Source organism: Lethenteron reissneri, chromosome 56 (assembly GCF_015708825.2).
Source record: "Lethenteron reissneri isolate LAM-NWPU_2019-01 chromosome 56, ASM1570882v1, whole genome shotgun sequence".
In the NCBI taxonomy this organism is placed as follows: domain Eukaryota; kingdom Metazoa; phylum Chordata; class Hyperoartia; order Petromyzontiformes; family Petromyzontidae; genus Lethenteron; species Lethenteron reissneri.
Window position 1 is genome coordinate 1,465,010 of NC_083834.1, and position 57,367 is coordinate 1,522,376.

The 57,367-nt window shown below is 54.5% G+C and overlaps 2 protein-coding genes across 2 annotated transcripts; both read left to right on the forward strand.

The window, feature by feature from the left end:
* The first annotated feature begins 6,516 nt into the window (after positions 1–6,516).
* ZC3H12C (zinc finger CCCH-type containing 12C) lies at positions 6,517–28,149 on the forward strand. Its single transcript, XM_061574640.1, has 6 exons — positions 6,517–6,721; positions 19,899–20,277; positions 21,668–21,812; positions 22,600–22,739; positions 23,343–23,577; positions 24,199–28,149. Exons 1-6 carry the CDS (start codon positions 6,548–6,550, stop codon positions 25,883–25,885), a joined length of 2,760 nt encoding a protein of 919 aa, XP_061430624.1. The 5' UTR covers positions 6,517–6,547; the 3' UTR covers positions 25,886–28,149.
* An 8,451-nt stretch (positions 28,150–36,600) lies between these two features.
* Positions 36,601–55,061, forward strand: LOC133357011 (F-box/LRR-repeat protein 4-like). The gene is made up of 10 exons (XM_061574752.1): positions 36,601–36,639; positions 42,540–42,815; positions 43,999–44,310; positions 45,725–46,286; positions 47,773–48,017; positions 48,897–49,167; positions 50,880–50,951; positions 51,854–51,988; positions 53,791–53,968; positions 54,859–55,061. The coding sequence occupies exons 2-10, from the start codon at positions 42,571–42,573 to the stop codon at positions 55,059–55,061; spliced, it is 2,223 nt and encodes a 740-aa protein (XP_061430736.1). The 5' UTR covers positions 36,601–36,639; positions 42,540–42,570.
* Positions 55,062–57,367: the final 2,306 nt, after the last annotated feature.

A 57,367-nucleotide genomic window follows, 5' to 3' on the forward strand; every position in this document is an offset into this window, starting at 1 on the left:
TGTTTTTGCATTTTAAAATAAGCACGTCATGTTTGTATCCAGCCCCACCCTTCATAAGCTCCAGGTACAGACTTGCATACCTCGGTTCAACAATAATGGCTTCATACTCTTAGTTCTTTCGGTAAAGTCACGTAGGTAAAAAATGACATTAAAATTAATAAAAATAATGAATAATGATTATTATTATTTATTTTTTATTAATTTAAAATTAATAAAAATTAAATTATAATGCTTTTATTATTTTATTTTTATAAATTTTTATTTTATTTTCTACCTTCGTGACTTTACCGAAAGAACTACGAGTATGAATCCTTGCAGTCACGAAAGATTCAAATCTAGAATCAATGGCTTCACACAATGAGCCGATCCCCAATCAAGAATGTCTCTCTAATTGATGCCAAAGGAACTTCTAGAGCAACTTTAGAATGTACAGCGTGTTGGCGGTCCAGACGTCGTGTGACCTCCCAGTTCATTGACCTCTTACCATGTGATAATTGTTTTTTTACCCTTCTATCTGGCAACAAAACTGACACATTTTTACAAGGAGTCATGTTTGCATAGACCACAATACCTGCAGTCATAATGCAAACAAAAAACATAACTCTGATAATGTGTACTATCACCCGAGACAGCTTTCCTTAGAGCCTAGTCTCAATCAACCAACAATCAACTTCAAGGACAGTGCATACATTATCAGAGTTATGTTTTTTGTTTGCATTATGACTGCAGGTATTGTGGTCTATGCAAACATGACTCCTTGTAAAAAGGTGTCAGTTTTGTTGCCAGATAGAAGGGTCAAAAACCAATTATCATATTTTTACTGGCAAATGAGGTTCCAATGGTGTAAACTCTTACCATGTTTTGTTGTTCCTTTGAATGTTCATTTCTGTTTATAAATCATCATCATCGTCGTCGTCACCACGGTCCATGCATGGGGAGACGGCGCCTGTCGCGGTGGTAGTAGCCGTGGGTGTGTCACTTGTTGTTTCCACTTTCCTCGCTCTCTCTCTGTCTTGGAGTGCCAATACGCTCAAGTAGTGCACATCATAGTGTATAGTGTAGTGTATTGTATAACGTAGTGTATTGTAGTGTATAGTGTAGTGTATTGTAGTGTATAGCAGTGTAGTGTATTGTATATAGTGTAGTGTATTGTATAGTGTAGTGTATTGTAGTGTATAGTGTAGTGTATTGTAGTGTATAGTGTAGTGTATTGTATAACGTAGTGTATTGTAGTGTATGTGTGTATTAGTGTATAGCAGTGTAGTGTATTGTATATAGTGTAGTGTAGTGTATAGTGTATGTATTGTAGTGTATAGTGTAGTGTATTGTAGTGTATAGCAGTGTAGTGTATTGTAGTGTATAGTGTAGTGTATAGTAGTGTGTAGTGTAGTGTATTGTAGTGTATATTGTAGTGTATAGCAGTGTAGTGCATAGTGTAGTGTATAGCATAGTGTATTGTAGTATATAGCGTTGTGTATAGTGTAGTGTATAGTGTATTGTAGTGTATAGCAGTGTAGTGTATTCTAGTGTATAGTGTAGTGTATAGTGTATTGTAGTGTAGTGTATAGTGTAGTGTAGTGTAGTGTAGTGTAGTGTACGTGTATAGTGTAGTGTATAGTGTAGTGTATAGTGTATGTATAGTGTAGGTATAGCGTAGTGTATTGTAGTGTATAGCATAGTATAGTGTAGTGTATAGTGTAGTGTATTGTAGTGTATAGTGCAGTCAAGTCGTGGTCAAGCTGCCTGCTGCTGCACGGTGGAAATCTTCCACGATGCAACACACGTCCCGGATATAATAAGGTGAACACCTCAGTTGCGCTTTGCCTGGTGTGATGGGGGTGGTCTAGTTTTATTTCTGCGTGTTTATGGTGGAATTGTTCAGCTAAGGCTGCGTTGGCTGGGTCATGTAGCCCGCATGCCCAGCCACCACATGCCTAAACAGCTTCTGTTTGGCTGGATAGAGGGGTCTAAACAGGCGCGGCACAAGCTAGAGAAGAGATGGAGTGATGTGGTACAGGAGGACGTGGAGCTGAGTGGACTTGCCGATGACTGGTACCAGCGGTGTCAAGATCGGCCTCAGTGGAGGAGGCTCGTGAAGGACGCTACTGGGCAGTTGTAGGCAATCGCCCTACAACAACAACGGAGGGCGTAGGAGCGACGCTCACAACAACGAGCGGAGTGCCGGGTGGCTAAAGCACAGCAAGTTGGCACAGTAGGGGGCACAGGTGGTGCATCAGCCAGTCATCTCGGTCATCTCGGTCAGTCGACCTGTGGCACTTGGGTCTGCCCCGTGACCTCCTGCCAGCGGGCGTTCGACACTTCACGTGGCCTCAACGTGCACCTAGCCTGGCACAAGCGCCGTGGTGACATCATCGCCACTGAGTGGCGAATGGTGGTTGTTGTTGTTTAACCTTTCTTCTACTTCACATTCCTGTCGTGTCTTTGTATTGTTTGTTGTTGTGCCGACCTTACCCCGTGCCACCGACTGAACCATCTGTGAAAAAACGAGCGGTAGAGATCATTGGATTCGTCTCGCAGTATATAAATAAATATAAATATTTATATATAATATATATATAAATAACCCGCCTCCGATAATGCAGGCAGCATGTTTGTGTGCACAGCTTCGATGCTTGTCAGACATTCATTTCCGTTTGTGCAACCCCCCCACACACACACGCAGCTTCCACACCGCTGTTACCCCCCCCCTCTCTCTCTCACTGAACAGAAGCTTGACGCTTGTTGTAATTGTTCCTGCTGAATGGGTGGGGCGATAATCGCTTTGGAAACCTGCTGCCCCCTTCCCCCTCCTTGCGTAACGCCGCTGAAGTCGTCGTGAGACACACAACGCTTGCTGTCTCTCTCTCTCTGTCCGCCGGTAAGAGTCGATCACCTCCTGATCTCTCTTCTGTCGCTGCTACCACCACCATCACCACCACCACCACTCTTCCTGTGAAACTCATCGATTCGTCTCCTCCACGCGTGTTGACAGCTTGGGTCCGATACCGGGACATTTTGACCGTCTCGTTTGATCCGCCACAATCGCCACCGCTGCCGCCGCCGCATGCAGGTCACCAACAAGGACAGAGGTCCCCCGTGTAGCCTCTAGCAGCGGACTGTCGGGGCAAGCGGCGTTAGCGAGTAGCAGCATTCGAGGGCGGGTGGCCAGCACCACGCCGGGGGTCACCTTTGTCTGCCGAGCGGAGATGTTTGCACATCGGCACCAGGTACAACGCCGTCGCGGGGAAAAAAAAAAACCCACCAAAGCCACGCTCGCGTAACGATCGTTACGATCAGCGCCCACACGGCCAAACTCCCCCGATTCGTGGAAAAGTTTAAAAACACTGTGACACTCGCCCACTCACTCAGTCCAGCCATACCTCTCTCGCTTCCAGGAATCGTACACACACACACTCGCTCACACACTCGCTCACACACACTCACTCGCTCTCACTCACTCACACACACACACTCTCGCTCACACACACTCGCTCACACACACTCTCGCTCACACACTCACTCGCTCACACACACTCGCTCACACACTCGCTCACACACACTCGCTCACACACTCGCTCACACACACACACTCGCTCACACACTCGCTCACACACACACATGCTCGTTCACACACACACACACACTCGCACACACACGCTCGCTCACACACACACACTCACTCGCTCACACACTCACTCGCTCACACACACACAATCTCGCTCGCATACACTCGCTCACTCGCTCACACACACTCGCTCACACACACTCTCGCTCACACACACCACACTCTCTCGCTCACACACACTCACTCACTCGCTCGCTCACTCACTCAGCCATACCTCTCTTGCTTCCAGGAATCGTATACACACACACTCGCTCACACCACACCAGTTTTGTGGCTGAGTTTAACCTAGGGAAAGCTCAGCACCGTTTCCGATAATCGTCACTGGTGGTGACTGAATCGAACCTCCTGTGAGTTCGTAGTGCAACGCGCAAACCGCGACGCTACCGCTCCCCACAACACACTCATCAACCCACACACACTCACCTTTAAACTCACTCACACACTCATCCACTCACCGACTCACTCACACACCGACTCATTCACCCACTCACTCGTTCCCGCACTAATTCACACACCCGCTCATTCACACACCCGCTCATTCAAACACCCACTCATTCACACATCCGCTCATTCACACACTCTCTCATTCACACACTCTCTCATTCACACACCGACTCACCCACTCACTCGTTCACGCACTCATTCACACACCCGCTCATTCACACACTCTCTCATTCACACACTCTCTCATTCACACACCGACTCACCCACTCACTCGTTCACGCACTCATTCACACACCCGCTCATTCACACACCCGCTCATTCACACACTCTCTCATTCACACACTCTCTCATTCACACTCTCTCATTCACACACCGACTCACCCACTCACTCGTTCACGCGCTCATTCACACACCCGCTCATTCACACACTCGCTCATCCATTCACCCACTCGCCACACTGCAGCTCACCTCACTTCTCTTTCTCAGTCTTCCCTCGCACCGCTCGCTGCCCTTTGCAATTCCTTCCCACCATCTCTTTCCCCAACGCTCTCGTAATAACAGCCTCGCTCAATTCAAGCAACGCGTGCTGCTCGCTCATCTGTTGCGACGTCAGTGGCGCCGTCTGTCACCGATGTGTGGAGGTGATGGTGGTGCTGGTGGTGGAGGTGGTGGTGGAGGTGGTGGTGGAGGTGGTGGTGAAGGTGGTGGTGAAGGTGGTGGTGGAGGTGGTGGCGGTGGTGGTGGTGAAGGTGGTGGTGAAGGTGGTGGAGGTGGTGGTGGTCACGCTCGCGCCTTGCACCAAAAGTTGGGGCCTTGGTTTGATTCCCGACTCCGGCACCTTTCTGCGTGACGTGTGTGTGTTCTCCCCTTGCTCTGCAGTGTGAGTGTGACAGTGTGAGTGTGTGCGTGCGAGTGTGTGTGACAGTGTGAGTGTGTGACAGTGTGAGTGTGTGACAGTGTGAGTGTGTTTCTCCCCTTGTTCTGCATTGTGAGTGTGGTGTGTGACAGTGTGAGTGTGTGTGTGCGAGTGTGTGTGACAGTGTGAGTGTGTGACAGTGTGAGTGTGTTCTCCCTTGTTCTGCATTGTGAGTGTGTGTGTGACAGTGTGAGTGTGTGACAGTGTGAGTGTGTGTGTGCGAGTGTGTGTGACAGTGTGAGGTGTGTGCGAGTGTGTTTGACAGTGTGAGTGTGTGACAGTGTGAGTGTGTGTGCGAGTGTGGGTGTGTGTGAGTGGGTGTGTGCGAGTGTGGGTGTTGCATGTGTGTGAGTAGAGCGGCAGTGCAGTGGTTAGCGCTACGCTGCGCTACGAACCCGGCCGACCCAAGTTCAATTCCCGCTCACGGCCACCAACACCGCCAGTGACGATCGTCTGAACCGGGTCATGGGCCTCCCCTAGGTCGACTCAGCCTCAAATGAGTACCTGGTGCGGTTGTGTAACATCGCCACTGGGGAGACAATAGGCGGTCAGGCGTGGTGCTGGCCACCCGCCCCCTCGTACCGTTCCGGCCTTCACAGGTGCTCGCTAATAGCACTTGCCCCTCCAGTCCATTAGAGGCTATTCGGGGGATCTTCGTCTTTGATCTTTGTGAGTAAGAGTGTGAGTGATTGCGTAAGAGTGTGAGTGATTGCGTAAGAGTGTGAGTGATTGCGTAAGAGTGTGAGTGATTGCGTAAGGAGTGTGAGTGATTGCGTAAGAGTGTGAGTGATTGCGTAAGAGTGTGAGTGATTGCGTAAGAGCGTTTCGCCGGCGATGACACCCAGCTTCATCAGGCGATTGACCAGAAACGTCACGTGACGCGAATTGTAACCGGCGGTGGATTCGCCCTCCAAACACACCGATACGCGCTGGACCGGTAACGAATCGGCACACTCGTGTTTCACGTGCCGGGCCTTGCCGATTGCCTGTGCCGGGCGGTGGTGTGTCCAACGACTTTCGCGATCGAACTCGCGAAAAAAAAGAACCTTTATTGTGGATAACATCGGTCGCGAAAGTCTACGTGTTAAAATCATCATAATCATAACGATCTCTTTTCGATTTAAAGCTTTCGTGACTGCAGGGATTCATCTTATTGGTTTTTTCGGTAAAGTCACGTAGAAGGGAAATAAAATAATAATAAAATAATAAAAATAAAACATAATAAAATAATTCTCACGACGTTTCGGCCACAAGCAGCCGTCCTCAGGTGAAGAACAGGTCTGTCGGGTGAAAAACAGGTCTGTCGGAAAGACACTGAAGAACAGGTCTGTCGAAAGATGCTGTCTTTCCGACAGACCTGTTCTTCACCTGAGGACGGCTGCTTGCGTTGTGGCCGAAACGTCGTGAGAATTATTTTATTGTGTTTTATTTTTATTATTTTATTATTTCCCTTCTACGTGACTTTACCGAGAGAACCAAGAAGATAACGATGTCTCCTCTGACTGCTGCCCCCGCCCGTGCCGCCACGCAGGAACAGGTGATGCGCAGGGTGCCCGGGCGTCATGCCGAGTGAGTTTGTGGTGCGGGAGGAGGCGGCGGCGCTGGTGGCGCGCCACCGCCTGCACGTGCGCCAGCGCTACGGCGTCGCCCTCGAGCTGGACGGCGCCGCGCCGCTCGGCGGCTCGCGCTGGGTGCGGCTCAGCGGCGGAGACGGCAGCCAGCGGCAGCGGGCCAAGGTAGGGTGATGGCGTCACGGCCGCGGACACGCACGGCCACCACCACCACGACCACCACCACCACCACGACCACCACCACGACCACCACCACGACCACCACCACGACCACCACCACCACGCACGACCACCACCACCACCACGACCACCACCACGACCACCACCACCACGACCACCACCACCACGACCACGGCCACCACCACTACCACGGCCACCACCGCCACGACCACCAGCACCACGACCACCACCAACAACGACGACCACCACGCAAGACCACGACCACCACCACCACAACTACCACCACGACCCCCACCACAACCACCACCACGACTGACACAAACACAAAGATCCCCCGTATAGCCTCAACAGACTGTCGGGGCAAGTGCCGTTAGCGAGTAGCAGCGCCTTGGAAAGCTACCGGCGCTGTGGCACACGAGGGGGGAGGGTGGCCAGCACCACGCCCAGCCGCCTTTGTCTCCCCAGTGGCGATGTTTATCCGTCACCACCGCGCCGGACGCCCCATTATCAGTCCCGAGTCGTGCCGTGACAGCGTGCCGCTGACGCCGAATCACGGAGCCCCCGCCCCCCCCCCCCCGGTGATGCTGAGTGAGCGATGGGGCATGGGACGGAGCGGGGAGAGGCGAGAGAGAGGCGCAGCCAGCCCCTGCAATGGCGCGCGTCGTCGTCGTTGTTGTTGTTGTAGCCGCAGGGCCAACGTGCACCTTGAACTTCTTTCGCGCCGTACGTAGCCATAGCCAGCCGCGCTGATCGGAGGTGCGCGGGGAAGGACAACAAAGCAGTTGTAAAGAGATTCGTTTGTCAACCTCGATGACGATGGTGGTGGTGATTAAAAAGTGCAGCTTAGCACCCGGTGGCTTCCTAAGATCGTAAGGGAGAACGTTCCAGACGGCCGCAGAAGCGCACCCGAAAGCGCCGCCGGTTTCGCGTCAAGCTGCTGCTGCTGCTGCTGCTACTACTGCTGCTGGCTGCTGCTGCTGCTGCTGGCTGCTGCTGCTGCTGCTGGCTGCTGCTGCTGGCTGCTGCTGCTGCTGCTGCTGGCTGCTGCTGCTGGCTGCTGCTGCTGCTGCTGGCTGCTGCTGCTGCTGCTGCTGGCTGCTGCTGCTGGCTGCTGCTGCTGATGGCTGCTGCTGCTGATGCTGCTGCTGCTGCTGCCGCTGCTGCTGCTGCTGCTGGCGGCTGCTGCTGCTGCTGATGCTGCTGCTGCTGCTGCTGCTGCAAGGATGCTGACACCCGGAGTCGTCGCGACGATCGTTCAGAGCCCCCCCTCCACACCGCCGACGAGATTGGCGAGCGAATTTTTAATTCGCGATCGCGTGCAAGCGGCCGTGCGAGGCCTCCATTACAACAATAACTATATTTCGATTTAAAGCTTTCGCGACTGCAGGGATTTCTATTCTTGGTTCTTTCGGTAAAGTCACGTAGAAGGGAAATAATAAAATAATAAAAATAAAACTATCTAATTCTCACGGTTGTTTTATTTTTATTATTTCCCTTCTACGTGACTTTACCGAAAGAACCAAGAATAACAATCACAATCGTAGTCACATTTATTTGTACCGCTTTTCATCAAGGCTCTCAAAAGCGCTGCCACAAGACGTAGCAGCAGCAGCAGACATTCGGCATACATTTTGTTCAAAGAATCCATTGACTAAAACCTTGACCTTGACAATGCACGCGAACTGCTGCTGGGCGTGCCGTGGGCCTCCCGGAGGGGCGGGGGGGGTCATGCCGTGTGGGGGGGGGGGGGGGGGGGCTGCAGGCACGCGGCAACGCTGGCCGGCGGCGTTGAGGAAGCTCTCCCACCGCCCACTCTGAATATTTCTCTGCAGGTTGGCGGCGGCAGGGGGGGTGAGGGGGTGGGGGGGGTGATTTGCCTACCGCGGCGTCGCGCACCGACGAGGAAGTAGAAACCGACCAGACCCGAAGCTCTCTTCCTCGTAGCGAACATTTGCATAGACGCGCTCGCCCCTCTTGGCGAGCTGCGGCGCTTCAAGGGTTCTCTCTCGCCGATGGTGGAGCACCGATAGCGACTGCGTGCGTGCGGCTGCGCGTGTGTGTGCGTTTTGTTGCTTGTGACGGTGCGTAGCCAACCGTGGCCGCGGCGGTGGCGGCGTTGGGAGTGAATGGTTCGCACCGTTTGGCTTGTGAGTGCCGCGGGTCCCGCCTGTTTTGATTTGATCTCAATTGAAACGATGGCGGCAAGTTTGGCAAACCTGCCCGGCCAGCCAGCCAGCTACCCACTCAGCCACTCAGTCACCCAGCCAACCACCCACCAAGTCACCCACCCAGCCACCCACCCAGCCACCCAGCCACTCAGCCAATCAGCCACCCCGTTACCCACCCAGCCACCCAATCACCAAGTCACCCAACCACCAAGTCACCCACCCACCAAGTCACCCACCCATCAAGTCACCCACCCACCAAATCACCCACCCAGCCACCCACCCACCCACCCAGTCACCCATCCACCCACCAAGTCACCCACCCACCAAGTCACTCACCCACCCACCAAGTCACCCACCCACCAAGTCACCCACCAGGTCACCCACCCAGTCACCCACCAGGTCACCCACCAAGTCACCCACCTACCCAGCCACCCACCACCCCACCAGCCAGCAGGAGTAGTCAATGGTTCCCGACCGTGACGCCAAACCCCGTTGCCCCCTTCGTTAGTGCGAGGGGTCGGCCTTTCTCCGTGTGCTCCTGTTCCCTCTCACACACACACACATAATCTATGTGTGCGTGTGTGTGTGCGTGTGTGTGCGTGTGTGTGCGTGAGTGTGTGCGTGTGTGTGTGCGTGCGTGCGTGCGTGCGTGTGTGTGCGTGTGCGTGTGTGAGTGTGTGAGTGTGTTGAACTTCACCAGCACCGTACGTAGCCAATCGTGCTAATCAGAGGTGCGGGGGTGGAAGGACAGCAAACTAAACACAACAACAAGCAGTTCTAAAGACATTCGTTTTCAATATATGTCAGTCTATGGGTCTGTGTGAGTCTGTGGGTCTCTGTGTGAGTCCATAGGTCTCTGAGTTAATGGGTGTCTGTATGAGTCTATGGGTCTGTGTGAGTCTGTGGGTCTCTGTGTGAATCTGTGGGTGTCTGTGAGTCTATGGGCATCTGTGTGAGTCCATAGGTCTCTATGAGTCAATGGGTGTCTGTATGAGTCTATGGGTCTGTGTGAGTCTGTGGGTCTCCGTGTGAGTCTGTGGATCTACGTGAGCCTGTGGGTCTCTGTGTGCGTATGCAAGTTGAACTTCTTTCACACCGTACGCAGCCAACCGCGCTAATCGGAGGCGCGGGGGTGTAAGGACAACAAACTAAACACAACAACAACAACAACAACCGGTTATAGTTCAATAAAAACTAAATGTGGTGGTGGTGGCAGCGGCGGCGGTGACGGGGGACCCTCCTGAAAACGAGCCGCAGGACTCGGTGCGGCGGCCCTCCTCGGTGAACAAGTGTGGGGCGCGGCGGTGGCAGCGGCGTGAAGCGTGAAGCGTGAGCAGCCCGCGGCTGGTGCCGCACGCGCCCCGACGCCGCGTGGACGGTGTCGGGGCGCGAGGGCTTCGCCAAATCCCCTCCACGGGAGGAGAGCGCTCGCTCTGCGCGAGGGCTCGCAGAGATCTTTAGTGGGAACCGGTTACTCGTCTCTTGCGTCTCACCCCCCCCACCCACGCCTGCTGCTGTATATTTGGAGTTTGCGTGTCTCTCTCTCATCATCATCACGGTGGCTAGGAGATGTTAACTCCCTCGCCTGGTGTGCAGGAGGTCGAGGGGTCGATCCCGACCCTGACGCCTGCTGCTGTATATTTGGAGTTTGCGTGTCTCTCTTTCATCATCATCACGGTGGCTAGGAGATGTTAACTACCTCGCCTGGTACACAGGAGGTCGTGGGTTCAACCCGACCCTGACGCTTGCTGCTGTATATTTGACGTTTGCGTGTCTCTCTCCCCTGTGGTGCTCGCATTAATTTTTCTCCGGGTCCTCTGGTTTTTCCCTCCATAATTTAGAATCAACGTCACGTGTTCAGAGTCTTTGCTCTATGAATTCCCACGTGATGATGACGATGATGGTTATGATAAGCCCACTTCGTTGAGCTATCAATTTTGATAGCCAGGTCACACCTGAAAATTAGCTACGTAGGACCCTTACCTTTCGATTTAAAGCATTCGTGACTGCAGGGATTCATCTTCTTGGTTCTTTCGGCAAAGTCACGTAGAAGGGAAATAATAAAATAATAAAAATACTACATAATAAAATAAAATTCTCACGACGTTTCGGCCACAACGCAAGCAGCCGTCCTCAGGTGAAGAACAGGTCTGTCGGAAAGACAGCGTCTCATTCAGACGCTGTCTTTCCGACAGACCTGTTCTCATTCAGACGCTGTCTTTCCGACAGACCTGTTCTTCACCTGAGGACGGCCGCTTGCCTTGTGGCCGAAATGTCTTATTATTTCCCTTCTACGTGACTTTACCGAAAGAACTAAGAAGATGGACCCTTAGCTTGTCAAATAAAAACAGGTAATTCGGTCGATGTAGTTTAACACCACGTAGCTTGTTGCGACCAACACACAACCGGCGTCCTGACCGAGTAACCAATTGGCACGTTCTGTTTACGTGACAAACCTTCCCATTCGCCTGGTGGCGGGTTTCACGGCGCATTTGTATTGACGCGATCTAACCCCCAAAAATAAAAAAAAACCTCGATTACGGATAGGCAGATGAGGCCGTGGCTGCGGAGGTAATCGTACGGCGCTCGCTCGCAATCTCAACGGCGGATACCAAACCCACACGGCCTCACCACCGCAGGGCGTGCGTGCGTGTGAGTGTGTGTGAGTGTGTGTGTGAGTGTGTGTGTGCGTGTGAGTGTGTGTGTGTGTGCGAGTGTGTGTGCGTGCGAGTGTGCGTGCGTGTGAGTGTGCGTGCGTGTGTGTGAGTGTGCGAGTGTGTGTGTGTGCGAGTGTGCGGGCGTGTGTGCGAGTGGGCGAGTGTGTGTGTGCGTGAGTGTGTGCGAGTGTGTGTGCGTGCGAGTGTGTGTGTGTGTGTGTGTGCGTGTGTGCGAGTGTGTATGCATGTGTGTGTGTGCGTGTATGCGTGCGTGTGTGCGAGTGTGTGCGTGCGTGCGTGTGTGCTAGTGTGTGTGCGTGCGTGTGTGCGAGTGTGTGCGTGTGAGAGTGTGTGCGTGCGTGTGTGTGCGTGCGTGTGTGTGAGTGCGTGTGTGTGTGTGTGTGAGTATGTGTGCGTGTGAGTGCGCGTGTGAGTGTGTGTGTGCGCGTGATGTATTTGCATAGGTCCTTGCGTCACTTTCCGGATTTAAACGCGCGCGTTCTCGCTCGCCCGTTCACCCTAAGCGGCTGAATTACAGGTGACACGATTACCATCGTCACCCTCGCCTCCCCCTTGTGTGAGTGTGGGTCTCTGTGTGAGTCTGTGTGAGTCTGTGGGTCTCTGTGTGAGTCTGTGTGAGTCTGTGGGTCTCTGTGTGAGTCTGTGGGTCTCTGTGTGAGTCTGTGGGTCTCTGTGTGAGTCTGTGTGAGTCTGTGGGTCTCTGTGTGAGTCTGTGGGTCTCTGTGTGAGTCTGTGTCTCTGCATGAGTCTATGGATCTCTTTATCGGTATATATGGGTCCCTGTGTGGGTGTATGGGTCTGTGTGAGTCTATGGGTCTCTATGTGAGTCTACGGGTCTCTGTATAAGTCTGTGGGTCTATGTGAGTCTACGGGTCTCTGTGTGAGTCTGTGTGAGTATTTGGGTCTCTGCGTGAGTCTACGGGTCTTTGTGTGAGTCTGTGGGTCTGTGTGAGTCTACGGGTCTCTGTATGAGTCTGTGGATCTGTGTGAGTGTGTGGGTCTCTGTATGAGTCTGGGTCTGTGTGAGTCTACGGGTCTCTGTATGAGTCTGTGGGTCTGTGTGAGTCTGCGTGTCTCTATGAGTCTGTGGGTCTGTGTGAGTCTGCGGGTCTCTGTATGAGTCTGTGGGTCTGTGTGAGTCTACGGGTCCCTGCATGAGTCTATGGGTCTCTATGTGAGTCTACGGGTCTCTGTGTAAGTCTGTGGGTCTATGTGAGTCTATGGTTTCTGAATGAGTCTATGGGTCTCTGCGTGAGTCTGTGGGTCTCTGTGCGAGCCTTCATCAGCCATTTTCAATCCACTGCTGGACGAAGGTGCTGTCGCCGTCTCTGGCGGTCCTGCGACGTGGCAATCCACTCGGCAGCCGCACGCTTTAACGACTTCATCGCTCCGTCTCCGCAGCGGGGAGCGGCGTCCCCTTGGATTGATTCTGTCCTTTGACTGCCACTCCGTCCTTAGCCTCGACCGTCGGCCATCAACGCCCCGTTGCTGTGCCGCTCCCTGCCCAAGATCCCGCTCACTTTCCATCACAGTTTGAATGATGTCATGAGCGTGCGCGCGTGTGTTCTCTAATCCTATAATCCATGTGTTCCTGTTCTGCTCTGTTGTTTGGCATCGTGCGGGAGGAACCGTGATATATAAATAGTCTGGGCGCCAGGGTGGCGAGGAGATGTTAACTCCCTCGCCTGGTGTGCAGGAGGTCGAGGGGTCGATCCCGACCCTGACGCCTGCTGCTGTATATTTGGAGTTTGCGTGTCTCTCTCATCATCATCACGGTGGCTAGGAGATGTTAATTACCTCGCCTGATACACAGGAGGTCGTGGGTTCAACCTGACCCTGACGCCTGCTGCTGTATATTTGGAGTCTGCGTCTCTCTCTCTCCCCCGTGGTCACGTGGATTTTTTTTGGTCCGGGTCCTCCGGTTTTTCCCTCCACACTTAGAAAATCAACGTCACGCGTTAGAGTATTTGGCTGCTGCTATAAATGTCCACACGAGGATGATGATAAGCTATCATTCGTGATAGCTTATCATTAGGTCACTTCTGAAAGAGATATTTATAGCTCAGTGGGCCTTACCTGCTAAAATACTGGAGGACCACGGGGAGAGGGAGAGAGACGCAAACTCCAAATATACAGCAGCAGCAGCAGGCGTCGGGGTCCGGATCGAACCCACGACCTCCTGTAGACCAGGCGAGGTAGTTAACATCTCCTAGCTACCGTGGTGCCACCAACCATGCGCCCAGGTGGCAATTAGCGCAATCGCAGCACGAGGCCACAGTGCCAGCACTTCCAAAGCCATTGATGTCACCACCACCGCCGCCGCCGCCACCACTGCGGCGGTGGCGGCGGCCGCACCTCATCGACAACGCCTTCTGCCCTCCGCCAGAGACCGCAGACGCCGCACAGTAGAGATCTGCCCCGACCACCATCTGGCCAAAGGCTCACTCACACAGAGACCCATAGACTCCAAACAGAGACCCATAGACTCCACACAGAGACCCATAGATTCCACACAGAGACCCATACACTCCACACAGAGACCCATAGACTCCAAACAGAGACCCATAGACTCCAAACAGAGACCCATAGACTCCACACACAGACCCATAGACTCCACACAAAGACCCATAGACTCACACAGAGACCCATAGACTCCACACAGAGACCCATAGACTCACACAGAGACCAATGGACTGCACACAGAGACCCATAGACTCCACACAGAGACCCATAGACTCCACACACAGACCCATAGACTCCACACACAGACCCATAGACTCCACACAGATCCATGGATTCGCACAGAGACCCATGGAGCCCAGCATAATCCCATCACACACAAAGATCCCCCGTATAACCTTGGCAGACTGTTGTGGCAAGTGCTGTTAGCAAGCACCTATGAAGGCCGGTACGGTACACGAGGGGGTGGGTGACCAACACCACGCCCGGCCGTCTTTGTCTCCCCAGTGTGCGATGTTTACACATCGCACCAGGTACTCATTTGAGGCCGAGTCGACCTAGGGGAGGTCCAGGACCAGCTCAGATAATCGTCACCGGGTCACCGGGTTTGGCAGCGCAGCGTAGCGCTAACCGCTGCACCACCGCTCCCCTACATGCACACACGCACAGACGCGCTGACACACACGCGCTTTTCAAGCATTGCAGGCGTCACCTTTGCACGGTGTCACATTCCGCACTCCGCCGCACTCCTCCGCACGGCGGCCTGTGGAGTGTGGGGGGGGCCCTCCCGGCCCTCCCGGCCCTCCCTGGCCCTGGCTGCGGTTGAACGCGGCTCCGAAGTCCACTGTGCGGTCTTTTTTGTGAACCCACCTCCCCGCCCCGAATTCTCAGCTGATAACACTCGCGGCGGTGCAAGGTGGGGGGGGGGGGGTGGTGGTGGGGGGATGGGGGGGGGGCTCGTCGATACATGCACCACAAAGGCAACGTGGGGTGATGGTCTCTCTCCGCTTCCTGGGTCACTACAGAGACACTTAGAGAGGCTCTCCGTGAGCCTCTGAGCCTCTCTACGTGTCTCTCAGTCACTGTGTGAGTCTCTGGGTCACTGTGTGAGTCTGTGAGTCTCTGAGTATCTGGGTCACTGTGTGAGTCTGTGAGGCTCTATGAGTCTCTGTGAGGCTCTGGGTCACTGTGTGAGTCTGTGAGTCTCTGTGAGTCTCTGTGGCTCTCTAGGTCACTGTGTGAGTCTTTGTGAGTCTCTCAGTCACTGTGTGAGTCTGTGGCTCTCTGTGAGTCTCTGGGTCACTGTGTGAGTCTGTGAGTCTCTGTGAGTCTCTGGGTCACTGTGTGAGTCTGTGAGTCTCTGTGAGTATCTGGGTCACTGTGTGAGTCTGTGAGTCTCTATGAGTCTCTGTGAGGCTCTGGGTCACTGTGTGAGTCTGTGAGTCTCTGTGAGTCTCTGTGGCTTTCTAGGTCACTGTGTGAGTCTTTGTGAGTCTCTCAGTCACTGTGTGAGTCTGTGGCTCTCTGTGAGTCTCTGGGTCACTGTGTGAGTCTGTGAGTCTCTGTGAGTCTCTGGGTCACTGTGTGAGTCTGTGAGTCTCTGTGAGTCTCTGGGTCACTGTGTGAGTCTGTGAGTCTCTGTGAGTATCTGGGTCACTGTGTGAGTCTGTGTGTCTCTGTGAGTCTTTAGGTCACTGTGTGGGTCTGTGGGTCTCTGTGAGGTTCTATGTGTCTCTGGGTCACCGTGTGAGTCTGTGGCTCTCTGTGAGCCTCTGTGTGTCTCTCAGTCACTGTGTGAGTCTTGTGGCTCTCTGAGTCTCTGGGTCACTGTGTGAGTCTGTGGCTCTCTGTGAGCCTCTGTATGTCTTTGAGTCACTGTGTGAGTCTGTGAGTCTCTGGGTCACTGTGTGAGTCTGTGGGTCTCTGTGAGTCTCTGGGTCACTGTGTGAGTCTGTGGGTCTCTGTGAGTCTCTGGGTCACTGTGTGAGTCTGTGTCTCTGTGAGTCTCTGGGTCTCTATACGAGTATGGAACTAATTATAAATTCAATCTTCATTTGAAGCTTTCGTGACTGCACGAATCCATACTCTTTGGTTCTTTCGGTAAAGTCACGTAGGTAGAAAGATAATAGATCACGACGTTTCGATCGCAACGCAAGCAATGGTCATCAGGCGGAAGACAGAGGAAAGAAGCTGCTGATGCAGGCTGCTTTTAAAGGTTAGAGATGAGCGAGTTGGGGGGGGGGGCTAGTGAAGTTAAAGTGAGAAGTTTGCAAGTAAATGTACTGTGTAAATGTGATTAGCATGTCAATGTACTGTGTAAATGTACTGTGTAAGTGTACTGTGTAAATGTGAATAGCATTTTATTGACCTCTTTCGGTAAAGTCACGTAGAATGGAAATAATAAAAATAAAACATAATAAAATAATTCTCACGACGTTTCGGCCACAACGCAAGCAGCCGTCCTCAGGTGGAGAGCAGGTCTGTCATTCTACGTGACTTTACCGAAAGAACCAAGAAGATGAATCCCTGCAGTCACGAAAGCTTTAAATCGAAATGTGATTAGCATGTCAATGTTAGCTCATAGCGTGCCATCACATCGAGGAATGTACATTGACATGCAAATTTCTCACTTTACATCACTAGCCCCCCCCCCCCCCCCCCACTTAGTTTATCACTCTGGGGCTACGCTCATCTCTAACCTTTAGAAGCAGCCTGCATCAGCAGATTCTCTCCTCTGTCTTCTGCCTGATGACCATTGCTTGCGTTGCGATCGAAACGTCGTGATCTATTATTTACGTGTATAAAAGGGAAATTTGTGATTGTGTGTCTGTTCAAAATGTTTAGTCTACTTCCCGACATGCAACAAACTTGAAATTTGCCAGGTGGGTACTTCCCAGACTGTAGACCATGCACACATTTTAAAAATAGACTTTTGTATATTTTTGGGGGTGGGGGGGGGGGGCTCAATAATGCATCTATTTTGCACGGCAAGTGAGCTGTGACGTCACCTCTCTGTCATGTGACCCGCATGCGGAAGCGTCACACAGTGTGCCTGCAGACGTCATACACACGTGTTGCAGCTCTACGGCGCTCTTCGTGCAGCGTTGCTGCTTTACTATTTGAGTCGTTTACTGCCGGACGCAGCCTGGAAGTTGTGTGTCTGCAGCAAGCGCGTGTACGTGTACCTATGGGCGTGTGTGTGTGGGGGGAGCGGTGGTGTAGTGGTTAGCGCGTGTGTGTGTGTCTGTGTGTATGGGGGGGGAGAGCGGTGGTATAGTGGTTAGCGCGTGTGTGTGGGGGGGAGAGGAGTGGTGGTGCAGTGGTTAGCGCGTGTGTGTGGGGGGGGGGAGCGGTGGTGCAGTGGTTAGCGCGTGTGTGTGGGGGGAGCGGTGGTGTAGTGGTTAGCGCGTGTGTGGGGGGGAGCGGTGGTGTAGTGGTTAGCGCGTGTGTGTGTGTCTGTGTGTATGGGGGGGGAGAGCGGTGGTGTAGTGGTTAGCGCGTGTGTGTGTGGGGGGGAGCGGTGGTGTAGTGGTTAGCGCGTGTGTGGGGGGGAGCGGTGGTGTAGTGGTTAGCGCGTGTGTGTGTGTCTGTGTGTATGGGGGGGGGGGGAGCGGTGGTGTAGTGGTTAGCGCGTGTGTGTGTGGGGGGGAGCGGTGGTGTAGTGGTTAGCGCGTGTGTGTGTGTGTGGGGGGAGCGGTGGTGTAGTGGTTAGCGCCTGTGTGTGTGTGTGTGGGGGGGAGTGGTGGTGTAGTGGTTAGCGCCTGTGTGTGTGTGGGGGGGGGGGGGAGTGGTGGTGTCGTGGTTAGCGCGTGTGTGTGTGGGGGGAGCGGTGGTGTAGTGGTTAGCGCCTGTGTGTGTGTGTGGGGGGAGCGGTGGTGTAGTGGTTAGCGCGTGTGTGGGGGGGAGCGGTGGTGTAGTGGTTAGCGCGTGTGTGTGTGTGGGGGGGGGAGCGGTGGTGTAGTGGTTAGCGCGCTGTCTGTGTGTCTGTGTGGGTGGGGAGCGGTGGTGTAGTGGTTAGCGCGCTGTCTGTGTATGTCTGCGTGTCTGCGTGTGTCTGTCTGTGTGGGTGGGGGAGCGGTGGTGTAGTGGTTAGCGCGCTGCGCTACGAACCCGGCGACCCGAGTTCGATTCACGGCCACCACCGGTGACGATTATTTGAACCGGTCCTGGGCCTCCCCTAGGTCGACTCGGCCTCAAACAAGTGTCGTGTGTGAACATCGCCACTGGGGAGACAAAGGCGGCCGGGCGTCGTGAATCCGGGCGAAGCCGGGTAGTAAAGCTCGTTATCTATAAATTAGTCCTCTTCTAAGTTGACTCGGGGTGAAATGAGTACCTGGTGCGGTGTATAATAAGCATCGCCACTGGGGAGACAAAGGCGGCCGGGCGAGGTCATGCTCACCCACCCCCTCGTGTGCCGTGCCGGCCTTCATAGGTGCTGGCTAACAGCACTTGCCCCAACAGTCTGTGAAGGCTACACGGGTGAACTTTGTGTGTTGTGTGGTCTTTATTAATTTATTTTTTAATTCGACAAAACTTGTTCGCCCGGGAAATTTCCTGCCCGTGCTTTCCGGTCGTGAGGCCACGTGGTCATTCGTCAACGTCACCTCGTCGCGCGAAGACAAAGGTCCCCCGTGTAGCCTTCAACGGACTGCCGGGTCAAGTGCTGTTAGCGAGCGCCTATGAAGGTCGGAACGGTACCCGAGGGGGTGGGTGGCCAGCACCACACACAAAGACAAAGATCCCCCATATAGCCTTAGACTGTAGGGGCAAGTGCTGTTAGCGAGCACCTATGAAGGCCGGTACGGCGCACGAGGGGGTGGGTGGCCAGCACCACGCCCGACCGCCTTTGTCTCCCCAGTGGCGATGTTTACACACCACACCAGGTACTCATTTGAGGCTGAGTCGACCTAGGGGAGGCCCGGGACCGGTTCAGATAATTGCCACTGATGTTGGCCGTGAGCGGGAATCGAACCCGTGTCGCCGGGTTCGTAGCGCAGCGCGCTAACTGCTACACTATCGCACCACACACACACACAGACACACACGCCCACACACACACACACGCACTTACCTGCTTCAGTGCACGCAGCACGGATTACCATCGGGGTGCGTCAAAGCTCACGGAGGTCGTCACCTCCAGGGGTTTTTCCGATGGTTATGAAAAGCATCGCGATGTTGTAGCTGCTGCTGCTGCTGCTCCCCGGCTCGTTCGATGTGAAAGGTATGAAGGGTGCAGCGCCCGCGCTCGCTCACCTACCCCACCGCTGGTGGAAGTGATTCTGCTGCTGCTGCTGCCTGTAGTGGTGCTGCTGGTACTGCTGCTGGTGCTGCTGCTGCTGCCTGTAGTGGTGGTGCTGCTGCTGGTGGTGGTGCTGGTACTGCTGCTGCTACTGCTGCCTGTAGTGGTGGTGCTGGTACTGCTGCTGCTAGTGGTGGTGGTGCTGGTACTGCTGCTGCTGCTGCCTGTAGTGGTGGTGCTGTTGCTGGTACTGCTGCTGTTGCTGCTGCTGCCTGTAGTGGTGGCGTTGGTGCTGGTACTGCTGCTGCCTGTAGTGGTGCTGCTGCTGGTGCTGCTGCTGCCTGTAGTGGTGGTGCTGCTGCTGCTGGCTGGACGGATGGCGAGCTTCAACGTCCGCAGCGAGCGAAGCCACCGGCTCCGTCGCGCTTGACAGTGACTGCCCCCGCAGCGTTCACCGGGGCGGCCTGCCGGGCTCCGAACCGCGAACCTCTGCGCCGATCGGCGAGCCACGAGCCAATGGCAGCCCCGATGACGATGATGATGATCACGGCGGCAGTGATGACGGTTCAACGGCCGAAGCCGGCAGGACGGTAACGAATGGCGCGTCTCTTCCGCAGGACTACATCGTGGCGCTGTGCTCCCCGGACTCTGCCGCCACGGCGACCGGAGATCACCGCGACGCCGCCGCCGCCGACGCCGCCGGCAACGGGAGGACGGCGGCGGCGGGCGAGGAGGAGGAGGCGGGCGACGCGGCGCAGCCGGGCGACGAGTCGAGCTACCAGCTGTGCCTGGACTTTGCGCGCAAACTCGGCTACTCCGAGTCGCAGATCCGCGACGCCATCGGCCGGCTGGGGGGCGCCCCCCTGCACAACACGCTGCTGGAGGAGCTGCTCAAGCACGGAGCGGCCGCGCCGGCGGCGGCCCTGGCCGAGGGGGCGGCCGGCGGCGGCGCCGGCAAGGCGAGGGGAGCGGCGGCGGCGTCGGCGTACGATGAAGGTGACTTTGACGAGGAGGATGAGGATGATGATGACGAGCACCCACGTTCAGTCGTCTCGGTCGTTCGCGCAAAGGGGACCCCCCCCACCACCCCCCCACCACCCCCCACTACCCCCTCCCCACTTCCAATGGCAGCTGTCTCTGCGTTATCATCGCGTAGCGACGCCCACGGACCCGCACAGAGGCCCATAGACTTGCACAGAGACCCATAGACTCAAGTAGAGGGCCATGGACTCGGAGACCAGTGGGCCCATGGAGAGACCCATAGACTTGCGCAGAGACCCACAGATACGGCGTGGCGTGGCACGGTGGCGCTCGCTTGAATGCCGCAGCATTTAAACCGCGGCGCTTTGCGTCACCAACCGTTCCACCACCCTGCCGCAGTGGAGCCTAGAGGTGGGGGCGGGGAGGGGGGCCAGTGGCAGCTGCCCCTGTGCACCGGCATGCAAGTGTCGAGGGCGGCGGTGGAGGTGGGGGGGGTTGTCGCCACGTCGCCATTCAGATGTATACAAATCGAGTGATTTTAAACAAAAATAATAATAGTGAGCGGTGTCACTTTTCACAAACCTGGCGAATTTTGACCGTGGCCCAAAGCAGGAATTGGAGATATTGAATCTTTTGCTTGCGGACTGGAAGAATCCGATGGTGGTGCGAAGCTCTTCTCTCGCCGACGTCCAGTGTAGGGGGGCGCGGGGTCGGGCAAGTTACGACCACGGTAAACGCAACGCAAAAAAACACAACGATCGCACAGACGTGTGGCCTCCTACTCCCCTTCCAAGTGACCGTCCCCAGATCTTTGTACGTCCGTTGAAATTCTTTCGCGCCGTACGTAGCCAACCGTGCCCATCGGAGATTCCGGGAGAGACACGCAGCGAGCGTACACGATCCACCACCACCATCATCATCATTAGCAGCATCGTCAATCCACGTGTGTGTGGGTGCGTTGAACTTCTTCCGCGCCGTACGTAGCCAACCGTGCCCGTCGGAGTTGCGTGGGAAGGACAACAAACTAAACACACGAAGCAGTGCCAAAGAAATTCGTTTTCCCAATCTAGATTTAAAAGTGCATAGCTCCAGTGGCTCGATGGCCACGGTGGTGATGATGAAGTGGTGATGATGAGGTAGCGACGGTATATACATATGTGCGTCTGTTGAACTTGACTACGCACCGTGCGTAGTCAACCGTGCTAATCGGACGTGCGGGGGGACCTCACACCACGGTTGACTACGCACCGTGCGTAGTCAACCGTGCTCATCGGACGTGCGGGGGGACCTCACACCACGGTTGAACCTGCACGCCGCACTATTTACCGTGGGCGGCCGGTCTGCTGAAGTTTGTCGTTTTTTTCTCGAATGCTCGCTAACTCTCCCTTCGCTATCCGTGTTGCAGGAGGGCAGGAGCGGCTGCCGCGGGTGTTGGTGGCGCGTGGGGGCGGGGACCCAGAGCCGCCCGCTGACCCCGCGCCGCCCTTTGACCCCGACGACAGCTCCAACCTGCGTCACATCGTCATCGACGGCAGCAACGTGGCGATGAGGTGAGAGCCGGCAGGGCGCGGCCTTCTGATTCGGCTTCATCGGTGAGATGTTAACGACCTCGCCTGGTGTACAGGAGGTCGTGGGTTCGATCCCAACGCTGATGCCTGCTGCTGCTCCACGTGGTTTTTGTGCAGTCTAAACTAAACTCATTTTATTTTACCAGCTAAGGCCCACTGAGCTATGTAGCTCCTTTTTCAGAGCGAGGTGGTTATCACAAATGATAGCTCAACAATGTGACTTATCACGTGGAGATTTCTAGCGGCAGCTGAATAGTCGAAACGCACGTCGATTCTAAATGTGGAGCGAAAAACTAGAGGGCCCAGAGAAAAAACACAGCAGGCGTCAGGTTTGGGATCGAACCCACAACCTCCTGTATACCAGGCGAGGTAGTTAACATCTCCTAGCCACCGTGATGATGATGATGAGAGAGGCACGGAAACTCCAAATATACAGCAGCAGGCGTCAGGTTTGGGATCGAACCCACGACCTCCTGTATACCAGGCGAGGTAGTTAACATCTCCTAGCCACCGTGATGATGATGATGAGAGAGAGACACGCAAACTCCAAATATACAGCAGCAGGCGTCAGGGTCGGGATCGAACCCACGACCTCCTGTACACCAGGCGAGGTAGTTAACACGTCGGGTGGCGGAGGGTCTTACAACACAAATTTTGGCCAGATCGTTACTCGGCTTTAACGACGGCGCTCCGACGACGAATCGTGACGATGCACCCCCCCCACCCTTGTCCCCGACCCTTGTCCCCGACCCTGGCGTTCCGGCTTCAGCCACGGCAACAAGGAGGTGTTTTCCTGCCGGGGCATCGAGCTGGCGGTGAGCTGGTTCCTGCAGCGCGGCCACAAGGAGGTCACGGTGCTCGTGCCGACCTGGCGCCGGGAGCAGCCGCGAGCCGACGCTCCCATCACTGGTGAGACCCCCACCCTCCACCCCCCACCCCCCCAGCCCCCCACCCCCCCCACCCCCCCAGCCCCCTCCCCAATGCACCGTAGGCTCAACACTGCACTATAGACTCAGCACTGCCCATAGACTCAGCACTGCCCATAGACTCAACACTGCACCATAGACTCAACACTGCACCATAGACTCAACACTGCCCATAGACTCAACACCACTGCCACCCATAGACTCAGCACTGCACCATAGACTCAACACTGCACCACAGACTGCACCATAGACTCAACACTGCACCATAGACTCAACACTGCACCATAGACTCAACACTGCACCATAGACTCAACACTGCACCATAGACTCAACACTGCACCATAGACTCAACACTGCCCATAGACTCAACACCACTGCCACCCATAGACTCAGCACTGCACCATAGACTCAACACTGCACCACAGACTGCACCATAGACTCAACACTGCACCATAGACTCAACACTGCCACCCACAGACTCACACGTTCGTTGCCCACCAGTTGAGCGTTGCGGAGCGGAGTGGGGGGGGGGTGTGCGGAGGGGGCTGATCCTTCACCATGTTTCCCTCCCCCCGGTCTCCCGCAGACCAGCAGATCCTGAGCGAGCTGGAGCGGCGCCGCGTGCTCGTGTTCACGCCGTCGCGGCGCGTGCAGGGCCGCCGCGTCGTCTGCTACGACGACCGCTTCATCGTGCGGCTGGCGCACGAGTCGGACGGCGTCATCGTCTCCAACGACAACTACCGCGACCTGCAGAGCGAGAAGGCCGAGTGGCGACGCTTCGTGGAGGAGCGCCTGCTCATGTACTCCTTCGTCAACGACAAGTGGGTCTCACCGCACGCACTCGCACGCACTCGCACAGTCTGTCCTCCTGTAACGCGGCGGTAGCGGTCGCGTTCCTGGAAGAACGCCGCGTCACGCGAAAGATCTCGTTGCGATGAATGATTAGTAAACGTAGGGTGGGTAAAGCACCGCCCGCGATAACGCGCGCGAGATGCGGGGTACGCAGGGCCCAGCGAAGACCGAGGTGGTGTGTGGGGAGCGTCGGGAGCAGTGGTTCTTCTTAACCTTAACTGCAGCCATTGGTTCTCAATCATTAAAAAAGTACAATGTCAACAAATACAAAGGGTTTGATGAAACAAAGTAAGTTGTATTTGGATTTAAAGCTTTCGTGACTGCAGGGATTCATATTCTTGGTTCTTTCGGTAAAGTCACGTAGAAGGGAAATAATAAAATAATAAAAAGGACAGTGCATACATTATCAGAGTTCTGTTTTTTGTTTGCATTATGATTGCAGGTATTGTGGTCTATGCAAACATGCCTCCTTGTAAAAAAGGTGTCAGTTTTGTTGCCAGATAGAAGGGTAAAAAACCAATTATATTTTTTACTGGCAAATGAGGTTCCAATGGTGACACCATCGTCGTCGTCGTTGTCGTCTTCCGCAGGTTCATGCTGCCCGACGACCCGCTGGGCCGTGACGGCCCCACTCTGGAGAACTTCCTGCGCAAGGTGCCGGTGCCGACGCAGAACAAGCGCGTGCCGTGCCCCTACGGCAAGAAGTGCACCTTCGGCAACAAGTGCAAGTACTCGCATCCGGAGCGCGCCAACCAGATCCAACTGTCCGTGGCCGACGAGCTGAGGGCAGCTGCCGGGCAGCAGCAGCAGCAGGAGGCGGCGGGGGTGGTGGGGGTGGTGGGGGCGGCGGAAGCAACGTCGGAGGGCAGGGGGGCGCCGGCGGGCAGCCCGTCGCGTGCCGGCGCTCGCTCGCACAGGAAGGAGGCCGAGGTCCAGCATCAGAGCGGCAAGCCGCCGGGAAAGCCGTTTCCCGCCCACCACCACCAGCAGCAGCAGCAGCATCAGCCGCCGCCGACGACGCCGTCGAAGGCGCAGCAGCTTCAGCCGAGTCAGCTCGCCGTCCCGCAGCTCCAGAATCAGCCGGCGCACGGGTACCACCACCACCACCAGCAGCAGCAACAGCAGCAGCAACAGCAGCTGCAGCTGCAGCAGCAGCACCAGCTGCAGCTGCTACAGCAGCAGACGAGGGCCGGCACGGCGGCTGCGGTGGGCGTGTGGGGAGCGCTCGACTGGCCGGAGGGGGGCGAGGAGTGCTCGCAGCAGGACTCGGGGTACAACTCGCTGCGCCAGCTCTCTGCAGCGTCGCAGGATGGCGCCGCCACGCTGCCGTCCGCCCCCACCGGCGGCGGCGGCGCAGGCGTCGTGTACGGCGCGGGCTGCTACTCCGACCCCGGCATCGCGAGCGACCCCTCGCCGGGGCAGTACCGCCAGACGCAGTACTACCAGCACGACGCGTACGCCGTGCAGGGCCCCTCGAAGCTGCCCCCGCATCACCCTCCCCCGCACCCTTCGCATCAACAGCATCACGCCAATCATCAACAGCATCTTCACCCTAATCAGCAGCATCATCATCAGCAGCAGCAGCAGCTTCATCAGCATGCTCACCATGGCAGCCATGGAGCTCCGTTCAACCCGGCCGCTGCGGCAGAAGGGCAGCTCGCGGCGACATTCCCGGGAGGCAGCGGCGCGTACCGTCCCGATCTCCCGTACGGCGCTCCGTGCAGCTGCTGCGTCCACTTCCCAGCTCAGAAGCAGCAGCAGCAGGTGCAGCAGCAGCTGGCGCCAGGTGCGTTCATGTCCGACGGCTTCCTGTACGACAGCGGCTCGAGCGTGCCGCTGCCGCAGCCCAACTCGTGGCACGGGCCGCTGGGCCAGCCGGCGGCGGCGGCGGCGTACCGCTCGCTCTACCCGCAGCACTCGTCACACCCGCCGGCGCACCACCACCACCACCAGCAGCAGCAGCAGCAGCCGTACCACAACCACCACCAGCAGCAGCAGCAGCGGTACCAGCCGCGACACTACCCGCCCAACGCTCAGTCGGCGCCGTTTCAGAACGCCGCGGTGGGCGGTGGCGACGATGGAGCCACGGAGCAGCTGCGGGCGCAGGTTTACCGGAACCTGTGCGGAGTCTTCCCGCAGCCCGTGGTGGAGCGCGTGATGGCGATGCACCCCCACGTCACGGATTCGCAGGAACTGGCGACGTACTGCGTCAAGATGAAGGCCTTGCCGCCCCCGCCGGCGGTGGCCGCCCCCATGCAGCCGCCCAGGTCCTACTAGGCCGGGCGGCACGGTGGCGCACCGCTGGGCAAAGGACGACGGGCCTCTGGGTTGGGCTGCCCCCCCCCCCCCCCCCGCCTGGCCAGCAACGAGTTGGCACCGTTGGGAGTGCGATTGTAGGCGAAGAGCGTGGGGACGCATTTTGTAGGAATTTTACTGCGGGTGTTTGTTGTTGTCGTTGTTGTTGTTATACGAGTCGCTCTCGAGCGTTCGTCTTCCAGTGCTCGCAACCAAAAGCAGCGGGCCCCTGTCCGCTGAAGCATTATTGCGGCGCGCATTCTCTCTTCTCTGTTCTCGTGCTTGATTTGGGCGACCTCTTGACCTCGACGACAGCGCAGGGTCCTGTCCTGTGGCAGGTGTCACGTGCTCGCCAAGGTTGCGTTCGGTTGTCGCGAAAGCGGCGGCTACGAGAGGTTAACTCGCTCGCCTGGTATGCAGGAGGTCGTGGGTTCGATACCGACATTGATGCCTGCTGCTGTTTATTTAGAGTTTGCGTGTCTCTCTCATCATCATCACGGTGGCTAGGAGATGTTAACTACCTCGCCTGGTCTACAGGAGGTCCTGGGTTTGATCCCAAACCTCCTGACGCCTGCTGCGTGTTTTTTCTCCGGGCCGTCTAGTTTTTCCCCTCCACATTCAGAATCAACGTGCGTATAAATGTCGACACGATGATAAGCCACTTCGTCGAGCTAACCTTTGTGACAGCCAGGGTCGTTTTTGAGAAAATAGCCACACCGTGGCTCGGTGGGGGCCTTGCAGCGGGTCAAATAAAAGTCGCGGTGGTAGTCGCGCTGTGAACGCCTGCCGGTGGCTTTCGCAACACGGCCGCGTCCAGCGCATAGCCGCGTAATCGCTGACGCGCGATTGCATAACGCTAATCGATCGTCGCGCTCGGGCAGCGGATAACCGAACTCCATCCCCGCCCCCAGCGCCCCCCCCCCCTCGCGTGCCCCCCGCCCATGCCCCTACCTCCACCCCCGTGTGCAGCATTGGGTGGTTCTCAACGCAAGCGAAGCTTGGTTCGAGCAAAGGAGCCCGATTCTGCTGCTCCGTTAAACCAATGCGAGCGAAACTGACCGCTGATGAAACCAACGAATGTCGAATCCGGTCTGGAGTTTGCACGTGTTGTACCGATGGTTCAAGCGAACCTCACCGCTGATGAAAGAACGAATGTGGAAACTGGTGCAGAGCCTTGCACGTATTGTACCGATGGTTCAAGCGAATCTTACCGCTGATGAAACAATGAATGTGGCAAGCGGTCCAGAGCCTTGCATGTATTGTACCGATGCGAGCCTGACCGCTGACGAGACAACGGATGTCGAAACTGGTGCAGAGTTTTGGTTCGTGCTGAAGCAGCAGTGTGTGCTGCCGGTGACAAGATGCGCTCTCAGAAGGGCCGTGTGGCTGACGGGATGTGTGAACGAAAAAAAAAACAATGTATATTCACTTTGTGCTCGTACGTGTGGAGAAACGCATGGGGAAAGAAGAGGCGTTATTTATTTATCTTGCAAACGTACACGCAGGGTGATTGTGTTCGTGAATGGACTTGTGGCGCTTTCTTTTCGATTGTTTTAGGTTATAAACCAGAGTAGTTTATTGTAACTGTGGGATTAAAGAAGCATGCTAGGTTGTAACGTTACTGTGCGGTCATAAGCCATTAAGGGAGCGTAAGGTTTACCGTAACCTAACGAGACAGTCGCCAACATTGCTGGCATTATCAAACAACTATCACCGTCGTCGTCATCATCCACTGCTGGATGAAGGCTTCCTCATGCTGTTGGAGCGGGTGAGCGAGCAATTGCAGGGCTGTGCCTTTGCCTTTTGCCCATTGAATCGGTGCTCTGCCGAATGTTTGGCGGAGTAGATGACCGTGTGCCCCGTCACGTGACTCACAGCCCCATCATGTGACCTTCGCGCCCCCGTCATGTGATTTTCGCGGCCCGGTCACGTGACCGTCGTGGCCCCGTCACGTGAGAGTCACGACCTCGTCACGTCCTCATGACGTGGTCAGCGTGCCCCGTCATGTGACAGTCACATTTCCGTCACGCCCTCGTCACGTCCTCATGACGTGACCGCGTGCCCCGTCACGTGACAGTTACGACCCCGTCACATGCGTCAGAAGCATTACCGGACTCCGGGGTCGTCGAGTTGCGAAGATGCACGAAGACTCCCGTGGGTCCGTCGGGCTTGCGACGGGCGAACTGCTGTTGAAGAACTTCTGAGCGAAGCATTTTTTTTAAGTTCTGAAAAGTGTAAAAAAAACACGAGGCAACAAATATGCTAACTGCAATCACAGTTCCGTCGCGGAAAACCCGAGGGGCGTGACCACGGCGACATGTCACGGTGCGCGTCGCCAGCGTAGAATGCCGCGTTTGTCGTAACGGTGAAACGTCTAGAAATCCAACGCGCCCGCATGCTCGGACGAGACGAGGCCATTGTGACGTTTCTTTTGCGCAAACAAAGAAACCCCTTTGGGAGGAGTAACCCTACTCAAAGTCAATTGTAGGTCCTATGACCAACTAACTATTCCTGTATGGATAATCGTATTAAAACACATCCAGTGGAACGTGGACTTTTATTTGTGTGCGTTTTTTCTTAACCAACCGTGTCTGTCGCAATCTAAGTGTTGTATTTATACAAGTAGGAACAACAGTTCCACACTGCCCACCAGGGATTATGTGTCTGTCGTGCATAGCCCCTCCCAAACATGTAGTACGCTCCCGGATTGGTTGAAGTGCGTCACGTGACCGCGAGCTTTCTGTCGTGCACGAATGCGCTGTCCAACCAAGTCCCTACCTGCCCACTCCGAAGGAACGTGTTATAGAGAGAGCGCCCTTCACCCGAGGCGCTTGACACGGCTTACAAAGCGGTGAGCCAGAGTGTAATGATGGAGTTGACGGGGGCATTGCTACAAGGGTTGGGGAAAGAGTGACGGCGAGAGAGGGGTCCTTTGGGATCGCGAAAGGGGACGGGAGGGACGGGAAGGAGTGGAGGGGCGAGGGGAGGCACGCGGAAGGGATTCGACGATGGTGAAGAGGTGAGGATTTAAGAGAGGAATGGAAGGAGGTTAAGGAGGGGTACTTAATGTACTTGGGCAGTGTTAGGTCTGTGGTGCAGTGTTGAGTCTATGGGCAGTGTTAATCTATGGTGCAGTGTTAAGTCTTTGGTGCAGTGTTGAGTCTACGGTGCAGTGTTGAGTGGGCAATGGTGTTGAGTCTATGGGCAGTGTTGAGTCTGGTGCAGTATTGAGTCTGTGGGCAGTGTTGAGTCTATGGGCAGTGTTGAGTCTGGTGCAGTATTGAGTCTGTGGGCAGTGTTGAGTCTATGGGCAGTGTTGAGTCTACGGTGCAGTGTTGAGTGGGCAATGGTGTTGAGTCTATGGGCAGTGTTGAGTCTACGGTGCAGTGTTGAGTGGGCAATGGTGTTGAGTCTATGGGCGGTGTTGAGTCTGGTGCAGTATTGAGTCTGTGGGCAGTATTGAGTCTATGGTGAGCATTGCGCCTATGGGCAGTGTTGCTCAATATACAGGGGAAGTTGATTCCAGTGGAGATGTGCAAGGAGGGAGGACCGAACACGGGGACTGGGCACAGGGAGACACAGAGACAGAGAGGCAGAGGGACAGAGAGAGAGAGAGACTGAGACAGAAAGACAGAGGGACTTTTGACTTTTAAAGCAACTTTTATTGCCGCAAGCAGCAACAGCACTGGAGGCGATTCCGATACGAAATATACAGTCACCAGAAAACAAATAAACTATAAATCCATGCACTGTGGGCTAAATGCGCCACGCACAACACGAAAGAAAAGTCACGTGGCGGTGGTGGTCATCGCGCACGCCACGGTGACGAGCGAGCGCTTCAGAAGGTGAACACCACGAGGGTGCCGTCCACGCTGGTGCAGAGAGGGGCTTTTCGGGCTCCCCAGCGTTTGAAGAAGACACTCCTCACATCACCGGCATGTGTGTGGTACATGGCGTGCTCCAGCCGGATTCGTGCCTTGAGCAGGCCTCTGAACACTGGAAGCAGCACAGAGCAGCCGTCAGTGTCACCTTGCAGCATCTTTTTCCTCGTTCTGTACACCGCCATCTTCGCCTGAGCACAGAGAGCGACTGAGAGACAGACAGAGAGAGAGGGACAGAGAGAGACAGACAGCGAGAGAAGACTGGGAACGAAGAGGACGAGAGGGGACATGGAAGGAGATGAAGAGAGGCGAGGTGAGGGTAAGAAGGCCACGGAGAGATTTAAGAACTAACCACCGTCCATAGTGGAGTGGAGGGGGGCGGGGGGGCTCCCCACTGTGTGGAGGGACCGAGAGAAAGAGGGTGGGGGGGGGGGGGGGCATGGAAGGAGATGAGAGGCGCGTGGCCACGTGTCCAGGAATCCATTTTGCGAGCGTTGCAGACTTTTGAAGAGGGCTAAGAGCTTTAGACCAGAGGTCGCAACCGGGTACCCGATACCCGTACCCTACCCAATACCCGGCTACCCGTACCCGGCCAGGTACGGGTACCCGTTTGCGACCTTGGTGCGGCCGCGTACGGGTACAGGTAGACCGTGAGTCACTGGTGAGTCACCGTTTGTCACTCATTTCGGGTAGGGTACGGGTCGGGAATCAAAACCCGTTTGCGACGTCTGCTTTAGACTACGAAGCTCGACGCTGTGGTGGGCGTCGAGGGGGGGGGGGGGTAGATGTTGGGGTCGTGCTCATTACACACGAAGCGCTCGCTACAAATGAACCACGATGATTTTGCTGATCTGGTAAAGGAGCATAAACCATCACCACGCCAACTCCCGGGCATTCTGGCAGCAGTGGCTATCGAACAATGGCGGTGGTCACCGATCATCGCGCGGCGCTTTCGAAAGCGCTTCTGCGGCCGTCTGGAATGCTCTTCCTTACCGATATTACGACGTTGTGGAGCTATGCACTGTTAAACAATCATCTAGATTGACACTTTCATTTCTCCACAATTGCTTGTTGTGGTGTTTAGTTGTCCTTCCCAGCACGGTTGGCTACGTACGGTGCGAAAGAAGTTCAACATGTGTAATGAATTGGGACTGCAAATGTATCACTTCTTATAGCAAGTTGATTGTATTATTGGTTCTTTCGGTAAAGTCACGTAGAAGGGAAGTAATAACATAATAAAAATAAAACATAATAAAATAATTCTCACGACGTTTCGGCCACAACGCAAGCAGCCGTCCTCAGGTGAAGACCAGGTCTGTCGAGGAGACAGCGTCTGAATGAAACACCACCACGCTTGGAGCGTCTATTTAAGCTGTCAGGAAAGCTTAAAATCGAAATTTAAGTTGATTGTCCTCCCTAGCAACGTCCAGTGGCCACCACCAGCCAACTCCAATCCCATGGTGAAAAGCACAATAGGCGTTTTACCCCCCTCTGGCAATCAAACAGGAGTTGTGTTAAGATGTTCAAACACCCAATAGATGATGCACGGTTTGCAATGCATCAAGGCACGGCATTAACCGCCAAAACATTAAAACAAATATTATATAGTATCAGAGCATTCTCTTTGGCTATTTCGCTAAAGTCACGCAGGTATAAAATAACAAATTAAATCACGACGTTTCGGGCGCAACACAAGCGTCCGTCATCAGGTGGGACAACCACAGCAAGAAACAATTGCTGAAGTGGGCAAAATGGCTGCTGCAACAAGAGGCTATATAAATATGCAAAATTCCTCTTGATATGCAAATTATTTTGTCAAGGCGCTCTTCCCCCTCCAACCCAGCTTAAATATACGCTGCCAAGCCTGGTGGTGTTCATTCAGACGCTGTCTTTCCGACAGACCTGTTCTTCACCTGAGGACGGCTGCTTGCGTTGTGGCCGAAACGTCGTGAAAATAATTTAATTATGTTTTATTTTTATTATTTTATTATTTCCCTTCTACGTGACTTTACCGAAAGAACCAAGAAGATGAATCCCTGCATCACGAAAGCTTTAAATCGAAATTTAAGAGGCTATATAAGTAAGAGACGGGGGGCGAAGCCAGGGTGGAGCGATAGAGAGGAGGGTGTAGATTAGGGGGAGTGGGGTGCTGCAAGTACAACACAATGCCGGGGCTGGGAAGTAAGCGTGGCTGGGGGTAGGAGGCTGAAGAAAACTGGTGATGCGGATATGAAGGAAACTATAACGCAGTTTAGGTTTTACCTGGTTAATAACATCCTTAATATCAGAGCATGTTTTCTTATTGTTCATACTTTGATAACGGACGGTCATCGACTTACGAACACAATTCGTTCTTGAGACCCGTCGTAAGTCGAACTGTTCGTAAGTCGGAAAACAGTAATTTACTGTGTTTAAATGCCCACACAGGTACACACAAGCACTCACTCCCAGCATGAGGCAGACTCATTTACATCTCGCGGAGTATCGCTGAGCTGAACAAAAAATTGTCCCGCGGATCAATTAGCAAGGTGAGAGATTTCGCATTTTAAGTCGATTTAAAAAACAACAAATCTTTCATGGAAGCTGGTTCGTAAGTGCGGGTGTTCGTATGTGTGTGTGTTCGTAAGTGTGGGTGTTCGTAAGTGTGGGTGGTGTTCGTAAGTGTGGGTTGTTTGTAAGTCCGGGTGTTGTTCGTAAGTGTGGGTTGTTTGTAAGTGGGGGTGTTGTTCGTAAGTGTGGGTTGTTTGTAAGTGTGGGTTGTTTGTAAGTGTGGGTTGTTTGTAAGTGTGGGTGTTCGTAAATACGGGTGGTGTTCGAAAGTCGGGTTGTTTGTAAGTGCGGATTGTTCATAAGTGCGGGTTGTTCTTAAGTGCGAGTTGTGTTCGTAAGTGCGGATTGTTCATAAGTGCGGGTGTGCGTAAGTGCTTGTGTTTGTCCGTACGGATTGTTCGTAAGTGCGGGTGTTTGTAAGTGTGGGTGGTGTGCGTAAGTGCGGGTTCATAAGTGAGGGTGCTCGTCAGTGGGGGTTGTTCGTAAGTGAGGGTGTTCGTAAGGCGGGGACTGCCTGGACTGGCAAACAAAGGTCCCGTCATACCACTCCCCTGCCTTCCCTCTCCCCAGGGCCCCCTCCTCCCTTTTCATCCTCCTCGTCCCCCTCTATCATCTCCGCACATCCCCTTCGAACCCGGTGGTTTTTCTTCTTAACCTGGGGTGGTGTTCGTAAGTTAAGGTGGTGTTCGTAAGTTAAGGTGGTGTTCGTAAGTGCGGGTGTTGTTCGTAAGTGGACATGGCCAGATTTTTGTTTAGAAGGTAAATAATCGAAACACAAATTAAGCACGTTTCATCAAACCCTATTCATGCACGTTAAACATTCGTAAACGATTCAGAACCAAGGTTGCAGTAAAGGGTAATTAACACAGGGCTTAACCAATCCCTCTGGATGGCTTAGTCAACGGTGACCCCGCTTTGCCTCTTTCAAATCTCCCTGCCATCTCTCTCAAACCATTCAACCAAATCACCATCGACGCGAGCCACATCATCACCATCGCATCTCTCCTCGATGCAGTAGCGACCTCTTGTGGAGGTTGCGATATCCACCTCATTCACCCCACCACCTTGTCCGATACAAAAGAGATCGCACGTCGTTGAAGCTATCACACTGGTCAACAACAAAAACAACATTTTTTTCTGGCCTGGACTTTTGCAGCTGTTCTAGACTAATTTCAGGGTGCTGATTCCAAATCTGATCTCAGATTTGCTCTATCACATCTCATTTTTATGCTATCGGCATACCCCATTTTCATTGATTTTACCCGAAATTAACTGTCACTTATGATTGCAAGTTGTTGCGAGTCAGTGACTGCTTTAGTGTTAAATATGGTGCTGTATTTTTAGGATAGTGTGTTTAAAATATCATTTTATGTAGATATCCACATTTATTTAATATTTTTCTTCTGCAGTTTTTATTGAAAATGAAATATTTGATATCTCAAAAACCTGATGTGATAGACAAAAAATGATGCCAGATTTGGAATCGGCACCCCAAAATTACCTTAAAACCGTTGGAATACCTTATGCCAGAAAAAGTGTGTTGACCAGTGTTATAATTATTGGTGATGGCCTGCCAGGAGTGGGGCCTTACACCTCGTAATATACAACACACAATAGTTTAGTTGCTACATCATAGGACCTCCTTTGCCAGTTCCAAAATATGATTAAAGGTTTTCCCCTTTTTTCTGGCAACAAAACAGTTGTGTTGAGATGTTAAAACACCAAACTGAAACCTTTTACAATGAATCATGTCTGTATTGACCAAAATTCTTGTGGTCAGATTGCAAACAAAAAACATACTCTAATAACACTGGTCAACACACTTTTTCTGGCATAAGGTATTCCAACGGTTTCAAGGTAATTTTGGGTGCTGATTCCAAATCTGGCATCAGTTTTTGTCTATCACATCAGGTTTTTGAGATATCAAATATTGCATTTTCAATAAAAACTGCAGAAGAAAAATATTAAATAAATGTGTATATCTACATAAAATGATATTATAAACACACTATCCTAAAAATACAGCACCATATTTTAACACTAAAGCAGTCACTGACTCGCAACAACTTGCAATCCTAAGTGACAGAGTTTATTTCGGGTAAAATCCATGAAAATGGGGTATGCCGATAGCGTAAAAATGAGATGTGATAGAGCAAATCTGAGATCAGATTTGGAATCAGCACCCTGAAATTAGTCTAGAACAGCTGCAAAAGTCCAGGCCAGAATTGTTTTTTTTTGTTGACAAGTGTAATCGGTCACATCAAGAAAAAAACTGCAGAAGTCAGCAGTTTGTTCTTGCTGTGGTTGTCCCATCTGATGACGATTGCTTGTGTTGCGATCGAAACGTCGTGCTCGATTATTTTTCTACCTACGTGACTTTACCGAAAGAACCAAAGACTATGGATTCCTGCAGTCACGAAAGCTTCAAATCAAGATTATACTCTGATAATCTATGCATTGTCTCTAAAACTGATTGGGCCACACCAGAGACAGCTTTCTTTTGAGCCTCGTCTCAAAACGGTGTTCGTCCAAAAGACGTAGACCAATCAGTTTCAATGACAATGCATATTATCAGAGTATAATAAAAGGGGTTTTCTCCTTTTTTCTGGCAACAAACTGAAACCTATTTACAAGGATTCATGTCTTCCATGACCACAATACTTGCAGTCTTGTGGCGTCATCTGGTCGATCACCAGTTGGGTCGAGGCTCAAAAGAAAGCTGTCTCTGGTGTGGACCAATCAGTTTCAAGGACAATGCATATTTTTTTCACCTGAGGACGGCTGCTTGTGTTGTGGCCGAAACGTCGTGAGAATTTTATTTTATTATGTTTTATTTTTATAATTTTATTATTTCCCTTCTACGTCACTTTACCGAAAGAACCAAGAAGACAATACATTTATTATTAGAGTATGTTTTTTGTTTGCATTTTGACTGCAAGTATTGTGGTTAATGCAGACATGAATCCTCGTAAAAAGGTTTCAGTTTTGTTGCCAGACAAAAGGGGGGAAACCCTATTATTATATTTTGGTACTGGCAAAGGAGGTCTAATGATGATGATGATATTATCAGAGTATTTTCGTTTGTTTGCATTCTGACCACAAGCATTGTGGTTAACGCAGACGTGATTCCTTCTAAAAGGTTTCTGTTTCGTGTTTTAACATCTCAACATGTATAAAGGTGTCAGTTTTTGTACCAGTTGAAAGGGTAAAAACCTACTACTATATTTTGCCACTGGTAAAGGAGGTCTCATAGTGTAAATGCTTACCCCGAGCTCTCAATACTCTGATAGTTCGCTGTCTTTAAGTTGAACGCCTTTAGGCGTCATCTGGTCCAATACCAATGGGGACTAGGCTCTAAGAAAAGCTGTCTCGGGTGTGGACCAATCAACTTCAAGGGTAGTGCATATCATTATCAGAGTTGTTTATTTTTGTTTGCATTTTGACTGCTTGTGTTGTGGTTATTGCAAACATGATGCCTTGTATAAAGGTGTCAGTTTTTGTACCAGTCGAAAGGGTAAAAACCTACTACTATCTCAACACCTGTTTTGTTGCCAGAAAAAAGGGGAAAAAATATTTTCATAATCGTTTCGTGTTGTCACGTTCTCACCCCGTGCCCCCACTGGACGTATCTGTGAAAAATAAGAGCTTCATAGCTCTTCGGATTCCTACTGCACTCTACAGGTTCTGATCAAATCGCGTTTGTCAGCCGCACCACTCGCCGTAGTTCCGTGTTTACACCCTTCGGTGACGTCACCCCGGTTGTGTCACCACGTCGGTGACGTCATCCTGCTCCGCAGTGCCATCATCATGACGCGCAGGCGTCGTTGGCGTCATCACGTACGGCTCTACGTCATCACGTACGGCTCTACGTCGTGACGTCACGACGCACAGGCCGGCCACCAGCAAAGCGCGTCCGCACAACACGCTGTACGCGTGACGTAAGCGCTGCTCCCTTGAGCCCGTTGGTGCACGGTGACATCACACAGGTTTCTTTTAAATGACGTCACTAAACACGTTCCCGGATGTCAACGTAACACGACGCTTCCCGTGACGTCGTAACGCGTATTCGCGGGACGCGATGACGTCACTGCGCACGTGTGCGTTTCCCCACGCTCGCGGCTGACGTCATGGCGTGTGTTTACACGCTCGCGGTGACGTCACCACTTCATGGCGTGTGTTTACACACTCGTGGCTGACGTCATGTCGTGTGTTTACACGCTCGCGGTGACGTCATGTCGTGTGTTTACACTCTCGCGGTGACGTCACCCCGCAGTCAACGCAGGGGGAAGGCCTCAAGTCGACCGTGTGAGTAGTTCGTGGTGTTCGCGAGCGAAAGTTGAACTCGGACGCCAACTCGCCGATACATGTCTTGTTGTTTCTACCCTCGTGATGGTGACTTTGTAGGATGAACGTTGAAGTTTATTAGGGGGCACGGGATGACCAATAAGGTCTAAATTGGTCTGCAATAAGGTAATTGCACAGTCACCAGCTGTTGGCATCGCGAGACGTACAGTAGTTAGCGCGTTGCCACGGTTACCATTGTTACCATGGGTCGTAGAGACGGGGCTGGTCGATGTTGTGAGGCTCATTTGCATCATCAGCAGCATCAGCAGCTTGCGCATTGTGAGCTGCTGCTGCTGCCCCAGTAGCCGTCTGGAACTCTCAGCCACTGCACATTCGCAAGCAGCATGCAAGGTCCACCACCACCACACTCACCTGTACCCACACTTACCCGTCAAAGCCCTCACCTGCACAGACCCTCACCTGTCAGGATCTAGCTGGGATAGCTGGGCTAATCAATGAGTGAGTGTCTGGGCTAATCAATGAGTGAGTGGCTGGGCTAATCAATGAGTGAGTGGCTGGGCTATTCAATGAGTGAGTTGCTGGGGTAGTCAATGAGTGAGTGGCTGGGCTAATCAATGAGTGAGTGGCTGGGCTAATCAATGAGTGAGTGGCTGGGCTAATCAATGAGTGAGTGGCTGGGGTAGGCAATGAGTGAGTGGCTGGGCTAATCAATGAGTGAGTGGCTGGGGTAGTCAATGAGTGAGTGGCTGGGCTAATCAATGAGTGAGTGGCTGGGGTAGTCAATGAGTGAGTGGCTGGATTAATCAATGAGTGAGTGGCTGGGCTAATCAATGAGTGAGTGGCTGGGGTAGTCGATGAGTGAGTGGCTGGGCTAATCAATGAGTGAGTGGCTGGGCTAATCAATGAGTGAGTGGCTGGGGTAGTCAATGAGTGAGTGGCTGGATTAATCAATGAGTGAGTGGCTGGGCTAATCAATGAGTGGCTGGGCTAATCAATGAGTGAGTGGCTGGGGTAATCAATGAGTGAGTGGCTGGGGTAGTCAATGAGTGAGTGGCTGGGCTAATCAATGAGTGAGTGGCTGGGCTAATCAATGAGTGAGTGGCTGGGGTAGTCAATGAGTGAGTGGCTGGGGTAGTCAATGAGTGAGTGGCTGGGCTAATCAATGAGTGAGTGGCTGGGCTAATCAATGAGTGAGTGGCCGGGCTAATCAATGAGTGAGTGGCTGGGCTAATCAATGAGTGAGTGGCTGGGCTAATCAATGAGTGAGTGGCTGGGCTAATCAATGAGTGAGTGGCTGGGCTAATCAATGAGTGAGTGGCTGGGCTATTCAATGAGTGAGTGGCTGGGCTAATCAATGAGTGAGTGGCTGGGCTAATCAATGAGTGAGTGGCTGGGCTAATCAATGAGTGAGTGGCTGGGCTAATCAATGAGTGAATGGCTGGGCTATTCAATGAGTGAGTGGCTGGGCTAATCAATGAGTGAGTGGCTGGGCTAATCAATGAGTGAGTGGCTGGGCTAATCAATGAGTGAGTGGCTGGGCTAATCAATGAGTGAATGGCTGGGCTAATCAATGAGTGAGTGGCTGGGCTAATCAATGAGTGAGTGGCTGGGCTAATCAATGAGCGAGTGGCTGGGCTAATCAATGAGTGAGTGGCTGGGCTAATCAATGAGTGAGTGGCTGGGGTAGTCAATGCGTGACTGGCTGGGCTAATCAATGAGTGAGTGGCTGGGGTAATCAATGAGTGAGTGGCTGGGCTAATCAATGAGCTAGTGGCTGGGCTAATCAATGAGTGGCTGGGCTAATCAATGAGTGAGTGGCTGGGGTAGTCAATGAGTGAGTGGCTGGGCTAATCAATGAGCTAGTGGCTGGGCTAGTCAATGAGTGAGTGGCTGGGCTAATCAATGAGTGAGTGGCTGGGCTAATCAATGAGAGAGTGGCTGGGATAATCAATGAGCGAGTGGCTGGGCTAATCAATGAGTGAGTGGCTGGGATAATCAATGAGTGAGTGGCTGGGATAATCAATGAGTGAGTGGCTGGGATAATCAATGAGTGAGTGGCTGGGATAATCAATGAGCGAGTGGCTGGGCTAATCAATGAGTGTGTGGCTGGGATAATCAATGAGCGAGTGGCTGGGCTAAGCAATGAGTGAGTGGCTGGGCTAATCAATGAGTGAGTGGCTGGGCTAATCGATGAGTTAGTGGCTGGGCTAATCAATGAGTGGGTGGCTGGGCTAATCAATGAGTGAGTGGCTGGGCTAAGCAATGAGTGAGTGGCTGGGCTAATCAATGAGTGAGTGGCTGGGATAATCAATGAGTGAGTGGCTGGGATAATCAACGAGTGAGTGGCTGGGATAATCAATGAGTGAGTGGCTGGGATAATCAATGAGCGAGTGGCTGGGCTAATCAATGAGTGAGTGGCTGGGATAATCAATGAGCGAGTGGCTGGGCTAATCAATGAGTGAGTGGCTGGGCTAATCAATGAGTGAGTGGCTGGGCTAATCAATGAGCTAGTGGCTGGGCTAATCAATGAGTGGGTGGCTGGGCTAATCAATGAGTGAGTGGCTGGGCTAATCAATGAGTGAGTGGCTGGGCTAATCAATGAGCTAGTGGCTGGGCTAATCGATGAGTGAGTGGCTGGGCTAATCAATGAGTGAGTGGCTGGGCTAGTCAATGAGTGAGTGGCTGGGCTAATCAATGAGCTAGTGGCTGGGCTAATCGATGAGTGAGTGGCTGGGCTAATCAATGAGTGAGTGGCTGGGCTAATCAATGAGTGAGTGGCTGGGCTAATCAATGAGTGAGTGGCTGGGCTAATCAATGAGTGGGTGGCTGGGCTAATCAATGAGTGAGTGGCTGGGCTAATCAATGAGTGAGTGGCTGGGCTAATCAATGAGCTAGTGGCTGGGCTAATCAATGAGCTAGTGGCTGGGCTAATCAATGAGTGAGTGGTTGGGCTAATCGATGAGTGAGTGGCTGGGCTAATCAATGAGTGAGTGGCTGGGCTAATCAATGAGTGAGTGGCTGGGCTAATCAATGAGTGAGTGGCTGGGCTAATCAATGAGTGAGTGGCTGGGCTAATCAATGAGTGAGTGGCTGGGCTAATCAATGAGTGAGTGGCTGGGTTAATCAATGAGTGAGTGGCGGGGCTAATCAATGAGTGAGTGGCTGGGCTAATCAATGAGTGAGTGGCTGGGCTAATCAATGAGTGAGTGGCTGGGTTAATCAATGAGTGAGTGGCTGGGCTAATCAATGAGCTAGTGGCTGGGCTAATCAATGAGTGAGTGGCTGGGCTAATCAATGAGCTAGTGGCTGGGCTAATCGATGAGTGAGTGGCTGGACTATTCAATGAGTGAGTGGCTGGGCTAGTCAATGAGTGAGTGGCTGGGCGAATCAATGAGCTAGTGGCTGGGCTAATCGATGAGTGAGTGGCTGGGCTCATCAATGAGTGAGTGGCTGGGCTAATCAATGAGTGAGTGGCTGGGCTAATCAATGAGTGAGTGGCTGGGCTAATCGATGAGTGAGTGGCTGGGCTAATCAATGAGTGAGTGGCTGGGCTAATCAATGAGCTAGTGGCTGGGCTAATCAATGAGTGAGTGGCTGGGCTAATCAATGAGTGAGTGGCTGGGCTAATCAATGAGTGGCTGGGGTAGTCAATGAGTGAGTGGCTGGGCTAATCAATGAGTGAGTGGCTGGGCTAGTCAATGAGCTAGTGGCTGGGCTAGTCAATGAGCGAGTGGCTGGGCTAATCAATGAGCGAGTGACTGGGCTAGTCAATGAGCGAGTGGCTGGGCTAATCAATGAGCGAGTGGCTGGGCTAATCAATGAGTGAGTGGCTGGGCTAATCAATGAGCGAGTGGCTGGGCTAATCAATGAGTGAGTGGCTGGGCTAATCAATGAGCGAGTGGCTGGGCTAATCAATGAGTGAGTGGCTGGGCTAGTCAATGAGCTAGTGGCTGGGCTAGTCAATGAGCGAGTGGCTGGGCTAATCAATGAGCGAGTGGCTGGGCTAATCAATGAGCGAGTGGCTGGGCTAGTCAATGAGCGAGTGGCTGGGCTAGTCAATGAGCTAGTGGCTGGGCTAGTCAATGAGTGAGTGGCTGGGCTAATCAATGAGCGAGTGGCTGGGCTAATCAATGAGTGAGTGGCTGGGCTAATCAATGAGCGAGTGGCTGGGCTAATCAATGAGTGAGTGGCTGGGCTAATCAATGAGCGAGTGGCTGGGCTAATCAATGAGTGAGTGGCTGGGCTAGTCAATGAACTAGTGGCTGGGCTAGTCAATGAGCGAGTGGCTGGGCTAATCAATGAGCGAGTGGCTGGGCTAATCAATGAGTGAGTGGCTGGGCTAGTCAATGAGTGAGTGGCTGGGCTAATCAATGAGCGAGTGGCTGGGCTAGTCAATGAGCTAGTGGCTGGGCTAATCAATGAGTGAGTGGCTGGGCTAATCAATGAGCGAGTGGCTGGGCTAGTCAATGAGCGAGTGGCTGGGCTAATCAATGAGTGAGTGGCTGGGCTAATCAATGAGCGAGTGGCTGGGCTAGTCAATGAGCTAGTGGCTGGGCTAGTCAATGAGCGAGTGGCTGGGCTAGTCAATGAGCTAGTGGCTGGGCTAGTCAATGAGCTAGTGGCTGGGCTAGTCAATGAGTGAGTGGCTGGGCTAATCAATGAGTGGGTGGCTGGGCTAATCAATGAGTGAGTGGCTGGGCTAATCAATGAGTGAGTGGCTGGGCTAATCAATGAGCGAGTGGCTGGGCTAATCAATGAGTGAGTGGCTGGGCTAATCAATGAGCTAGTGGCTGGGCTAATCAATGAGTGAGTGGCTGGGCTAATCAATAAGCTAGTGGCTGGGCTAGTCAATGAGTGAGTGGCTGGGCTAATCAATGAGTGAGTGGCTGGGCTAATCAATGAGCTAGTAGCTGCGCTAGTCAATGAGTGAGTGGCTGGGCTAATCAATGAGTGAGTGGCTGGGCTAATCAATGAGCTAGTGGCTGGGCTAATCAATGAGTGAGTGGCTGGGCTAGTCAATGAGTGAGTGGCTGGGCTAGTCAATGAGCTAGTGGCTGGGCTAGTCAATGAGCTAGTGGCTGGGCTAATCAATGAGTGGGTGGCTGGGCTAATCAATGAGTGAGTGGCTGGGCTAGTCAATGAGTGAGTGGCTGGGCTAATCAATGAGTGGGTGGCTGGGCTAATCAATTAGTGAGTGGCTGGGCTAATCAATGAGTGAGTGGCTGGGCTAATCAATGAGCGAGTGGCTGGGCTAATCAATGAGTGAGTGGCTGGGCTAATCAATGAGCTAGTGGCTGGGCTAGTCAATGAGTGAGTGGCTGGGCTAATCAATGAGTGAGTGGCTGGGCTAGTCAATGAGTGAGTGGCTGGGCTAATCAATGAGTGAGTGGCTGGGCTAATCAATGAGCGAGTGACTGGGCTAGTCAATGAGTGAGTGGCTGGGCTAGTCAATGAGCTAGTGGCTGGGCTAATCAATGAGTGAGTGGCTGTGCTAATCAATGAATGAGTGCCTGGGCTAATCAATGAGCTAGTGGCTGGGCTAATCAATGAGTGAGTGGCTGGGCTAATCAATGAGTGAGTGGCTGGGCTAATCAATGAGTGAGTGGCTGGGCTAATCAATGAGTGAGTGGCTGGGATAATCAATGAGTGAGTGGCTGGGCTAATCAATGAGTGAGTGGCTGGCCTAATCAATAAGTGAGTGGCTGGGCTAATCAGTGAGTGAGTGGCTGGGCTAATCAATGAGCGAGTGGCTGGCCTAATCAATAAGTGAGTGGCTGGGCTAATCAATGAGTGAGTGGCTGGCCTAATCAATAAGTGAGTGGCTGGGCTAATCAATGAATGAGTGGCTGGGCTAATCGACGAGTGTTGGATCATTGCGGATTGGTGTGCCTGCACCACAGGGCTGGCCCGTTTCCTCCTCCCCTGCACCTCATGCTGACGGTCCTGACCGCCGTGTACTACACCTGCCTACGGCACCTGCCCTTCGCCCACTCTCAACCACCGGCCTTCGATGCCGGCGCCGGCCACAGTGGCGCTGCTGACGATGGTGGAGGAGGGCGAGGAGGCGATGATGTCGCCGTTGATGTCTCATTGTCGGAAGAGGAGACGGACGCTCTCCCCGGGGCGGAGTCGAACCTGGTCTTCAGTCAGTACGCCTCGCAGGTGGTCGACTTCAGGTGCGTGAGTGTGTGCGTGAGTGTGTGCGTGTGTGAGTGCGTGAGTGTGTGAGTGTGTGTGAGTGAGTGTGTGTGTGAGTTGCGTGAGTGTGTGTGTGAGTGCGTGAGTGTGTGAGTGTGTGTGTGAGTGCGTGAGTGCGTGTGTGTGTGTGTGAGTGCGCGAGTGTGTGTGTGCGAGTGCGTGAGTGTGTGAGTGTGTGTGTGCGTGATTGTGTGAGTGCGTGAGTGCGCGAGTGTGTGTGTGTGTGCGTGAGTGCGTGCGAGAGTGTGTGCGTGCGTGCGTGGTGAGTGGTGGCGTAGCGGTTAACCCGGCGATCCGATCTCGATTCCCGCTCGCGGCCAACATTAGCGATGAGTTTCTTAATCGGTGCAGGGGCTCCCCAAGGTCGACTCAGCCACAAATGAGTACCTGGTGCGGTGTGTAAACATCACCACTGGGGAGACAAAGGCGGCCGGGCGCGGTGCTGGCCACCCACCCCCTTGTGTGCCGTGTCGGCCTTCATAGGTGCTGCTCGCTAACAGCACTTGCCCCAACAGTCTGTTAAGGCTACACGGGGGATCTTTGTGTGCACATGGGACTGGACCAGAGCTGGGCTGTAGTCCGATCACTTAAGCAATCGATTGCTCTCCCGATTACACTGGTCAACAAAAAAAAACATGTTTTTCTGGCCTGGACTTTTGCAGCTGTTCTAGACTAATTTCAGGGTGCTGATTCCAAATCTGATCTCAGATTTGCTCTATCACATCTCATTTTTATGCTATCGGCATACCCCATTTTCATTCATTTTACCCGAAATTAACTCCGTCACTTATGATTGCAAGTTGTTGCGAGTCAGTGACTGCTTTAGTGTTAAAATATGGTGCTGTATTTTTAGGATAGTGTGTTTATAATATCATTTTATGTAGATATCCACATTTATTTAATATCTTTCTTCTGCAGTTATTGAAAATGCAATATTTGATATCTCAAAAACCTGATGTGATAGACAATTTGGAATCGGCACCCCAAAATTACATTAAAACCGTTGGAATACCTTGTGCCAGAAAAAAGTGTGTTAACCAGCATTATCGCTTCGATCATCCGGTCAATCGACAATCACCTTGAAAGTCTTCGCCCTCTACCCCCCCCCCACCCGGCTACGCCCCCCCACCCCGTCCCCACACTGCACCGGGGTGGCCCCAGCTCGCAGTACGGCTCGGAGGGCAGCCTCTCCTACACCATGGGGAACCTGGCGGGGCCGCCCAGCGTCTTCCCGGCGCACGGCGACGTGACGCAGGCGGCCGTGCCGCGCACCTACGGCCGCTGGTGGCAGCGGGGGGCGGCCCCGCCGGCGCGCGCCCCGCCGGCGTTCCGCGCCCGCGACTTTGTGGAGGTGGCGTTCGCTCGCGCCGTGCGCCCGAGCTCCGTCGGCGTGCTGGAGGTGTACAACCCCGGCACCGTTGTCCGCATCCTCGCCAGGGAGAGCGGCGCCGGGGCCGACGGGAAGGGGCCGCGGTGAGAGCTGCTGCTGCTGGCGGTGGTGGTGACGGTGGTGGTGGTGGTGGTATGGTGGTGGTGGTGACGGTGGTGGTGGCGGTAGCGGTGACGATGGTGGTGGTGGTGGTGCTGCTGATGGTGGTGATGGTGGCGGTGGTGGCGGCGGTGGTGGTGACGATGGTGGTGGTGGTGGTGGTGACGGTGGTGGTGGTGGTGGCGGTGGCGGTGGTGGTGATGGTGGTGGTGGTGGTGGCGGTGGTGGTGACGATGGTGGTGGTGGTGGTGACGGTGGTGGTGGTGGTGGCGGTGGTGGTGGTGGTGGTGGCGGTGGTGGTGGTGGTGGTGGCGGTGATGGTGGCGGTGGTGTTGCTTGTGGGGGTGATGGTGGTGGTAATGGTGGCGGTGGTGGTGGTGGCGGTGGTGCTAGTGGCGGTGGTGGTGACAATGGTGGTGGTGCTGCTGGTGGTGGTGACGGTGGTGGTAATGGTGGCGGTGACAGTGGTAGTAATGGTGGTGGTGGTGGCGGTGGTGGTGCTAGTGGCGGTGGTGGTGACGATGGTGGTGATAGTGGCGGTGGTGCTGCTGCTGGTGGTGACGGTGGTGGTAATGGTGGCGGTGGTGGTAAGTATGTTGAACTTCTTTCGCACCGTACGTAGCCCACCGTGATAATCAGAGGCAGTGGTTGTGGTGGCGCTGATCGCGATGGCAGTGCTTGTGGTGCTGGTGTGAGGAGCGGTGGTGCAGCGGTTAGCGCGGTGCGCCATGAATTCAGTGACCCGAGTTAAAATCCCGCTCATCACGGCCAACATCGGTGGCGATTATCTGAACCGGTCCCCTAGGTCGACTCAGCCTCAAATCAGGCGGCCGATCGTGGTGCTGGCCACTTAACACCTTGTGTGCTGGTCTGAATTGGTGCTTCTAACAGCACTTGCCCCAGCAGTCTGTTGTGAAACACATTGAAGCTGTGGTGAGAGGTGATGGTGGTGTGTGAATGGGGCGAGGTTTTGGGGAGTGGTGGTAGCGGCCGGGCATGCCAAACCTCGGCAGGTAGCAGAAGTGGAACAGCTGAATAGTACACAAATGCTTCCCCGTGTCTCTTCACATCCTCCTGACATCTCATTTCACGTCTCCCCACGTCTCCCCATGTCACCCCGCGTCTTCCCATGTCTCCCTGCGTCTCCCCATGTCACCCCGCGTCTCCCCATGTCACCCCGCGTCTCCCCATGTCACCCCGCGTCTCCCCGTGTCTCCTAGCGTCTCCCCGTGTCTTTCCACATCTCCCCGCATCACCCCACGTCTCCCGACATCTCATCGCACGACTACCCACATCTCCCTGCATCACCCCGCGTCTCCCGACATCTCATCTCACGTCTCCTCACATCTTCCCCCGGCCCCTCCCCCCGCCCCTCACCCCTGCCCCCCACCCCCCCAGCTGGGCGACGCTGTGGTCGGGCCCCCCCAAGCTGCTGGGAGCGAACCGGTCGCGGGAGTTTTGCCCGCGGATCCGCCGGCCGGGTTTTGCGACAGAGCTGCTGCGCCTGGAGCTGGACTGCTCGCTGTGCGACTACTACACCGAGCTGGACGCCGTGGTGCTGCGCGGCACCGCTGCCGCCACCACCACCACCGCCGCCACCGGCCCCCCGTACCGACCGGTGGGGCGCGCCGAGGAGCGCGCCGGCCGTGGGCGAGGAGGGAGCGACGGTGACGACGCCGAGGCCGATGACGACGACGATGCCGATGACGATGATGATGTTGATGATGACGACGACGACTATGACGACGATGGCGATGACGACGACGACGACGATGATGGTGGTGACATCAACGGCGATCATGAGGATGACGGTGATGGTGGTGGTGGCGGCGATGGTGGTGGTGGCGGCGATGGTGGATGCGGAGGAGATGGGTGGAAGGTCAACGAAAAGATGCCTCAGGCCACCAGGAGCTCGGAGGCTGGCAGCGGGAATGGCTACTTTGACTTGCTGCCATACGAGGTGAGGGGACAGCGACCTCACTCACAAAGACAATGATCCCCCATATAACCTTAGACTGTCGGGGCAAGTGCTGTTTGAGAGCACCTATGAAGGCCGGCAGGGCACACGAGGGGGTGGGTGGTCAGCACCACCACGCCAGTGGCGATGTTTACACACCGCACCCGGTACTCATTCGAGGTCGAGTCGACCTAGAGGAGGTCCAGGACCGGTTGAGATAATCGTCACTGGTGTCGGCCGTGAGCGGGAATTGAACTTGGCTGGCCGGGTTCATTGTGCAATGCGCTAACCGCTGCACCGCTGCTCCGCACTACACTCACCTACGCATTCACACGCTTCTAATTCACTCTTACCACTCACTCACGCATGCTCACACACACACCATCACCCACCCACCCCATCACTCATTAACTCACTCACACACTCACCAACTCACTAGCCCACCAACCCACTCATCCACCATCACACCCACTCAATCACCCAACTACAACCCATACCCCCACCCAATCACTGGCCCATCTACTCACCCATGCACTCACCTACTCATGCACCCACCCACCCACCCACTCCCACACCCACCCACTCACCCGATAATCTACCCACTCTCCCACCCACTCACTCTGCCACCCACCCACTAACTTACCCACCCAGCCATCTACTCTCGCACCCACCCACTCTCCCACCCACTCTCCCACCCACTCACTCTCCCACCTACTCAATCAATTTCCCACTCTCCCACCTACCCACTCACTTTCCCACCCACCCACCCACTCTCCCACCCACCCACTCTACCACCCACCCAGTCACTCTTCCACCCACCTACCCACCCACCTCCTAACTCTCCCACCCACTCACTTTGCCACTCTCCCACCCACTCTCCCACCCACCCACTCTCCCACCCACCCACCCACTCACTCTCCCATCCACCCACCCACTCACTTTTCCACCTACCTACCCACCCACCCACTCACTCTCCCACCCACCCACTCTTCCACCCACCTACCCACCCACCTCCTCACTCTCCCACCCACTCACTTTGCCACTCTCCCACCCACTCTCCCACCCACCCACTCTCCCACCCACCCACCCACTCACTCTCCCATCCACCCACCCACTCACTTTTCCACCTACCTACCCACCCACCCACTCACTCTCCCACCCACCCACTCTTCCACCCACCTACCCACCCACCTCCTCACTCTCCCACCCACTCACTTTGCCACTCTCCCACCCACTCTCCCACCCACCCACTCTCCCACCCACCCACCCACTCACTCTCCCATCCACCCACCCACTCACTTTTCCACCTACCTACCCACCCACCCACTCACTCTCCCACCCACCCACTCTTCCACCCACCTACCCACCCACCTCCTCACTCTCCCACCCACTCACTTTGCCACTTTCCCACCCACCCACTCTCCCACCCACCCACTCACTCTCTAAAACTCTCCCGCTCACCTGCCCCCCCACCCCCCCACCCGCACAGCTGATCCAGCTGATCCTGTCCCACGTGCCGCTGCGGGACCTGTGCCGCCTGTGCCGCACGTGCCGCCTGCTGCGGGCGCACGCCGAGGACCCGGCGCAGTACCAGCGCCTCGACCTGCGCCCCTACTGGCCCAGCGTGGGCGACGCGCAGCTGCAGGCGCTGGCGCCGCGCTGCACTCACACGCAGGCCCTGGGCCTCTCCTGGGCCGGGGGGCGCGGCCTCGTCACTGTCGGGGGGTTCGTGCGGTGAGGCCAACGCCCCCCCCCCTCCCCAGTCCTCACCCCCCCCCCCCAATCACCACCCCCCCACCCCTCCCACCTCCCCCTCTCAGCGGCGCGGGCACCGGCGACAGGGAGACAGAGCGAGTGATGGAGTGTCAAGAGTGGGTGAGTGGGTTAGAGAGTGGGTGGGTGAGTGAATCGGGAGTGGGTGAGTGGGTTAGAGAGTGGGTGGGTTAGAGAGTGGGTGGGCGAGTGGGTTAGAGAGTGGGTGGGTGAGTGAATCGAGTGTGGGTGAGTGGGTTAAAGAGTGGGTGGGTGAGTGGGTTAGAGAGTGGGTGGGTGAGTGAATAGAGAGTGGGCGAGTGGGTTAGAGAGTGGGTGGGTGAGTGAATCGAGAGTGGGTGAGTGGGTTAAAGAGTGGGTGGGTGAGTGGGTTAGAGAGTGGGTGGGTGAGTGAATAGAGAGTGGGTGAGTGGGTTAGAGAGTGGGTGGGTGAGTGAATAGAGAGTGGGTTAGAGGGTGAGTGGGTGAGTGGGTTAAGAGAGTGGGTGGGTGAGTGGGTTAGAGAGTGGGTGGGTGAGTGGGTTAGAGAGTGGGTGGGTGAGTGGGTTAGAGAGTGGGTGGGTGAGTAGGTTAGAGAGTGGGTGGGTGAGTGGGTTAGAGAGTGGGTGGGTGAGTGGGTTAGAGAGTGGGTGGGTGAGTGAATCGAGTGTGGGTGAGTGGGTTAAAGAGTGGGTGGGTGAGTGGGTTAGAGAGTGGGTGGGTGAGTGGGTTAGAGAGTGGGTGGGTTATGATCTTTATCTTTGTGTATCTGTTGTGTGGTGCCTACCCCCCCCCACCGCCCCTCTGCCCCCCCAACCCCCCTCTGCCCCCCCCGTCCCCCCGCCCCCCCTCCCCCCACAGCTTCCTGGAGGGCTGCGGGCGGGGGCTGTTGCGGCTGGAGCTGTCGTGCTGCGAGTTTGTGACGGAGGAGAGCGTGGGCGCCATCGCGCGCTGCTGCCCGGCGCTGCGGGCGCTCGACCTCTCCTGCTGCCGTGACACCGCCGCCGCCACCACCGCCGCCGGTGCTGCCGGTGTCGCCGGTGCCGGCACGCCGCAGCCGGCGTCGACCTTCCGTCCCCTCGCCTCGCTGCACGAACTGCGCCACCTCAACCTCTACCGCACCGGCGTGGACGTACGTGCGTGTCTGTGTGTGTACACGTGTGTGTGTGTACACGTGTGTGTGTACACATGCGTGTTAGAAACATTTAGGCTGGCCTGCCTACGATCCATCCTGGGTTTAACAGCACTTGCCCCGACAGTCTGTTACAGGCTACATGGGGGATCTTTGTGCATGTGTGTCATCAGCATCACCATCATGGTCATCATCATCATCGTCATGATAGGAATCTTAATCATCATTTTGATGAACACCTACCTGTCAATGCCTACCTTATTACAGACCAATTCAGACTTTATTGTTCGCTTATAAATCTCAACGTTCATCCTGCAAAGTCCCATCACAAGCGACAAACGCAAACAGACAGACAAACATTATTTTATCTTGCCCGTATTGAAACGGCTGTACGCCGTATGGACCTGAAAACTCGATTTCCCTGTGCAAGAATACGTGTAAACCTTATGGGTTTACGGGTTTACACACGTATGTAAGCATCATCTTACTTGGCGTGATAGTCTTGAACACCGCGTTTGGTAACAAACCACGGAACAACGGTCGCCCCGTCCTGGCGGACGTGACCCATGCGCAGCGCCGGCGCTGCACATGCAGCTTGCGTCGTCCGGGGGCAGCTTGCCCCGTCCGGGGGCAGCTGCCACTGGGCGGTGCACTAAGCCGGACTGCAGCAGGGCAGTGGAAGAATTCCGCCACCGTGGCCAGGAGATGTTTTCAGTTTCAGCGTTCAATACCCAACGCGCGTTGTGAAAATACGAGCTTTATAGGAGAACGGATTGCGCCTGATGCCGTGCGAGGTGTAAACATCGTCGCTGGGGGAGACGGGGTCTAAGGGCGTTGTGATGCTGCCCACCCCACCCCACCCCCACCGTGTGCCGTGTGCCGTGCGCCGTGTGCCGTGTGCCGTGTGCCGTGCGCCGTGTGCCGTGTGCCGTGTGCCGTTCCAGCTGTGAAAAAGAGCTTTCTGGCTCGTCAGATTCCTCTGGAGTCAAATTAGTATTCTGATATTCTAAATTCTGATCGCAGCTCTCTAACGCCACTTGTCCCGAACAGCCCTGTAAAGGGTACACGGGGAAATCTTTGTCTCGTGTACGACATCATCGTCGTGATAATTGGTTTTTTACCCTTCTATCTGGCAACTAAACTGACACCTTTTTTTACAAGGAGTCATGTTTGCATAGACCACAATACCTGCAGGTGTCAGTTTTGTTGCCAGATAGAAGGGTAAAAAACCAATGATCTTATTTTTTACTGGCAAATGAGGTCCAATGGTGTAAATGCTTACCCCGAGCTCTCATACTCTGATGGTGCATTGTCTTTGAGTTGTGCGCCTTTTGGCGTCATCTGGTCCAACACCAATGGAGACTAGGCTCTAAGAAAAGCTGTCTCGGATGTGGACCAATCAATTTCAAGGACAGTGCATATATTATCAGAGTTATGTTTTTTTATGTTTTTTGTTTGCATTATGGCTGCAGGTATTGTGGTCTATGCTAACATGACTCCTTGTAAAAAAGGTGTCAGCAGTAGCATCTGCAGCGTCATCATCGTTGATGACGCTGCAGATGCTACTGCTGATGACGATGATGACGACGACGATGATGATGATGCTGCTGCTGCTGAAGCTACCGCTGATGCTGCTGCTGAAAGAGTTGGTGCTGTAGCTGACCTCGTCGGTTGTGTGCGGCTGGCGGCTGTGTGAACCGACGTCGCCGCAGGAGGAGGTGCTGTCGGAGATCATCGGCGCCTGCCCACAGCTCCAGACCCTGAACATCGGCAGCTGCGTCCAGGTACGGCGCCACGCACACCGCACGGGGCACCACCACAGATGGTGGCGCCACGTACACCGCACACCGCACCGCCACCGGCACCTGATGGTGAAGGTGGTGCTGGTGTTGTTGATGATGACGACGGTGATTGTGGTGACGATGAAGTGTAGGCGGAGTGTGGTGACGATGGAGATGATGAAGCTCATGGTGGTGGTGGTGACGATGTTGATAATGGCGGTGACGATGGTGGTGATGATGACGATGATAATGGTGGTGGTGACGATGTTGATAATGGCGGTGACGATGGTGATGATGATGACGCTGATGATGGTGGTGGTGACGATGTTGATGATGACAGTGGCGGTGGCGATGGTGCTGATGATGAAGCTCATGGTGGTGACGATGTTGATAATGGCGGTGGCGATGGTGGTGGTGATAACGCTGAAGATGGTGGTGGTGACGATGTTGATGGTGACAATGGCAGTGGCGATGGTGGTGGTGGTGATAACGCTGAAGATGGTGGTGGTGACGATGTTGATGGCGGCACCGGCGGCGGTGGTGGCGGCGGCGGTGTCGCGGCAGCACGAGAGGTCGAGCGCCCGCAGCGCCGGGCAGCAGCGCGCGATGGCGCCCACGCTCTCCTCCGTCACAAACTCGCAGCACGACAGCTCCAGCCGCAACAGCCCCCGCCCATAGCCCTCCAGGAAGCTGTGGGGGGCGGGGGGCGGGGGGACGGGGGGGGGCAGAGGGGGGGTGGGGGGGGCAGAGGGGCGGTGGGGGGGGCACCACACAACAGATACACAAAGATAAAGATGATAATCCACCCACTCTCTAACCCACTCACCCACGACGATGGTGACGAGGTGGAGAGCGGTGATGATGATGATGGTGGTGACGATGGTGACGATGGTGACGAGGTGCAGGTGGAGAGCGGTGACGACGTGCTGGTCGCTCTGGCGCGCTCCTGCCCGCACCTGGAGGCGTTGGACGCGTGGAGGCTGCACGGAGTGACGCACGTTGGTCTCGTGGAACTCGTCGTGTCCTGCACTCACCTACAGGTACCACACTCACCTACAGGTACCGCACTCACCTACAGGTCCCGCACTCACCTACAGGTACCACACTCACCTACAGGTCCCGCACTCACCTACAGCCACCGCACTCACCTACAGCCACCGCACTCACCTACAGCCACCGCACTCACCTACAGCCACCGCACTCACCTACAGCCACCGCACTCACCTACAGCCACCGCACTCACTGGCACTGTACGTACTCAGCGCGCTAATCGGAGGTGCTCGGGAAGAAACAACAAATGAAACACAACAACCAGCAGCTCTAAATAAAATTAGTTTGTCAGTCTCGATCAGGGGCGGGGAACGTCCGGATCCTTGGGACATTCTGTCTACAGGAAAGCCACCCACACAGATTCCTACCTGAAACCTGATTCCCACCACCACCCATCTCAAAATAATTCTCTCATCAAAACGCTATACCACAGAGCCCATGGCATTTCTGACCAACACCACCTGGCCAGTGAATTAAGACATGTACATCGGGCCCTCAGGATGAACGGATACTCTGACCGCACCATCCGCCAAGCTGTTTCTCCCACCATACAGAAACAGCCACTTGAAACTCCGATCAAAACTATCACGTTGCCATACATAGCAGGCGTGACCAAAAAGATCTCCAAAATTCTAAACAAACATAAGATTCAAGTCCGATTCAGTACAGTACATAAAATCCGTGGTCTAATTCCATCTGTGAAAGATGTCATTCCTGACTTACAATACCCTGGAGTCTACAAACTGAGTTGCAGTTGTGATGATTGCTACATTGGAGAAACGAAACGTCATATCTCTGATCGTGTCCGCCAACACAAGTCAGATCTGAAGCACGGCAAAACTGATTCTTCTGCCGTTGCCGATCATTGCTACAACGCTGTGGGCTCTCATAAAATTGTCTTTTCCGAGACCAAGGTGCTCTGCAAACCTCCTGGCTACCATCAAAGGTTTGTACACGAGGCCATCCAAATATACAAACACAGACATAATTTCAATTGTGATGATGGGTACAAACTTAGTAATCATGCAAAAAAGATTTAACTACACATATTTGGAGCATTCCTGGCAGCAATTTCAGCCGCACCACCTCTAAATAACAATAGGCTCAGTCAACCATTCTACACAACAAAGACTCATTTCCTGGTAGCGATTTCAGCCGCACCACATCTACATAACAATAGGCTCAGTCAACCATTCTACACAACAAAGACTCATTTCCTGGCAGCGATTTCAGCCACATCACCTCTACATAACAAAAGGCTCAGTCCCATTTACACGCACCTTTACATCATCCGCACCTAGTTTACACAACAAAGGCTCATTGCTAACAGCGTGCTTCAGCCGCACCGAACCTCACAAAAATAATATCCAGGGCCTACCTTGGCTCCTCCCACCCTCAACCAGTATATATACAAGGACTGTTTTCTTGGAATATCTCTTACTTGATACAGCAGTCGTGCCTGTGACGGTCCCACCTGAAGACGGAAGGAAGCTTGTGTTGCCTTCGAAACGTCGTGATTTTAATTTTATTTTTATTTTACTTTTATTAATTTAAATTTTTTACCGACGTGACTTGTTTTGTACCGTACGTAGCCAACCACTAAAACACAACAAGCATTTCGAAAGAAATTAGTTCGCCAATCTAGATGATGATTTAAAAGTGGCTTAGCTCCGAGTGACGACAGAGCGTTCCAGACGGCCGCAGGAGCGCGGTGACCACCGCCTTCGTCCGACGGTCGGCCAAAAAGCCGCCGCTGCTACGAGGATGACCGGCGCTGGCGCCTGCCTTGCAGGAGCTCGACCTGGGCTGGTGCTCGGGCCTGCAGAGCGGCACCGGCGTGTTCCAGCTGCTGGCGCGCAGCCTGCCGGCGCTGCGCCGCCTCTACCTCACCGCCAACCGCACGGTGGGCGACCACGACCTGGCGGCGCTGGCGCGGCACTGCCCACGCCTCCAGCAGCTCGACATCCTGGGTGAGCTGGGCGGGCTGGGCGGGCTGGGCGGGCTGGGAGGGCTGGGAGGGCTGGGCGAGGCGGCGCCGCTGCTCGCGGACGGCGCTCGGGCCGGGGGGGGGCGTCTGTTAGAAGGCTACACGGGGGTGCGGGTGTGTGTGCGTGTAGGTGTGTGTGTGTGTGTGCGTGCGTGGCTGTGTATGTGTGTGTAGGTGTGTGTGTCTGTGTGTGTAGGTGTTTGTGTGTGTAGGTGTGTGTGTGTGCATGCGTGGCTGTGTGTGTGTGTAGGTGTGTGTGTGTCTGTGTGTGTAGGTGTTTGTGTGTGTAGGTGTGTGTGTGCGTGTGTGCGTGCGTGGCTGTGTGTGTGTGTGGGGTGGGGAGCGGTAGTGTAGCGGTTAGCACGCTGCGCTACGAACCCGGCGACACGGGTTCGATTCCCGCTCACGGCCAACATCAGTGACGATTATCAGAACCGGCCCTGGGCCTCCCCTAGGTTGACTCGGCCTCAAATGAGTACCTGGTGGGGTGTGTAAACATCGCCACTGGGGAGACAAAGGCGGCCGGGCGTGGTGCCGGCAACCCACCCCCTCGTGTGCCGTGCACACACACACACACACACGTACACACACGTACACACACGTGGGCGACGGTGTTAGTGAGTGGCGGGGCAGCGGTTAGCGCCCTGCGCTCGCCCCCATGGCGCCCTGCTGAGGCTACGCGGGGGGTGGTGCGTGTGGCGGCGGCGCGTGCGTGTGCAGGCACGCGCATGTGAGCGCCAGCGCGCTCTGGGAGCTGCTGTGGAGCTGCCGCTGACTCCTGCGCCTGCTGGACGTGTCGTTCTGCTCGCGCGTCGACGCTCGCCTCGTCGGGGAGCTCCGCGCACGCTACCCGGCCGTGGCCATCAAGCGCAGCGACTGCCAACGCAACCTGCCCGCCCGCCGGCACCGTCTGCCCGCTCGCCGGCACCGTCTTGCCAATCGCCGGCGCAATCTGCCCGCCCACTAGTGCCGTCGACACGCCCGCGCTGCCGCTCGCCTGCCTGCTCGCTTGCGTCATCGCCCGCTCGCTCGCCCCGTCGCTAACGCTGCCGCTCGCCCGCCTGCCCAGTCGCTAGCGCCGCCGCCCGCTCGCTCACCTGTTCGCTTGCCTATTTGCTAGCGCTACCACTCGCTCGCCCGCTCGCTCACCCGCCCACCCGCTCGCTCGCCCACCCGCTCGCTCGCCCACCCGCTCGCTCGCCCCTTCTCTAACGCCGCCCGCTCGCCCGCCTGCCCAGTCGCTAGCGCCGCCGCCCGCTCGCTCGCCTGTTTGCTCGCCTGTTTGTGAGCGCTACCACTCGCTCGCCTGCCCGCTCGCTTGCACCATTACTTGCTCGCTCACCCCTTTGCTAGTTCTGCCACTCGCCCGCCCGCCCGCTCACCAGCGCCGTCGCCCGTTGGCTCGCTCGTTCGCTTGCGCCATCACACGCTCGCCCGCAAGCGCCCTCACCCGCTAAGACCATCACCGCTTGCCCACTGGTTCGCTCGTGCCATTACCTGCCTGTGAGCGCCGTCAGCTACCCGCCCACGCGTCCCACCCACCAACAAATGTGCACAAGCAAGGCTGACGGACCAAGCAAGCAATCAAAAACACTCGCCCGCTGACTGTGATGATGTGTGGAGGCTCCTGGACTCTGTGGCTTTGTGTGGCGTTGTTATTTAATTTCACGGTTGTGCGTTAAATCTTTCCGCGTTGCTCATGCTGCTGCTACGTTGCGTCCGATGCCTTACGTCAACGTTGACCCCCTTCCCCCCCATCGGAATCCGATGAGCTATGAAGCTCTTTTTCGCAAATATCCAGTCGGGGCACGGGGTAAGAACGTTACAACAACAAACGTAACACAAACACGATAGTAGTGCAGAGTACCGTAAAGGTAAACAAATCACACAACACACGAATAAATTTCGATTTAAAGCTTTCGTGACTGCAGGGATTCATCTTCTTGGTTCTTTCGGTAAAGTCACGTAGAAGGCAAATAATAAAATAATAAAATAAAACATAATAAATACAATTCTCACGACGTTCGGCCACAACGCAAGCAGCCGTCCTCAGGTGGAGAACAAGTCTGTCGGAAAAGACGGCGTCTGAATGAGCACCACCAGGCTTGGCAGCGTATATTTAAGCTGTGTTAGAGGAGGAAGGGCGCCTTGACCAAAGGAATTTGCAATATCAGCAGAGCAATTTAATATATTTATGGAAAATGCTGCTAATCCTACATAATGCCCGGGCATAATATGACTTTGAGACCCCCCCACCTCTACGCATTCCAGAAGTAGTGACTATCAAATATCTGAATTTTCCATAAATATGCTAAATTCCTCACACGACACCCAAATAGTCTTTGGTTCTTTCGGTAAAGTCACGTAGAGAGGAAGTTAATAGATGACGATGTTTCGATCGCAACTCAAGCAATCGTCATCGGGTGAGACACACAGCAGAAGAACTGTTGACGCAGGAGAAATAAACACAAACAACCATCGCATACCTACCAGGGGAGCCCACTGGAGGTGGTGTGACTTATTCCATTGGTATTTCATTTGCCAGTAAAAAATATGATAATGGTTTTTTACCCTTTTATCTGGCAACAAAACTGACACCTTTTTTTTACGAGGAGTCATGTTTGCATAGACCACACTACCTGCAGTCATAATGCAAACAAAAAACAACCTCTGATAATGTGTAATAAAGGACTCTTTCTCATATGTCGATCTCCGTTGTCATTTATTGGGTTCGTAGAATCTCGTTACCACGGCGTCCTCGCTCAGGCCCGCGTCTCTCCCGACGATCTCTCCACAGCCACTCGGCTGCTCCGATATGCAGTCTCCCTGCTGCTCAGTTAGGCAGCCTCACTCTTGCTTCGCCTTGCAGCCACACCGCTGCTCCGCTTCCAGCTTCACTGCTGCCCCGTATACAGCTAGCCTCCACAGCCCGCTAGCTCTCTGCGTCTGACCCCGATGGCTGACGGTGTCGACGTCTCCCACCGCGTGGCGACCGCGCCACTCTCCCCGTCCTGCCCAGCGTGGCCTCCTCCTGTTTCACTCCGTCTCAACTCCCCCTTCCCCTTCCGGTTCTCCCCCTAAATCCTCTCTCCCGTGACCCTAACTCCGCCCTCTCCCCACGTGACCCAGACTCCGCCCCCCCTCAATCCTTGCTCGCATTACAAATGTATGCATTCTCCTTGAAGTTTTGGTCCACACCCGAGACAGCTTTCCTTAGAGCCTAGTCTCAATCAACCAACAATCAACTTCAAGGCTAACACCAGTGACGATTATCTGAACCGGTCCTGGGCCTCCCCTAGGTCGACTCAGCCTTAAATGAGTACCTGGTGCGGTGTGTAAACATCGCTACTAGGGAGACAAAGGCGGCCGGGCGCGGTGTTGG

What these genes read in the sequence shown, in the direction of transcription:
- ZC3H12C (XM_061574640.1), top strand. Translation starts at nt 6,548, where the DNA reads ATGCCGAGTGAGTTTGTGGTGCGGGAGGAGGCGGCGGCGCTGGTGGCG. An exon ending in GCCAGCGGCAGCGGGCCAAG is followed by an intron (nt 6,722 to 19,898) that starts GTAGGGTGATGG and finishes TCTCTTCCGCAG; the next exon opens with GACTACATCGTGGCGCTGTG. An exon ending in TACTCCTTCGTCAACGACAA is followed by an intron (nt 23,578 to 24,198) that starts GTGGGTCTCACC and finishes CGTCTTCCGCAG; the next exon opens with GTTCATGCTGCCCGACGACC.
- LOC133357011 (XM_061574752.1), top strand. Translation starts at nt 42,571, where the DNA reads ATGCTGACGGTCCTGACCGCCGTGTACTACACCTGCCTACGGCACCTG. An exon ending in ACATCGGCAGCTGCGTCCAG is followed by an intron (nt 50,952 to 51,853) that starts GTACGGCGCCAC and finishes GACGAGGTGCAG; the next exon opens with GTGGAGAGCGGTGACGACGT. An exon ending in TGTCCTGCACTCACCTACAG is followed by an intron (nt 51,989 to 53,790) that starts GTACCACACTCA and finishes CCTGCCTTGCAG; the next exon opens with GAGCTCGACCTGGGCTGGTG.